A 70,092-nucleotide genomic window follows, 5' to 3' on the forward strand; every position below is an offset into this window, starting at 1 on the left:
ATCTCCCCCCACTGAGTGCTGTATCGTGATCTAGCACCGTAAGCTAAGCTAATGTAGCATCTCCCTCCACTGAGTACTGTATCGTGATCTAGCACCTTAAGCTAAGCTAATTTAGCATCTCCCCCCACTGAGTACTGTATCGTGAACTAGCACCGTAAGCTAAGCTAATGTAGCATCTCCCCCAACTGAATACTGTATCGTGATCTAGCACCGTAAGCTAAGCTAATGTAGCATCTCCCCCAACTGAGTACTGTATCGTGATCTAGCACCGCAAGCTAATCTAATGTAGCATCTCCCCCCCACTGAGTCCTGTCACGTGAGCTAGCACCATAGGCTAAGCTAATGTAGCATCTCCCCCCACTGAGCACTGTATCGTGAGCTAGCGCCGTAGGATAAGCTAATGTAGCATCTCCCCCCCAGTGAGCACTGTATCGTGAGCTTGCACCGTATGCTAAGCTAATGTAGCATCTTCCCCCAGTGAGCATTGTATCGTGAGCTTGCACCGTAGGCTAAGCTAATGTACTATCATTCATTCCTTCCTACCTAGTGTGTACTGCCATGGGCTAGGCCTTTACCCTGGCACAAATAATGTCGCATATTTGGCTACAACTATAGCCTAGCAACATATGCTAAGGTAATGTAGCCTCTTGCTCCTGTACCTGGTTGGCCTATTACTTTAGCCTAGCAAAGTATGCTAAGTCAATGTAGCCGTTTGCTCCTGTACCTGGTTGGGCTAGTACTTTAGCCTAGCAACATATGCTAAGCTAATGTAGCCTCTTGCTCTTGTACCTGGTTCAGTAGTACTTTAGCCCAGCACCATATGCTAAGCTAAGTTTGTCTCTTGCTCCTGTATCTGGTTGGGGTATTACTTTAATCTAGCACCATATGCTAAGCTAATGTAGCCTCTTGCTCCTGTACCTAGTTGGATTGTTTCTTGGACTGTTAGGGTCGTATCATTCAGTTGGACCTCGTAGGGACTCTGGACGCAGCACTCCAGCTTGACCATGCTGACCACGTCGGCCTCGCACCCCACGGTCCTGCTGAGGGGCTTCAGGTTCAGCTGAGGCCTCGGTTTAACGGTCAGGACGCCCGTTACCTGGGAGCTTTCTGCATACGTGCATTTGTAAAAGCCTGCCAAAGAACCCATCAGGATCAGATGCTATGAAGGCTTTGTTGTGTTGTCGTACAGCAGACCCTTTCATACCCATCCAGAAGATGTTTCTTGGTACTAAATGTGACGATGTAAAGAGAATGAAGCAAAGGCAAATACATCCTTACAGATATGATTCAGAACGCTAAGCCACCTCAGAGAACATCAGAAGATACTGACCTTCTAGTGCTGCGCAGCACCGGGTCGTTTGGGGACTAGTGTTAGTGTTACTGGGGTTAGTGGGAGGTTCTTACCAGTAGAAGGGTTAGTGCTAATGGTACTGGGTTAGTGGGAGGTTCTTACCAGTAGAAGGGTTAGTGCTAATGGTACTGGGTTAGTGGGAGGTTCTTACCAGTAGAAGGGTTAGTGTTAATGTTACCGGGGTTAGTGGGAGGTTCTTACCAGTAGAAGGGTTAGTGTTAATGTTACCGGGGTTAGTGGGAGGTTCTTACCAGTAGAAAGGTTAGTGCTAATGGTACTGGGTTAGTGGTAGAGTGGTGTGGTTCGTGATAGCTGTAGTATTTCTCACTAGTGTCGGTGGAGGGGGTTAGTGGGGTTTAGTGATAGCTGCAGTATTTCTCTACAGTGTCAGTGGAGGGGTTGAGTGGGGGTGAGTGATAGCTGCAGTATTTCTCTACAGTGTCAGTGGAGGGGTTGAGTGGGGGTGAGTGATAGCTGCAGTATTTCTCACTAGTGCTCTGGGAGAACAGCGGGCTGACTGTGAGTGGGTTGTTTCTCGCGGTCAGCGCGGTCCCGTTCAGTTCCCAGGAAACCTCTCCCGGCACGTCCGTCCCATTGGCTCGGCAGGACACCGTGAAGGGGTCCCCAGTGAACACATTGGGCGGATTGAACTCTAGAGGTGCTGTAGGGGACGTGTTCATATTGGTGTGATTACATGGGGAGAAGAGCACTTCTTTCATGAATATACCCTTAAAACCCAGGACTGGATACTGAAGTATTAAAAGGGATTCGATCCATTCTCACGATCTGTGACTATCCGGTAGGTAGCCCCCAGGTCTGAGAAGAGGCCTTCCTCGAGTTTCCTGGTCGCGTCGAGCGGGGTCGCAGCCGTAGAGCTGACTGTGTAGTCAACGATCACACTGCCGGGGCTGTGACACATACACACACACACACGCACACAGACACACAAACACACAGACACGCACACAGACACGCACACAGACACGCACACGCACGCACATGCACAGAGACACACCCAAACACACAAACCCAGACCCAGTTATACTATGAGTATTAATATAATTTCCTCATAACTATTATTATTGTTGTTGTTGTTTTTTAAAATATTGGATTAATTAGAACCAGCCAAAGGTCTGAAGATTGATTAGACCATGACAAGGAGGCGGGACGTACCGTACTCGATCCAGGGTGGCCGATGTAAAGCCAACCCTCAGGCTGTTATTTATGATCTGAGAGAAGGTTAGAAGCTTTTCTTATCCGGCTTATACTTATTAAAAGTATGTCTCTATTACAATAACGATTATTCATGTATGCATATTGTTATCCCTATTACAATCATTTTAACAATATATGACCGTTACAATCACATAATATTACTATCTATTATTATCACATTACTATAACACTATATAAATTTTACTATCAGATAATATTACCATCTATTATCATCACTATTACAATCACTATAACACTATATTAATGCTACTATCAGATAATATTACTATCACTATTACGATTACTAATACATGAATATTACTTTCACTTTCTTCACTATATCACAATGACTTATATATTACTGTAACCAACACTGTTGTTAACACTATGAGTATCACGATAACTCATGTATTATTGTTCCCATCACTATTAATATTACAATTACTGATATACTGTTTTTATCACTATTCCGGAGGTTTTATAGACAGGGTAGCAGTAACACGCGTCACCACTGGGGGCAGTGTAGAACCAAACGGAGTTCAATGCTATAAATTGATGATCTGTCTGTTTGAGCGGTGCATGGGCTTCTTCGTGCTGCCTTGGTGCTGCCCGCGCAGTCCCACTCGCATGAGACTACAGGAGTGTTTGGTCGCACTGATCCTCCGCAATCTCTTAGATTATTTTAAACAGGCCTAAATTTAATAAAGCAGGCAAATGTTTTGCATCCAAGATATATATTCTTCGCTTAAAATGTCTGAGATGAGTTGAACAGTAGCGCTCCACAAGTGAACATGAATTTGTATGGGTGAAAAATTATCACCTACATGGTTCACGGTTTATTGAATATTATATTATTCTTATCCACCGTCACTTTGATTCACTCTCAGTTGACTCATTCACTTCACCTCTTGAGCTCTAGGGCCCCCTGGTGTTCACTGAGTGCTCCCGGGGACCACGAGGCGGCCCTAGAGCTCCCGGGAGCTCTAGGGCCCCCTTGTGGTCACTTTGGAAGGTCTAGTTTTTTCAACATTTGGCAACACCCCCGGCCCCTTGCTGCCCCAGTCGACATTTAACTATTACTATTGCATACTATTGATAAGCAAAACATCGAGCTGTGTGATGGAAAGCTGTTTGATGTCATAGTATACTTTATAGTGACTTTAAAATAGCCTGTGAGCCAACTGATTCAGATGGAATCAACATTATGTGATTTAAAAAATGTGTTTAGAGCTTCTGAAAGAGGTGGTACTAGGTGTCTGAAAGGCTTTCTCACACTCAAATCAAATCCAATGAGTGGATTTGTTTGAGTGCAATGTGGTCTATCAGCCAGCAGGTGTTACCCTGTAGACCTTCTAGTAGGATGAACGTCTTCATGCAACAAACCCCACTCCCAGCCGTACAGGTTCTGGATAGAAGTTCTGAGTGTCCTTCTGTAATCAAGGGAAGCAGCTTAAACGAGCAGAGAAACACAAACCGAGACTCACGGAGTCCTTCACTGTTTGGTAGAATTCGTTTTCTTGATTTGTGAAGGCCTCTTGGAAATCAATGGCCATGGTGAGGGTCAGCTGGCTGGTCATCACTGAAACACAACGTGTGCCAACTGTGAGGACACGACGACGCTACTCTGGCACAGAACCTGGGGGCTGCGGGGCGGGGCCCTACCTGGGGCAGGAGTAGGTGTAGGCGTTGCCGTACGACACGAAGAGAGGCCTGGTGAACACAACAGAGGACATAGACTCAACATGTACTCAGCGGTTGTCATGGTATCAGTGTTGAACGTCTGGTGGGTATTGAGTATAAACATGGCCACCCGCCGTATGGCTGCGATGATGACCCAACGGGGGCTTAGCGAGTACCTTAGCCATGTAGCATTAGCTAGGTTGCATTACTCGGGTCGCAGTCCTGAGGTAATACCATTCAGGAAGCATTAGCAAGGTAGCATCATTAGGTAGCATTACATCAGGTCACAACATTCAGGAACTATTTTCAAGCTATAATTAGCATGGTAGCATATCTAATCTGATTATTCAGGTCTTGATACTCTGATAGCAACAATCGGTTAGCATCAGGTAGGGTGCATGGAAAAAGTAGAATTTGTTATTAGCTGGGTAGCATTACTTGGGTCACACCACACAGGTAGTATTAGTATGGTAGCATTAGCTATGTAGCAGTACCTCGGACACACCAGTCAGATAACGTTAGCTTGGTAGCATTAGCTATGTCGCATTACTCTAGTTACCACACTCTAGTTCCAACATACGGATAGCATTTATATGGAAGCCTTAGCATGGTAGCATTAGCTACATGACATAGCCCAGGTAACACTCTAGTTCCCTCATACGGATAGCATTAACATGGAAGCATTACTTGGGTCACACCATCGTAGCATTAGCCTGGTAGCATTAGCTATGTAGCACCGCTCAGGTAACACACTCACTTATGATTGGCTGGCAGAGCTGTCCATCAGCAGGAAATCCATTGATGCATCCACAAGGATCTGTTGTATTTTTACTGGTGCACACGCCATAGGTCTCACACTGTTCACATGACCAGCCATACTCCCCCTCACACTGGCACTTCATGCTGCTGTCGGTTGGTGAGGTGCACACTAAATGAACACAACAAGGACATGTTGTGATGCTACAAGTTAGGCGTGTGGTCAGGACAGGTGTTGGCTGTACAGGTGTTTGCTGTACAGGTGTTGGCTGTACAGGTGTTGGCTGCACAGGTGTTGGCTGTACAGGTGTTGCTGTACAAGTGTTGCTGTACAGGTGTTAGCTGTACAGGTGTTGCTGTACAGGTGTTGGCTGTACAGGTGTTACTGTACAGGTGTTGGCTGCAAAGGTGTTTGCTGTACAGGTGTTGCTGTACAGGTGTTTGCTCTACAGGTGTGTGGAGGCCTTTACCTGTGGTGAGGTTAACCTCTGTCAGAAACAGAACTGGGCTGAGCTGAGAACCAGAAACGGAGATCCCTCTGATCATTGGCCTGGCGACTGCCAGAGACGCTGCCGCCATCTCCAGGGAACCAGGGATGCCCAATTCCACCTCGTACAGCCATTCTAAAGGTGGGGACAGATGAGGGCACTCTGAACGTACATACCTGGCGACTTTGATGACAGAATTGCAACTGGGAAGTGATTTGGTCGTGACTACACAAAGCTCAGCTCTTTTCCGTCATAGGAATACGACTTCAATGACCGTCATCAACATCACATTGACCTCCGACGGATGGCGCCACATCTGCAGCAATCATAGAGCTGTACTATATCCACAGATTTACAAAATCATTTTTAGGCAGTCGTCTCTCATTAGAAAACAGAGACCATTCGCCCTCTGTTATTCTCCGAAAGGAACATTAAGGGCTGCTGGTACGCACAGAAAAAAAACCTTCAACTCGCCACTCTTGGGAATACCTTTGAAAGCATAGTGGGCTTTTAACATGAGGCAAGGTTGAAGTACAGTGAGAGTGTTCAGGGATCAGGCTCTCACCGAATCTGGGCTGGCAGAAGAGACCATCAGTTGGCAGGGATGTGAGACAGGTACAGGTGGCTTCCGGCTGTCCACAGCTTCCATACAGCTGGCAGCTGCGTAACGGCCAGAAGAACGTACTCTCGCACTCACACTGGAATCTATCTGCGACCAGGGCGCATACTGAGGAGGATAAAACATGTCACAGGGCGTAAGAGAGAGCTCCGGGAACCAGGGAATCCCTGTTCATCCTTTCTGCTCTTTCTGAGCTATTGGTAGATCTAAAGCCTCTTTTCTTTAAGATAGTAATTTTCAAACGTGGTATACCGCACACAATCATATATGTGTGACAGTTCCCCTTCTGTGACAACCAAATCAATCTGTCGGCATCATCATCATCATCATCATCATCATCATCATCATCATCATCATCATCCCATCAACCAGTGACACCAGTGGTAAAAACAATGCACGATAAACACGTTTTGCCCTCATTTCCCAACACCATGCTCTACCCGGAGTGGTTCCTGTGAATTGTGAGTCATCTCAGACATCAATCATCAACATGACGGGTTGGACGCCCGTCGCACGGATAGAATTCTTCACAGAAGTAGCTCAGGAGGTAGATCCGGTTGACTGGTAACTGGGCTGCTCCCGATGAGCTGCTTTGTTGACAGCGCTGTCGAGGTGTGTCTTAATTCACATAGGTCGCTTTGAACTAAAGCGTCTGCTTTTGTAAATATAATAAGATTAGTGACTACACCCTAACCTCCTTCTTAATGGCAGCTTATTTTGTTATCAGATGGCTTTAGTGGAGCTGGTGCTGTTGATGAGTGCGGGGTTGAGTATGGCTCACTTGTTGTGGTGTGTGTGGGGTTGAATGTGGCTGAGCTGTGGTGATGTGTGTGTGTGTGTGTGTGTGTGTGGGGGGGGGGGGGGTTGAGTGTGTCTCACCTGTGGTGGTGATGTGTGTGTGTGTGTGTGTGTCTGTGTGTCTGTCTGTCTGTCTGTCTGTCTGTCTGTCTGTCTGTCTGTCTGTCTGTGTCTGTGTCTGTGTCTGTGTGTGTGTGTGTGTGTGTGTGTGGGGGGGGGGGGGGGGGGGGGGGGTTGAGTGTGGCTCACCTGTGGTGTGTGTGTGTGTGTGTGTGGGGGGGGGGGGGGTTGTGTGTGGCTCACCTGTGGTGGTGTTGAGGCCGGTGATGTTGCTGGTCTCAGAGAGGGCTGTGGGGAGCTTCAAGGTGTTCTGGAGGTTCCTGAACTCCTCAAAATCAGAGGTCTGGACTTGAATCTCCAGAAGGTATTCAATGGGACCTAACAGACACACGTCCAGAGGTTACACATGACTCTCCTATGGGAGGGGCACATGACTCTCCTATGGTAGGGGCACATGACTCTCCTATGGGAGGGGCACATGACTCTCCTATTGTAGGGGCACATGACTCTCCTATGGTAGGGGCACATGACTCTCCTATGGTAGGGGCACATGACTCTCCTATGGGAGGGGCACATGACTCTCCTATGGTAGGGGAACATGACTCTCCTATGGTAGGGGCACATGACTCTCCTATGGGAGGGGGCATCATGCCTTGGCAGAAACAGCAGACCTCCATATCCCAGATCACCATCAGTTAAAGGCTAAGAATCAGGTGCGCCGAATCAACTGTGGACGTTGTATTTGTCAGGATGAGCTCGATGGGGGGGGCTTGGATGGGGGGGGGGGGGAGCTGGATGGGGGGGGGAGCTGGATGGGGGGGGGAGCTGGATGTTAATCAGCCATGATTTACATCCAGCCCCCCCCTCCTCCAGCCTCACGGCAGACCACCACCGGGGCCTTCTCCTTACTGCTGCTTGGTGTGCTTGCAGAACCAACTGCAACAGTTTCAGTTAGAACGGACACCTGCTCCTCACTGGGCCGCACTGCCAGCAGCAGGAGCAGGAGGAGGGGCAGGCGGCTCCTGGGCATCCTCAGGTCCAGCGGGGCCATGGTAGCCTATCCCCTAGGGGGCGCCAGAGATCACTCCAGGGGGGGACTTGGCCAGATCCAGATCTGTCCTCGTTATACCTACAAAACGATTGATGATATGTTGATTATCATGAAGTAAGTAATATTATTCTACTTCATTTAAGAATGCTCGATTCTGATTGGCTGGGAGGGGTGCATTAATACGGCATATTGCCCGCTGACTTGTCGGTTCTACTTGATGCTGACTGAGCGCAGTAGATCAATACGCTGCTTGTATCGTTTTCTATCACATACATTTCAAACATGAGGGAGGGAGATGAACTTAAACGGAGTATACATTTAATAAGCATGAACTACGAATAAGAAAAAGGCTAATTATTAAAGTATTTGAATTGTTTTATTATGTTGGCCGGCGAGAAGTAGAATAAACGGAATAACCACTTCAAGGCAGGGCAATAAACAGTTTTATATGCCCGGCTCGTGGAAGGTAAGCCGTCCACGAGCCGGGCATATCAAACTGTTTATTGCCCTGCCTCTCGGTGATTATTCCTTACATCGTTACTGTTATATTTAGAATTGTAGTACACACCCAAAGTGCTTTACAGGCACACATTACACTCACATTACACACATGTATGGGTATGTGTGTGTGTGTGTGTGTGTGTGTGTGTGTGTGTGTGTGTGTGTGTGTGTGTGTGTGTGTGTGTGTGTGTGTGTGTGTGTGTGTGTGTGTGTGTGTGTGTGTGTGTGTGTGCGTGTGATTGTGTGTGCGTGCGTATGCGTGCATGGTTTTTGTCCACTTCTAGAACAGAGATTCCACCAAAGATTCTAACAATGATCCTCAAAGATAACTTTTAGATATTTGGATAAAATCCTTCTGTAGACATAATCACATTATTTGTAATTATATAGTCTAAAATTGTGTACAGACTAGTGCTGTCAAGCGATTAAAATATTTAATCGCGATTAATCACATTAATGTCATAGTTAACTCACGCAATTTTTTTTCTATGCTAAATATCCCTTGATTTCTTTGTCGCATAAATTTTTCGCATTTTAATGCTCTTATCAACATGGAGAAGTGCATCGGCTTGCCTTGTGCAAATGTTTTTTTTGTTGATAACAACATTGGCATACTGATCAAAACAAGACGATGCAAAAAAAAGCCTATAGTGCAATTAAACGATGAACATACAAACATACTGCCTTGAGCATAGCAGTCAGGGTACTGCTTCTTTGTATTGAGCCAAAAAAAAAAAAAAAAAAAAAAAGGAAATTGAATAAATAACTAAATCGCGTTAATCGCGCGATAAAAAAATTAACGCCGTGAAAATTGGTTTGCTTTAACGCCGTTAATAACGCCTTTAACTGACAGCACTTGTACAGACATCTCAAAACCCACTCACTTGTTGTAATAATCCTAGAATCAAAACAAATTGTATTACTTGCGATGTGGACATGGCAGACATAACATACATAGACAGTATATAAAACACACGATAAAACGGTTCTTCGTTAATTCCAGATGGGAGATTCAGGAACATACCATTTAGAAAAATTACGTCCTAGTAAATCCAACAGATTCCAAAGTGAAGGTGAGTCTGGGCAGGGAGCATGAGGATCAGTGTGTCAGCAGCCTTACCTGTCTGCCTTCTGCCGGGACTGAGGTGAGGTGAGGGAGGACAGAGGCTTGATGCTCATCTGCTCTGGTATGTCACACACCTGTCGGACAGGTCTGCCCATGCCTATGCTATTATACTTGGGCCACTAACAGGTTGGCATGGTACTAATTATTACCATAAGTCGCAGGTGTCATTTCTTTGCCTGTTAAAACAAAGTCCTGAGCAGCCCTCTTTGACTTCCTCATTTTTGATTACCCTGAAACAAACAAACAATAGAAGCCTTGGGTGCAGGCATGTGTACAGCGGAGATACCATCGGATCTCTGAATCACGGCTTGGATCTCTCAGCTCCAGCTCCTGAAAGCCTTTTTGAAGTTCTCCTTTTTAACACGTCATATTATCATAGTCAAAGTTAGGGTCTGGCTTCGTTTGTTAAAGAACCATACTCAATAAACAGTTAGGGTCTGTGTTAAAGAACCATACTTAATGAACGGTAAGGGTCTGTGTTAAAGAACCATACTCAATGAACAGTTACGGTCTGTGTTAAAGAACCATACTTAATGAACGGTAAGGGTCTGTGTTAAAGAACCATACTCAATGAACAGTTAGGGTCTGTGTTAAAGAACCATACTCAATGAACAGTTAGGGTCTGTGTTAAAGAACCATACTCAATGAACAGTTAGGGTCTGTGTTAAAGAACCATACTCAATGAACAGTTAGGGTCTGTGTTAAAGAACCATACTCAATAAACAGTTAGGGTCTGTGTTAAAGAACCATACTTAATGAACGGTAAGGGTCTGTGTTAAAGAACCATACTCAATAAACAGTTAGGGTCTGTGTTAAAGAACCATACTCAATAAACAGTTAGGGTCTGTGTTAAAGAACCATACTTAATGAACAGTTAGGGTCTGTGTTAAAGAACCATACTCAATGAACAGTTAGGGTCTGTGTTAAAGAACCATACTCAATGAACAGTTACGGTCTGTGTTAAAGAACCATACTCAATAAACAGTTAGGGTCTGTGTTAAAGAACCATACTCAATGAACAGTTAGGGTCTGTGTTAAAGAACCATACTCAATGAACAGTTAGTCTTGAGGAACCAACCATACTTAATCAACGGCTAGGGTCTTTGTCAAAGAACCCTACTTGAGGAATGTTTAGGGTCTTTGTCAAAGAACCGTACTGCTCTGAGCGGTGGAGCCATGGTAACGGTCTCTCCCGGCTTCACTAAAACATCCCTTACCGATACCATGTTTCAAAAAGACTCCCGTGTCCCGACTCTGCTGGGGAACATCAGTGTGGCGCACCTGCCCGTACGGAACAACAGCTGGAGGCGCTCTGTGGTGAGGGGTTTTGTTCTTCTGGAGCTCGTCATTCACTGTTTGTTGGTCCACACAGTGAGGAGGCTCTCCCGAAGAACCAACTCCCTCCCTGTGTCTGTCCTCTGGGGATGTTTAGGAAGGTGTGGTGGAAGTGGGTTCACTAATTAGACATCAGATTAACATTTATGGTCTGATGGGAGAAAAACTAAAATCTTGGGGAATGGGGCATGCCATTTTCTTTTACTTCAAATTTATTTTGACCAATCGTGTGCCTGGGGCCGGGCTGTGTAGGCGGGCCTAATGTGGGTTGGTTATTTACCGGGAATGGCTCGGGGAACCCAACCTGGTGTGGCTCCTTTCTTGGCCAACAGCGAAGGCAACCTCGGCCAGCACTGATACCGTGACTTTAGCCGTCGGGAAGCAGAAACATCCTGCCACCAACGCCGGAGATAAAGATTCTTTAAAGAGTAATAGAGCCCCTCTCACTGCGTAATTCACACTTCCTAGTTTCCTGCCCAGGTTCTATGCCGACTCCTCCCAGAAGTTTAGAGTGTTGTTCAGCTTCTGGATCCAAGATCTAAGATCATGTAGGCAGGCCTGCATTAACTGCCATTGGGCCCTGGGGCTGAGAGTGTTCGTATCAGTGTTCATATCATGAGCCAGTATGATAGGCCTCCTGATAGTCGTAGGCCCTGGGTCTTCAACGCAGGTTAGCCAATGAATTAAGGCGGCCTTGCATGTAGGAAGTACCTTGACATACCGGACCTCCTTAACACTAAACATACTTGACTACCTTAACAGTAACTACCTTATCGTTTACTGGACTCGCTATCACGCAGATTCTTTCAATACACAGCCTGCATGTGATTGGTTACAGTTTATCCTTTGTTATGTCAGCCTGGGTGCTGGGTTACAGATGATCCTATGATATGAAAGCCTTCATGTAACTTTATTATTCTGTTCTCAAATCTGATTACTGATTTTTTTCTGATGTATCTTTATCCTGTGGAATTGAAATAAATAAATTCGGCCATTTAGAAAAGGATTAAATGGTTAATAAGACCATAACAAAAAAAACATACTATAACCAATAATGTTTATTATATTATTATATTACAATAATGATAATAAGCAATAATAATTATTATAATAAGATAATAATAATATAGTTCGAATAATATAGTAGTATAATATAGAATTTCTTTCTGTTAATTCAGCAAAAAAAAAAAAAAAAAACATTTCTGAGGGGCGAGCCCGGAGCGCCGCTGTGTCGTCATTGTCGTGCGACGCACCGCTGCATTACGCTCTTCAACATCCACGATGGCGGAACCTGAGTAAGTATTCTTCTTCACATTGGAACGGCAATATCTGCGTCCATCCTCTGTTTTCCCGGCTCGGATTCCCGCTCCGTCTCCTCAGCGGTCCACACGACCCGTGGGGCTCTGGATTCGGGACGGGATGGGGTCCTGTCGGTGGAGACTTTAGGGTTTAAAGCTCACATGTTGCTGCCGGGGTTCCTTCGAGCAAGAGCAGCCCCTGGTCTCACAGAAGACCCCGACACACGGCTTATATTCAGAGGAAAATACAACTGAACGCCTCTAATACCGTGACCATATAGAAGGAGTAGCATCTGTATTTTGTCCTGCTGAGTTCGGTACCTAAAGTGTCGGTGTGCTTGTGTTTACCGCCTCATGAGAGGAGCTGTAGAACTAATAGCTGGGATATCTGTAGAAAATAAACCATGTGTTCTCCAGCACCTCAACGTCACCGTCCTGTCATCTTAAAGGATTATATCTATGGCGGCCGGCTGGTTGTGTAACTGTTTCGTGTCGTCGACCGACGTCCAGTGAGGTCTCTGTTGATGTTGTTTTTTAAACTGGTCTGCAGGAAGAAGGTGATCCAGCTGGTCCCGGAGCATCTGCTGAAGAAGAGGAAGGCGTACCAGGCTATCAAGGCCACGCAGGCTAAGCTCGCCCTGCTAGACAAGAGAAAGGTACGAGAATCGTGATGATCACGACATTAAACTGAATAATCAATGTTGTAAACTCTATGAAGCTATTACTGTTATTCACAGGGTACCACTATGAACTCTTAACCTACCCTCTGTACTGGTTACAAAGTAGATGCTTTGTTTTGATTTTCACAGCAGACCCGACTATTGGCTCGTCTTCACGTGTCGTTAGGTCGGTTGTTTGTGCTTTGAGCTTGACACTTAACTGTTGGCTCCTCTGATATCCTGAGCAGACAGTGTTATATAACCAGCTTGTTGTTGGCCAAGAGAGACATGGCTAGTTTGTTTACCTAACTGGTAAACCATTGGAAGGGAACTGACATTTAGCTGATTCTCTATCCAAAGTGACTACAATAAGAACATTTGTCAGAAGAAGTTGAAACCATTATCTGTCGGTTCAGTAAGGATGTTCATAGAACCAAGTGCCAAGCGCTGACAATCGTTAGGTTAACCCATTCCCCGTAGACAATAAATCTCTCTTCTAACCAGAGTTAGAGGTTGGAGTCGGCAGAGAAACAAATGCAAGACGTTTGACTCCCAGCCCAGAGGCTCTGGGCTCAAACCCCTTTGGTCTGCTCTACAAAGGCAAAGTGCAGTAACTACGCCAACATTGAAACTGAGAAAAATGCCTTCAAAGTATTCATACTGGCCGGCCAAACCTGTTTCAGGTACAATAGTGGTGATACTCTCAATTAATACCTTTATAGGAAGAAAAATAGTTTTTGTCTCAAGACAAAGGTGTTATAAAACCCATTTTTAGTCTGAACTCAATTTTGACAAAATACGTAGTTACTGCACTTTGCCTTTGTAGGGCAGCGCAGTCTCCCTGTAGGCCTCCTTGAACACGATGTCTCCTAAAGCCTTAAAAAAAAAAAAAGGTTTGGTTCCTGTTGGTTGTCAGTTGAGGTCATGGGTAGGTAAGGAATTTATTTTATTTTTTTATTTTATTTTTTCCGGCGGCAGCGAATGATAGGTAGGTTGTTTTCATTTAAAAACGAGAGAATGCGCTCATCCTTGTACAGAATGAAGAGGTGCTGTACCAAAACATAATTATAGTTTGCATTAAAAAAAAAGATTTTTTTTTTTCTTTTTTATAAAGCTCATAAAATAATTTGGGTCACACATAAATTGACAGGGTCGGTCGCAAACCGGAACCGAACCAAAATTATTTTAGGCCGAACCCCGGCCTTTAGCGACGTGGCTCTGAACTCGGTACCCGTGGGTGCGTGACGCTGCCCTGTGTTGGCTCCTCCAGGTCTCCAAGGGGAAGCCGCTCCGCTTCAAGAGGCTGGAGGACATTCTGAGGGAAGGGCACCGGGCCAGCCGGGACGAGACGCGCATCGGGCGCTTCAAGCAGCGCCCCCCCCACCGCGCTGCCCCCCAAGAACAAGCTGGCCTTCGCCGTGCGCATCAAAGAGTGAGTAGAGCCGAGACCAGCCGACCAGGAACCGCTTCAACTGGACCATAAAACCATTGACAGTGGACTTCTACTCATTCTTAGATCTTATAGGAATGGAGCTGAACTAGGATTGCCGCGGTATACGGTGTTACCGGTGTTACCGGTGTTGAGGCCAACACCGATGACTCGGTGTTGCACACCGGCAACAGCGAGTTCTTTTTTTTTTTTTTTTTTTTCAGTAATAAAAAACTATTTCATTAAAAATGAACAATATAATTATGATAATGAAAATGTGTAGAATAGGCCACAGTTCTGCTCTGTGCGGGAGAATTGTCGCGCCGAGAATTGACGTGCTTCCTTACAATACCGGTAACCATAGCAACGCCAGTAAACAAACCCCGCGAAGCCCAATCCCTACGTGAGCTCCCCGCGTGAGCTCCTCCCTACGTGAGCTCCTCTGTGCGCCTCCGGCCATCTGGAGGCGCACAGAGCTTTTGGCCGTGATATTATGATATATAAAATTATATTATACTATTATATATAGAGCGTTATAAGACGCCGAGAATTGGCGCGCTGCCAGCCGCTGTCACCGAGTGTGAGAGGAGAGTTGACGGAGAAGATGGCGGTTGACCTATAGTTTCAAAGTTATTACCGTTTATACCGGTAATACACGAGCGTATTACTCACGGCAACCCTAAGCGGAACACCATTCCAACAAGAAGCTTATGTGAAACAAACAACTTAACTATGATTGTGAGGCTTGTTGTTCGGGGTCGACAGGCGGTAAATGTTCAGGAGAAAGCTTTCAGCGGAGTAAATGACTGTATGGGCTCCAACCCCACGCCTTAACTAGACCTATCCCACCAGGGTTTCTCTGTGTGGAGACAATCCTAACGGACTGGGCGACAAACAGCTTTTTTTGTAAGATATCTTAATAGAAAAAATATATAAAATAATAATAGTTGTTTACTCTCTGTGATTGATGGAGGCCTCAGGGGCTGTAGACCTGACTTATAGCCTGTCTATGCCACCAGGAGACACCGTTTGAGTGGAAGTTGTTGAAAATGACTGTCGCCCGTCTCGTATCCTCGAATCAAGTTCTAGTTGATGCTCCCTGTAGGAGACGATTTGGACCCCTTCTCTGAATCCGTCTTTCCTGTCGATCACAGAGCTACCCGAGTAGTCCTTGGGTCTTGGTTTCAGCCACAGTGGAACCGGTTCCATTTGGTCACAATAGACATAATCATAAAAATCCCGTAATTGTTTCCTGTAAAAGATTCTTGACATTGATGCCACCTATTAGATTACAGGGAACCGCCCTAAACTACACAAGTACAGCCACAGCCCACTTCATAAGAGTGACAAACAAAACAAAACAAACCGCGACCTCTTACAAAATCGACCTCTTCGGAGCTGTATGACCCATGGACGTGTTGAGGACCCGTCCCCAGACTCCACTGAGGTGTCGTTCCACACGGCCTCCGTCTCAAGCTCCTCCCACCTCCTCCTCCTCCTCAGGATCAAAGGCGTCAGCCCCAAGGTCCGCCACGTCATCCAGATGTTCCGGCTCAGGAAGCTCTTCAGCGGAGTCTTCATCAAAATCAACAAGAGCTCTCTGGCCATGTTGAAGGTGGTGGAGCCCTACGTCGCCTGGGGGTGAGTCGTCCTGGTACACATGCTGCTAGCTGTTGTCCTCGTGCACATGCTAACATGCTGCTAGCCGTTGTCTTGTTACACATGCTACATGCTGCTAGCTGTAGTCCTGGTGCACATGCTAACATGCTGCTAGCTGTAGTCCTGGTACACATGCTAACATGCTGCTAGCTGTAGGCCTGGTGCACATGCTAACATGCTGCTAGCTGTATCCGGGGTCCAGCCGTAGGGGTAAACAGGCTAACATGCATTGATATAAACAATTTAAACGTACCCGTACATTAAATCCACACAAGACAAAACTGCACATGCAAAATCATAATTGTGTCTCACAATTTACAGAATCACAATGCATATGGTATCGCCACTCAGACATAATATTGTATTGTGTGGTTGAATCTGTAGTATACACCAGTCTACCCTACACTGATTACACTGTCGTATGGTTATGGCCCTGAGATCAGTGTTGCCATATTGGGGGGAAATCTGACCCAATGGATGTGTGTGGGCAGTTTGGCAGTGTTGCCAATCTGGCAACCCTGCCGCAGAAGTATGATATTCTGTGGTTGAAGGTTCTTAGCTGGTCAGCCGTTAGCCTCACTCACCCCCGCCCCCCCCCCCCCCTCCAACAGGTTCCCCAACCTGAAGTCGGTCCGAGAGCTGATCCTGAAGAGAGGACAGACCAAGATCAAGAAGCGCAGGGTGGCTCTGACGGACAACAACCTGATCGAGCAGCACCTGGGTACGTCCGAGGTGCCTCTGACTGTCGCACTCGTGTGGACGGGGCCTTAACCGAGCTCTCTTTGTTTACGGGGATTTGGGTTAACTTAGTGACGTTTGGTTTCTCTTTCTTCTGACATATGAAATATTGTTCATCGCTTTGGATGAGTGCTCAACGGCCTAAGTTTAAATGACTCACTTGAACGGGAACAGGGGATTATCTGTTTCGAAGTCAAAAGGATTTATTTTCAGACCGACAATGCGACAACTTCCAAAGAGGAACGAAATAACGTTTCCCCATCCTCCAAATGTTAATGTTGTAAAAAGACAACATCAAACCTTTAACATAATTATACTGCAATAACACACACACAAACACACTATTCTCTAGCCATCCCCTAATCGTGCTTCCTGGTAATAAAACTAACTTAATTTTATCACTGACTATTTCCCCATCAATATTAGCAGGAACCTTGTTCCTGCTAATACAAGGTTGATTAGTGTTTCAACTAATCAGCCTTCACCTTAATAAGCCGGGTTCGAGGGGCTCCATGGTTACGCAGTTGGATAGCGCATGACACAGTTGTAGAAGTATAACCACCGCTTCCCTGCAATAAAACTGGACTGAATTGAGTTTATTAGGTTTGTACTCTGTCCCTCACACACAGACTTCTATCAGACTATTTCCATATCGATATGGAAATAGTCTGTGAAAGGAGAAGTCTGTGTTTGAGGGACAGAGTACAAACCTACTAAACTAAACTCGATTCAGTCCAGAGCATGTTTCGATAACGTTGATGGGCTCCCAGTAATGTTACTAGTAGTTGTGAGTTGTTGAGGACTGGGATGTTGATCACAATTTCGCGAGAGTCCGCTGCCTTAACTTACCTCGAAACCAAACCAGACAAAACCTTCTCCTACCTGGTTCTCACCTAGTGTCCCCCCCCCCCCCCCCCCAGGCGAGCACGGCATCATCTGCCTGGAGGACCTGATCCACGAGGTCTACTCCGTTGGGAAGAACTTCCGGAAGGCCAACAATTTCCTGCGGCCCTTCAGCCTCTCTGTGGCGCGCCACGCCGCCCGGGACAAGGGCGGGGTCATGAAGGACCTGGGGGCGATCGGGTTCAGGGGCGCAGAGGTCAACAAGATCGTCCGCCAGCTCAACTGAGGGGCCCGCGGGCACAGGGACCCCCAGACTGTTTCTGTACATACTGTGTGTTCTGCTGAGGGGGATGAGGGGGGCTTCTCGCTCTCTGGCTCAAGGGCGCCCCGGCAGCAGTGGTACCGCAGCGCTGGACGGGGGCGTGGCGGGGCGGTGGATTTAAACAGTTTGAGTCTGGCGCCTCCAGCAGGGGCAGACCGACCGGGAGCATCCTGCCCCATGCAGGGTGACCACCTGGGGGCGCGAGAGCACCACGGTGTGGGGCGAGAGCGGTGCCTTGCTCCGGTCTGAGCGCAGCGGGTTCCTCCTCGTGTTCAGTGATGAGCGGGAGGAGGTTCCTGCTCATTCTTTAGACGTGGACAGAGCCCCATAATGTACAGTGATCTCTTTATATTTCAATAAACTTGTTCAGAATATCAAGTGGTGAAGTCTTTGCATGTCAACCCCGGGGAGGTGCGACCGGCCCTGGAAACCCTAGGGCGTTCCCGCCTCGACAGGCACTGGGTCCCAATGGAGCAGGTCCTGTCCGTTGGGTCTGAGGTGAACGCCTGTTCAGGTTACACAGGGCCGCTGTGAGTGTTTCGTGACAGAACATGCCCACAGCATCCTGTGTCTCCGACGGCCCCTCCCCCTGATTGGCTGAGGTGGAGTGAGGAGTGAGAGGAGTGAGTCACCTTGGGAGGGGGGGGGGGGTGTGTCAGAGGAGTGAGTCACCAGGAGGGGGGCGGGGGTGCAGGAGGGGAGAATAGCATCTGCACCGCTGGGTGTCTTAAAAATACTCAAACTAATTTAAATTAATTAATTATGCGAAATACAGCCGCTACCGCCGTTTCCCTGGTTACCCGTCACATGACGTAGTAGAGAACCCGTTCAGGTGATGCCGCGACGTCACTGCGCTCTAATCACGGAGCGCGTCATCAGGACGGTGCGTAACTTGATAAATATATTACGCACAGCGGTTTGTTGTGAGCGCTGTCAAGGGTTCCTCTCCGTCGGTTCGGGTTCGGGTCTGGTCCTGCTCATGGCGGCCTGTGATTGGCTGAGCGCTGCCCCTCCCCCGCCGCAGCACGTGTCTGCCTGAAGCAGCGAGGGGGCGGTCCGTCGCCCATCGCGCTGCTCCGGTCGCACTGCTCCTGCACGAGACGCTGGAGATGTCGGATCCACGGAGGATGACGGCGACTTCAACCGGTAATACCCCCCCCCTACCCACCGCTGGTTTGACGGTTAGTGGTTTAAATGGAAGAATACCGACAGCCGGTGATAACACCGTGGAGGTGGACCGGCGGATATATGTCGGTTACCGCGAGAGGACCCGCGCGGTCCGGGGAGAGGTTAGCCTCGGTTAGCGTCACATGGGAGACCACCTGTCCCGTGATGCCGGGGTCGTGTGGTAAAGGTCTTGGGTGCTAAAGGTCTAATGTGTTAAAGGTCTAGTGCTGCTCCGTTGGAGCCAGCGGCTAGCCCTCAGTCGGGTGGGAATGAATGAATGAAATCAGCTGTTGTGGGACCTGAACCTCGCACTGATACTGTGGTCGATGCCTGGGAGTCACGATCTGCGGGGCCCAGCCGTGTGTTTTAATGTGTTTGAATGTTGGGTGCTCCAGTGGTACTATGGACCTGTCAGGATCAGCACGTGGAAACGAACCTGTATCGAGAACGTAATTTACGGTCCACGTTACTCACGTTACCGGATTACTCATGTAACATGGGTTACTCATGTGGTCGGTCGAGGTTAACGTTTGGCGGGGATTCTCATCTATCCTTCTTTAGAGTTGAATGAATGGAGGAAGTGTCGTAAACAACCCCATAGCTGTTTCATTATTTAGACCCATCATCTCATCGTTGTCTGAGAGAAAGAAAGCGCTAGAAATGAAGAGGCCTCCAGTAGTGGCTCTGGGCGGATGGACCCTGATGTCATGTTTGAACAACCACTGAGTAACAAACTGTCATGGGTAGGCCTCCAGCTGGCGAACGGCTGATTGACAATCACCGTATCCAATGTTTTTTAGGCATTGTTAAATCTGATTTGTTCCGGGGAGCAGCAGGTGTGTTTTGAAACCCGAGATTCAACTCCTATTGGGCGGTGTGGTGGCATGTGTGTCTGTCCTAACCCTGCTAATCAGTAAAGATAAGGCCGCCAATCATTCAGTATCTCGGTGTTGACACATGATGAGTTAATGTTCTTATCCCACCCTCAGGCCCTGGTGTCACGGGAGGAGGGCTGGACTAAATCTGTTTTGGTTTTATGTGGTCACCTTGAGACTGATCTTCTTGGGTACTTCAGCTGTGAAACTACGTATTGTGATGCACGTGCCCTCCTGGTGGGTCATATCTTCATGACTCTGCTCATCTCTTATCTCCTATCTCGGCATGAGAGGCTATGCTGACTAGTCCTGTATCCTGGTTAGAGATGGTAACCAGCGGGTTTAGGAGCAGAGCGGCTGGAGTTATCCAGGATTGGTCTGATGCATATTAATGACCTTGGTGTGGTGTGTGTGTGTGTGTGTGTGGTGTGTGTGTGTGTGTGTGTGTGTGTGTGTGTGTGTGTGTGTGTGTGTGTGTGTCCCCCCTCCCTTCGGTTTGTATTTATTTATCAGTCGATATTTTGGTCTATCTATTGTTACTCTGTAAGCAAAGATTGTAGTCACAGGCCAGGGGTCATTAAGCACTAGATGATCGTCATGATGTCACACGTGTGTCAGAGACCGTAGTGTTCTATCCATGTAGCTACGGCTGTGGTGATGCTAGTAACCGCTGTGGGGATGCTAGTTATAGCTATGGGGTTGCTAGCTTTAGCTGTGGGGATGCTAGCTACAGCTGTAAATCTTGGTATCTCCAGTGTTATCTGCCACAGCTGTAAATCTTCTCACACGTAAAGCCTCCCTTTTCTATTCTTCTGACTATCTCTTCAATCAGCCGAGCTCCCCAGGCTATCTCATCCTCCAGCTACACCCTCAGACAGACAGAGGGCTAACGGTTAACGCTAGCAGCCTAGCCACCCCTACTAAGAAAACCGAGGGCCAATCACCGTCCCTGCCTGGGCGTTGCCTTGGGAACGATAGCTTCCCTGACCCTTTTTTTTTAAACCTCTGTGCTGTGGCTAGTGTGTAATAATCGTGACATCACACGCAGCCGACCTGCCGTGCGTATCGGTCGGTGAGTCTCTGTTCTTTATCCTTTGAAACATCTGAACCTCCTTTGTTTGTTTGAATTAGTTATATTCTCTTCTCTGAGCGAGCTGGAACTCGTGTGGAAATCAGCCACTCGGCCCAACCATCTTGAGGTTCGATATTTCACATGTTTGCGTCTGTGTCTCAGTCGCGGCTCTCACACACTCTCAGCTGTTGGTCAGAAATGAATATTTTGTATTGAGTGCATTTCATTGTGAACGCAGAACGATCACGGAATGATTCCTTGTCTTTCGGTGGTTGTTTCTCTGTTCTTTCTGGAAGGCTGTGAGTTAACCAGCGGTGGGGTGGGGACCAGTGGTTACCAAGGAGAACAGGGTCAGCCTGTGATACGTCGGGTCGACCCAGCAGGCTGCTCTGCTGTAAAGGGCAGTCTGGAGACGGGCCTGGAGACGGGCCTGCAGACAGGTCTAGAGGAGGCCTGGCGACAGGTCTAGAGGACGCCTTGAGAGGGGTCCACGCTGTGTGAAGGATAGTGATCTACTGCAACTGTTGGTACTACTCGGGCGGCCGTTACTTAGGAGGTAGAGCAGGATGACCTGTAACCGAAAGGTTGCTAGTTCGATGCCCTGCTCCTCCTAGCTAAGTGTTGAGGTGTACCTGGGCGAGACGCCTCAACCTAACTGCTCCTGACGAGCTGGCTGTCGCCCTGCGTGGTTGACTCTGCCGTCGGTGTGTGTATGTGTGTACTATGAACCGTTATAAATTGCTTTGGATTAAAGCGTCAAAATCCGTTCTTATACCTACTGCTGCTCTGCACTCTGGTGTTGTTCTTTCAATGCTTGACTCTTGAGCCACTAATTTGGTTGCCTGCTTTGCTTGATGCCTGAATTGAAAGTCACTCTAGATAAAAGTGTCTGCTCAGTTACTAGATGATCATGTAACTGAACACGGAGGAGAGCTCCAAGATGGGACGGAGATAGTTTCTCTGTCAGCAGCACACAAAGTTCAACCTTCACATGGAAGAAACATGCAGACACATGACTTTTGTACTATTTAGTCTTTTACAGCTTATGGACTTTGTGCAGATGGCCCGCATCAGGTGGTTGGAATAGTTAAATGGTGAGAAGAAAGCCTGGAGATAAGTGTGGTTAACTGGTAAGCCTATCCTAGGGGTTGGTATGGTTAACTGTTGAGATGTCAGCATAGCCATCAGTATGGTTAACTGGTTAGCCTAGGCTAGTGTCTAGTATGGTTAACTGGTTAGCCTAGTCTAGACATTAGCCTAGCCGTTAGTATGGATAACTGGTCAGATGTTAGCCTAGCATTGAGCATGGATAACTGGTCAGATGTTAGCCTAGCGGGCAGTATGGATAACTGGTCAGATGTTAGCCTTGCGGGCAGTATGGATAACTGGTCAGATGTTAGCATAGCGGTCAGTATGGTTAAAGGATCAGATGTTAGCATAGCGGTCAGTATGGTTAACTAGGTCATAGGGATCTTGTATTGAGATGCAGGAATCGACCTCGCTGCATGTTTGACCCAACTCGGCATAAGCCAGCAGTTCATTCTCAGTTTGACAACCCGGCGCTGAAGGGATCACCAGGAAGAGACAACATCAATTGTGTGTAACAGTGTAGGTACTCACGGTACGGGGTCTCACCGCGGGGGGTACTAACAACACAGCCCTCCCCTGCGCGGCCATGACGGACAGGTATTCCCGTTTCACAACATGGATCTCATTACCCGGCATAACTCTGTGAGCCTGTTTACATGGTGCACATGGACTGCCACATGCAGCTCGTACAGTTTGCCGTCCACAATGACCGTCTTTTGCAACGACATTTCACTTGGTGGTCTAGGTAGAATGATACGCTAGGTAGCATGTTACGCTAGGTAGCGTGCTGGGCTACATAGGGGGGCGGGGGGGGGGGGGGGGTGGCCCTCTGGTGATGGAGGTCATTCGAGCTCCACGCTTCACACGGGGATCCTGCGTGATCATCCTCGTCCAACTCGAGAGGCAGTCGGGTTGTTTGGTGGGGAGGGAAGGAAGCTAGGAGTGAAGGGGGGGCGGGGTCTCTTGTTCTCAGAGCATGCTGGACCATGCTGTGCTCTCCTGTGGGGTGAGAGCGGAGAGGTTGACTCTTCTCCTGGTCCCCCAGGGAGGCGCTGAGCAGAGACCTGGACCCGGACTGACCCCCTTTTAGGACGTTTAAAGAGGAACCGGCTGCACAGTGAGTCACCTCCACTGAACAGGTAAGACCGGCTCTCCCTTCTCTCTCTCTGTCTCTCTCTCTGTCTCTTTCTTTATTTTCATTCATTATTCTTCTCACCCTCTGTCTGTCTCTTTCCTGTCTTTCTCTTCTGTCTGTCTGTCTCTGTGCGTCTCCGTCTCTCTATATCGGTATCTCTGTTTCACCCTCTAACACGTTCTTATACAGAAACATAAACGACATACTGATGGAGATTTCACAAAACAAAAACAGCTGCCCTGTAAACTATAAACTAAAAGTACTACTAACCCATAGGACAAGTCAAATCGACTGCAGCCTGAAACAGTGTACTATGATGAGCAATAAGGCCATCCTCTCGAAGCCGGGGTAATCTCACAGCTCACCTCCGGTCTCAAGCCCGCTCAAATCCACTAGATCTCCGCTCTGTGTGGCTCATTACTGTCAACAATGGAAGATTGTAATGATCTCAGTTTGTCTCTTTCTCAGGGAGTTTATGGAGAGGAGCTAACTTGGCTGCACTGAGCCGCCCCCAGCTTTCCCGCGCTCCCCCGCCCTCTCCAGCTGCATCATGGGAGACGTAGTCCAGATGCACTTCAGCACGGTGGACTATGTGATCTTTGCGTTGCTGCTGGTGGCGTCGACGGGCATCGGCCTCTTCTACGCCTTCTCCGGGGGGCGCCAGCGGACCACACAGGTGAGACGGCGCACAGGTGAGGGCCTCCTGCTCGGTGATGCCTCCAGGGGGACGACGGACCTCTGGGTTTGGAGCCCGTAACCATGGGAGCAGACATCCTGACCTCTGCACCTCCTCTGACCTGACTGGGGGGGTGTACAGACTAGGGCTTTGTCTCCGAACTTCGTTATTCAAATATAATTAGACTATAAAAACATAAATCAAAATTTGAACGAATATTAGGCAGCCCTTAATATTGGAACCTGTTATGGGCAGGCCAAGAGGGAGAGACGTCGGAGAACCCCACGCAGTCTATTCATAATATTGTAATGACCACGGAAGAGGCAGTGGATGAAGTATTGATTAGACCGCAGCCATTTATTAGAAACCCAATAAACCGTTGGAACACGCAAGACCGGTAACCATAGCAACGCTGGTAAACCAACCTCGCGAAGCACAATCCAGGTCTTACTGAAGGCATTTAATGGTCAAAATATTATTAATAAATATTCAAATTTATTCGAATATTAATAAACAAACTGTGAATATGATTTTTGGACAAAAGTCAAAGCGAAAGTAAAGTGTACAGACGCTCCCAGTCCATCAGGGGGCTATGGTGTCCAGACGCTCCCAGTACGGGGGGCTATGGTGTCCAGACGCTCCCAGTCCATCAGGGGGCTATGGTGTCCAGACGCTCCCAGTACAGCCCCCAGCCCAGCAGGGGGCGGCGGTGGTCTGACGTGCGCTCTGTCCTCAGGAGTTCCTGCTGGCGGACCGCTCCATGAGCTGCCTCCCGGTGTCGCTGTCGCTGCTGGCCACCTTCCAGTCGGCCGTGGCCATCCTGGGAGCGCCGTCGGAGGTGTACACCTTCGGCACGCAGTACTGGTTCCTGGGCTGCTCCTACTTCCTGGGGCTGCTCATCCCCGCCCACGTCTTCATCCCCGTCTTCTACCGCCTGCGCCTGTCCAGCGCCTACGAGGTACGCCGCGGCTAGCCGCCAGCTAACCCCTAGCTAGCCGCCAGCTAACCCCTAGCTATCCGCCAGCTAACCCCTAGCTATCCGCCAGCTAACCCCTAGCTAGCCGCCAGCTAACCCCTAGCTAGCATCGCTTAGTGGTACTGAATATCAGTTAGATGGCTACTTTAGCATTACCTGCTCAGCAATGTCCTGTTAGCCCTACCCATTTAGCCCTACCCAGTTAGCATCAGCTAGTAAGCTCTACCCAGATAGCGTCAGCTAGTTAGCCCTACCCAGATAGCGTCAGCCAGTTAGCCCTACCCAGATAGCATCAGCCAGTTAGCCCTACCCAGATAGCATCCGCCAGTTAGCCCTACCCAGATAGCATCCGCCAGTTAGCCCTACCCAGATAGCGTCAGCCAGTTAGCCCTACCCAGATAGCGTCAGCCAGTTAGCCCTACCCAGATGGCATCAGCCAGTTAGCCCTACCCAGATGGCATCAGCCAGTTAGCCCTACCAAGATGGCATCAGCCAGTTAGCCCTACCCAGTTAGCATCAGCTAGTTAGCCCTACCCAGTTAGCATCAGCTAGTTAGCCCTACCCAGATAGCATCCGCCAGTTGGCCCTACCCAGTTAGCAATAACAACCGGATTCTCCCCCCTTAATCCTACCCTTCTGGCCCTACACAGGGAGTCCTACCCAGTTAGCATTACCCCGTTTAGCCCTCCCAGTTAGCCTCCCCAGCCCTCTGCTTCAGTGTTGTGTTATGGTTCAGTTTTGTGTTGTCTCCCTGGGGTGAGTGTTGAGTTGTGTCTCCCTGCTCAGTATCTGGAGCTGCGCTTCAACAAGACGGTCCGGATCTGTGGGACGATCACCTTCATCTTCCAGATGGTAACTAACGCACAACGCTTATGAGCGTGCATACTGAGGGCTGTGTGCAGAGCGCCATGTTGATTTGTTGTCCCGCCCAGGTGATCTACATGGGGGTGGTGCTGTACGCCCCCGCTCTGGCCCTCAACGCAGGTAAGTCCACCAGGAGAACCTGAAGAACTATACCTTAACATACCCAACAACTGGGGTGTTTTTAACCTTGGTTTTGGTTTTGTGTTGCAGTAACTGGGTTTGACCTCTGGGGGGCGGTGTTGGCTATGGGCCTTGTGTGCACACTGTACACTGCACTGGTAAGGCACTGAAATATCCACCCTGTCTCTTAGCCTGGGCCTGATGTTTGCATGTAGCTTCAGGCTAATGTTAGCCCTAAGCTTTGACCTGATGTTAACACTTAACTTGGGCCTGATGTTAGCACTTAACCTGGGGCCTGACGTTAGCACTTAACTTGGAGCTGATGTTAGCACTTATCTCAGGCCTGATGTTGGCACTTAGCTTTTGCGTAACGTTAGCCCTGAGCTTCAGCTTAACGTTAGCCCTGAGCTTCAGCTTAACGTTAGCCCTTAGCTTTAGCTTAACGTTGACCCTTAGCTTCAGCCTCTCCTTAGACCGTAGCGGGTGCCTGACTCACCATACTAACCTGAAGCGTGGCTGTTTGTGGTCCAGGGAGGTCTGAAGGCGGTGATCTGGACGGACGTGTTCCAGACGGTGGTGATGTTCGCCGGGCAGCTGGCGGTCATCGTGGTGGGGACCAGCCAGGCCGGGGGCATCTCCGAGGTGTGGAGGAAGGCCATGAACGGCAGCCGCATCGCCTCCCTGGAGTAAGGACGCCACTACTCGGCTCGTAATATAGCTAATGCTGCTCATCTAACTTTGCTGGTGGTCTTACTACTAGTTCTAATGCTACTGCTGCTGGTGCTAATTATGCTAATGCTGCCAATGCTACCGCTGCTAATGCTAATGCTACCGCTGCTAATGCTTCCGCTGCTAATGCTACCACTGCTAATGCTACCGCTGCTAATGCTAATGCTACCACTGCTAATGCTACCGCTGCTAATGCTAATGCTACCACTGCTAATGCTTCCACTGCGATGCATTGCTACATAAAGACTTGGTACTGCTACCCCGGCTATGTGTGAATACCTTCCGCTATACGTGACTAATGTTCCTGGATGGATCCGTGGTCGCAGCCTGAACCCCGACCCCCTGGAGAGGCACACCTTCTGGACACTGGGCGTGGGCGGGGTCTTCCTGATGCTGGCGCTGTACGGAGTCAACCAGGCCCAGGTCCAACGCTACCTGAGCTCCAGGACGGAGAGGGAGGCCGTGATGTAAGGCCTCCCCCACACACCCAGCTTCCTATAGCTTTATCCTAGCCTACACCACACCCTACACCACCAACCTCTGCTCTATCCTACCGACCTAGCTACCTGTAGCTTTATCCACCCCTTCACCTCCCCACCCTATTCAGGCCTACACCACCGGACTCTAGCTTACACCTACCTACTCAGGCCTACACCACCCTACCCCTATCCTACTCCTACAACACCATCATACACCACCCTAACCCTACTCTACACCACTCTCACTCTACCCTACGCTAATATCCCGGTGGTGGTTGAATAAGGTTCTCCTGGAGGTGGTTGAATAAGGTTCTCCATGTTCCGCGTGTTCGCCAGGTCTTGCTACGTGGTGTTCCCGTGCCAGCAGATCGTTCTGTCTCTGGGCTGTCTCATGGGGCTGGTGATGTTCGCCCGCTACGGAGAGGACAGCCCTCTGGACAAGGGCTACGTCAAGACCAAGGACCAGGTCAGTGTCCCAGCACGCTCTTATTGTGAAGACAGGGCAGTGTCTCAGCCACGCTCTTATTGTGAAGCCAAGGACCAGGACAGTGTCTCAGCACGCTCTTATTGTGAAGCCAGGTCAGTGTCTCAGCACGCTCTTACCTTGAAGTCAGGTCAGTTTCTCAGCACCCTCTTATTGTGAAGACAAGGACCAGGTCAGTGTCACAGCACACTCTTAATGTGAAGACTTGGTCAGTGTTTCAGCCACGCTCTTATTGTGAAGACGAGGACCAGGTCAGTGTTTCAGCCATTCTCTTATTGTGAAGACTTGGTCAGTGTCTCAGCACGCTCTTAATTTGAAGACTTGGTCAGTGTCCCAGCCACGCTCTTAATGTGAAGACCAGGTCAGTGTCTCTGCCACGCTCACTGGGCGCTGTGCTCTTATTGTGAAGAGACGCTGGGCGCTGTGCTCTTAATGTATAGAGACACTGGGTTGTGCGCTCTTAAAGTGAAGAGATGCTGGGCGCTGTGCTCTTATTGTGTAGAGACGCAGAGTGCTGTGCTCTTAATGTGAAGAGACACTGGGTTTTGCGCTCTTAATGTGTAGAGACACTGGGTTGTGCGCTCTTAATGTGAAGAGACGCTGGGCGCTGCGCTCTTAATGTGAAGGGCCGCTGGGTGATTGAGGAATCCTGTGCCCCTCCTGCCTGTAGATGGTGCTCTACTTCGTGATGGACGTCTTCAGAGACCTGCCGGGTTTGCCTGGTCTCTTCGTGGCCTGCCTCTTCAGTGGAGCTCTCAGGTAACGCTTTATTACACTAGTTTATTAAACTATATATTGTATAGCTGGTATTATAGGAGTAGTAGTTAACACCATAGGCGATTCATTGTATATCATATGTATTGTTCGTCTCTCTCTCTCTCTCTCTCTCTCTCTCTCTCTCTCTCTCTCTCTCTCTCTCTCTCTCTCTCTCTCTCTCTCTCTCTCTCTCTCTCTCTCTCTCTCTCTCTCTCTCTCTCTCTCTCTCTCTCTCTCTCTCTCTCTCTCTCTCTCTCTCTCTCTCTCTCTTCCCCCCCCCCCCCCCCACCAGTACAATCTCTTCGGCCTTCAACTCCCTAGCAACAGTAACCATGGAGGACCTTATCAAGCCCTTTTTCCCAAACATGACTGAAGCCAAAGCTACGCTGCTCTCCAAGGCTCTAGGTCAGTGTTGATGCTGCTCTGCCCCCCGGTGTCTATGTAGTGTATAGCAGGGTACTGCCCCCCGGTGTCTATGTAGTGTATAGCAGGGTACTGCCCCCCGGTGTCTATGTAGTGTATAGCAGGGTACTGCCCCCTGGTGGCTGGTCGTGACGGTGCTCTCTGTGTCCCCAGCCCTTGGCTACGGTCTGGTGTGTCTGGCCATGGCCTACGTCGCCTCCCTCATGGGTTCGGTTCTCCAGGTGAGTGGAAGGATCTTTGACGTATTATAAAGGCTCTATTAAAGTACAGTTTAGAACCCATGGAGCCCTCTGGCGCCCCAGTGTGTTCAGATGTCGTCACGTTTTATTTTGGGGCCTGAGAGGACCTGTCTTGGACTACAGGGTGAATGAGTGAATGTTCCCCTGTCTGCAGGCGGCCTTCAGCATCTTCGGCATGGTGGGAGGACCCCTACTGGGCCTCTTCTGCCTCGGAATGTTCTTCCCCTGGGCCAACTCCACGGTAAGGAGGTTCTGCTGTCTGGGGGTTCTCCTGTCTGGGGGTTCTCCTGTCTGGGGGTTCTCCTGTCTGGGGGTTCTCCTGTCTGGGGGGGTTCTCCTGTCTGGGGGGGTTCTCCTGTCTGGGGGGGTTCTCCTGTCTGGGGGGGTTCTCCTGTCTGGGGGGGTTCTCCTCTCTGGGGTTCTGCTGTCTGGGGGGTTCTGTCTCCCCTGGACCACCAGTAACTGGAACACTCGCTGGTTCTTTCTAATTTACTAAAGTTCCTCAGTGCTTCATAGTCCTTTCTTTCTCTCCCCCTCCCTCTCTCCTCCCTCTCCCCCTCCCTCTCTCCCCCCCCCCCCCATCCCTCTCTCCCCCCCCCCCCTCCTCCCCCCCTCCCTCCCTCTCTCCCCCCCCCCTCCTCCCCCCCCCTCTCCCTCCCTCTCTCCCCCCCCTCTCTCTCCCCCCCTCCCTCCCTCTCTCTCTCCCCCCCCCCCTCTCCCTCCCTCTCTCCCCCCCTCTCTCTCCTCCCCCCCTCCCTCCCTCTCTCTCTCCCTCTCCCCCCCTCCCTCCCTCTCCCTCCAGGGGGCTCTGGTGGGCCTGTTCTCAGGGCTGGCCATGGCCTTCTGGATCGGGATCGGCAGCTTCGTGATGCGTCTGCCCGGCCCCGACCTCCTGCCGTACGCCAACACGACGGCCCCGCCCCTCCTGGGCAACATGACGACGGTTGCCATGACGACGCTGGTCAGCGCCATGACGACCAAGACTAGGTAAAGACGCCCCCCTGCAGGACAAAACGTGCGCTTGTCGCAACACTCTATGTCTAAAGGTATATATGTATATCTAGGTGTGTATGTAGGAGTGGGTGGGACTAAAGTGTGTGTGTGTGTGTGTGTGTTCAGGCCCAGTGGGGTGGAGGCCATCTACAACCTGTCCTACATGTGGTACAGCGCCCACAACTCTGCTACCGTGGTGCTGGTGGGGCTGCTGGTCAGCCTGATCACAGGTACACTCGCTCGCTCTATACTCACTCTATACTCACTCTATACTCACTTAATCACTCTAAACTCAGTCACTATATACTCTCACTTTACTCGCTCACTCTATACTCGCTCACTCACCCACTCTCTACCTGGAATAATGTGTGTGTGTGTGTGGTCTACGATGTAATGTGTGTGTGTGTGTGTGTGGTCTACGATGTAATGTGTGTGTGTGTGTGTGTCAGGGCCCATGAAGGAGAAGGACCTGACCCCCGGGACGGTGTTCCCGGTGTTGGGCACCCTGCTGTTCTTCCTGCCCGAGCGCTACAAGGAGAAGCTGTGCTGCGTGACCCCACTGGGCCACAAGGTAAGGCCTGGGTAGGGTAAAGGTTAAAGGTTAAGGGTCGTGACCCCACTGGGCCACAAGGTAAGGCCTTGGGAGGGCTAGGGCTAAAGGTTAAAGGTTAAGGGTCCCTAGGTGGAGGGTTAAGGTAAGGGTCCCTAGGTTGAGGGTTAAGGTAAGGGTCCCTAGGTGGAGGGTTACGGTAAGGGTCCCTAGGTGGAGGGTTAAGGTAAGGGTCCCTAGGTTGAGGGTTAAGGTAAGGGTCCCTAGGTTGAGGGTTAAGACAAGGGCTTCTAGGTTAAAGGGTAATTCCGGTGTAAAATGGATCTGGGATATGTTTTGTATGATAACGAGTTGAAACGTTCGTTTTGGAGCACAAAAACCGCATATAGACGCTTTCTTCAGTTGGCTTTTTTTTAGCCGAGTCTATCAAAACAATATAAACTTGGAAGGATGGTAAAAACGAAATCGCTATCTTAAACCACTTAATAGGCTAAAAGTAGCCAGATACTTCTTTGGTAGTATAATAAGGGTCTTAACATATAAAACGAGGCATTGAGAACTTTGTAAGTGTACAGATTGTTTATTAAAAAGGACGGATTGCTGACGGATGTCACAATCTCTGTGTTCGTCAATCTACCTATCGAGTCTTAAAAACAAAATGGCGTTGACGGGTGATCTACTGATGGTATTGTGTGTATAAAATGTCCTTTTGAATGAACAATCTGTACACTTACAAAGTTCTCAATTCCTCGTTTTATATGTTAAGACCCTTATTATACTACCAAAGAAGTGTCGGGCTACTTTTAGCCTATTAAGTGGTTTAAGATAGCGATTTAGTTTTTACCATAACCAGTGCCCCCTTCGTTCCAAGTTTATAGTGTTTTGATAGAATCGGCTAAAAACAGCCAACTGAAGAAAGCGTCTATATGCGGTTTTTGTGCTCCAAAACAAACGTTTCAACTCGTTATCACACAAAACATATCCCAGATCCTTTTTACACCGGAATTACCCTTTAAGGTAAGGGTCCCTAGGTTACGCTAAGGGTAAAGGTTAAGGGCTAACCTGCGCTGTGGTCCTCAGCATAAGGACGCCCAGCCCTACCTGACGGCCCAGAAGGAGAACCAGGAGGAGGTGGAGGAGGAGGCGGGGGGGCGCAAGGGGGCGGGGGAGAAGCTGGTGGAGGCCGGCCTGGCCGCCCCCCGGGCCTCCACCACCCTGAGCCCCCACCCCTCCGAAGAGACCGCCCTCTAACACACACACACACACACACACACACACACACACACACACACACACACACACACACACACACACACACACACACACACACACACACACACACACACACGAGCTGCCAACATCGTCGTGGAGACGACAGCGTCACATGACCGTGGGACGCTGTCCCGCCCGGGAGGTCGAAGGTCAAGGCGAGGATCTCGTCTACGGAACAGTTCGACACTCTGCGTGTTTTTCTAAGTTATTTTTGTACAGAAGACGAAGAGCACATTTTATCTCCAAGAGAATATAATATTATAAAAGGAAGAAGAATATCTGACGAGCTCCGAGATGAAGTCCATGTACCTCAGTTCAGCAGAGTCCAGACCTGCTCCCGCTGGCCCCAGACCCCCCCCGTCCTAATGAGGCCCTGGTTGAGAGCCTATGGGGTCCCCTGTCCAGCTGCGCCACAGAGCCTATGGGTTCCCCTGTCTAGCTGCGCCACAGAGCCTATGGGTTCCCCTGTCTATCTGCGCCACAGAGCCTATGGGGTCCCCTGTCCAGCTGCGCCACAGAGCCTATGGTGTCCCCTGTCTAGCTGCGCCACAGAGCCTATGGGTTCCCCTGTCTATCTGCGCCACAGAGCCTATGGGGTCCCCTGTTTAGCTGCGCCACAGAGCCTATGAGGTCCCCTGTCCAGCTGACTCACAGAGCCTATGGGTTCCCCTCTCCAGCTGCGCCACAGAGCCTATGGGTTCCCCTGTCTCGCTACGCCACAGAGCCTATGGGTTCCCCTCTCCAGCTGCGCCACAGAGCCTATGGGTTCCCCTCTCCAGCTGCGCCACAGAGCCTATGGGGTCCCCTGTCTAGCTGCGCCACTGAGCCTATGGGGTCCCCTGTCCAGCTGACTCTCAAAGCCTATGGGTTCCCCTCTCCAGCTGCGCCACAGAGCCTATGGGGTCCCCTGTCTAGCTGCGCCGCGGTGTGAACACGCCAATTTAGATGACCTGTCGGGTCGGCAGCAGTACCTGGAACCTCTTCAGGCCTATAGGAGCACAGGAAGAAACCTGTGGATGTGATGTCACTTCCTGCTGGTGTTTCTGCTCATATGCTTGTCAAGGAGATTACCTGTCTACAGCTGGGCTAACCTTCATGGAGCGTGGCTAGCGGTGGAGCTACAGCTGGGCTAACCTTCCTGTAGTGTTGGCTAGCGGTGGAGCTACAGCTGGGCTATCCTTCCTATAGTGTTGGCTAGCGGTGGAGCTACAGCTGGGCTAACCTCCATGTAGTGTTGGCTAGCGCTGGAGCTACAGCTGGGCTAACCTTCCTGTAGTGTTGGCTAGCGCTGGAGCTACAGCTGGGCTAACCTCCCTGTAGTGTTGGCTAGCGCTGGAGCTACAGCTGGGCTAACCTTCCTGTAGTGTTGGCTAGCGTTGGAGCTACAGCTGGGCTAACCTTTGGCGTAGTGATAAGTGATGATGTAGTTGAGTAGGTATAAGGATGAACACAGCGCCACAGCAGCCTGTCCAGCCAATCGCATCCACCGTGTTTCACATTAGACACTTCAGCTAGCTTACTTTTACATACCTGTTAGCTAGTCTGCTTGACTCCGGACTCCGAACTCTGACCTGCTACTCTAAAACTGCTCTTTGAATCCTGGCTCTAGAACTGCTCTTTAAGTCCTAGATCTGCTCTTTAATTCCTAGCTCTTGCCCTGCTCTTTGCCGTACACGATTAACCGATCAGCGAAGATGGTGAATAAACGCACAGCCCCGCAGGTGAACAGCGGTGCCTCACATCCTGTTGCTCGGCTTCAAAGTAGAAGTCCCCCTCAGGATTCCCGAATCAACCGTCTGGATATTCTTAGTGGCACCGACTCAGTGGTCCTAGTCAACCAGTCACCCCCCCCTTCTGGTTCTGAATAGCGTCTGTGTGGTAATGTAGTGTGTCTTCATAGTCTAGTGGGTCTCCGTCAGACCTCAGAGGCGGTCGGCGGCAGGTCCGGACCTGAGAGAAGAGCAGGGTTCATCCTGGTCTACCCAGGCCTTACCCCGGGAGGTACCACTAGACCGCCACCTTTTATAAGGCAACGTCGTCACTGGTAGCGTTTGTGATGCAGGGTAACATGTTTGTTTTTTTTTAAGCAGATGTTATAACGTGTCACTGTAATGTGTTTCAAGTCGTTCTTGGTAACTAAAGTGCCCTCTGGGGCAGAGAGGATGTCGTGGTGGACCCCTGTGGTGTTTTACTTGAGTGTTTTTATATTTGAGGTCTGAACTCTGTGAACCGGTTCACTGCCGCCCTCCGTCAGGGCGCCCTGAGCTCAGCATTACTGTGAGCAACCTTTGGCCACCATCACGTGGATGTCCGTGCGCAGTGTTGCCAGATTGGGAGAGATATCCCGTCCAACCTGGCCCAATCTGGCAACGCGGTCAGTACCGCAACCGTTCCATATGTCCAGTGTGTTTTATACTTGTTATAATGATGGCCAATCACGAAGCCACTGGTTAGGTCATGTGACATGTGGTGTTAAACCGGGGCCTTTGTGATGTCATCGTTCTCATCTCTCTCCCCTCCCCTCTCCCCCCCCTCCCCCCCTCCTTACTCGAGCTCTGAACCCCCCCCCCCCCCCTTTTACAAAAGCATATAGAATGTGATGTCACCCCCATAGTTTTGATAATTATTTTCTCTTATACAAATTATATTATGAATTATATTTGTATATGTTTCGTAACTTCACATGAAGCCTGCCTACATTTCCTGGGTTGAAATGTAGCTGTACAATTCTATATGCAAGGACCATGAAATGTATTTTAGTGAAGCGCTGTTAGGATGTGGGATGTAGCACAGTCTGTACTGTAGTCCGTACTGTCGATGGAAGACGTCTTAGATTTTTTTCTATTTTATTTGCCGTCGCTTGTTTGAATTGTTCCTTTTTTGTGTGTTTGCAGACTTGCTACATCCCATAATTTAGCATTAGCATTCACAGCCAATCAAAACATTTCCATGGTTCCTGGAAGTTTTTTTTATCTTTTGTATGACATCCTTTAAAGATGTTCCTCATTTGGTATGAAAACAGATCTATAATATTTTTAATGATTTATATTGATTGTTTATTTGACATACCTGAAATTACTTGAAGTGTACATCTGTGATGCTACTCCCCAAACAACCGGTAGGCCTTCTGACCCCAAACAGCCAGTCTAGACTGGGCGGTAGGCCTTCTCCTCTAGGCTGGGCGGTAGGCCTTCTCCTCTAGGCTGGGCGGAAGGCCTTCTCCTCTACACTGGGCGGTAGGCCTTCTCTTTCCCCGAGTGCTCAGATATGTCGGTGATACTGTTATTCCTTCACTGTGATAGCCCTCCCAGAGTGCTCTTAAGCCTCTGTTTTAATTATTTAATAATTATTTACGGTCAGGAGCTATGGAATGATCGGTCCTGTTAACATTGATCCGTTGCCTTCTCCAGATACTTTTTTCTTCAAAGTATTTAACTCTTCAGAGACGCCTGTTTGAATAATTTAACGATCATGATTAATAGTGTCTTATTTTCTAGAGAAAGATTTCCCCTAAAGTATCAAACTGTCTAGAGAAACCAGTCCATTGGAAGTTTTCTAACACCAGAAAGGTTTCCCTTTACTGTACCCGTAACTTAGAAAATCTATATCTAGAGATTCTATAGCTAGAGTAATTATCTAGAAAACCCTTCAGGGAGTATATGACAAGAGGAGCATTGCACTTAGTAATTTCCAGTGATAATAAATCCAGTGGTATTTATTATGCTGTCATCCGTTGAGTCTTCTGGCCAACATTCCTACAGAGCGCACCTCTCTCTGTGTTGATGTGGAACTCTGTCCTGATTAAACTGCTCCTCAAATCCATCCTGTTTCCACATCTTCCTTTCCCCACCACATCCACCACCTTCACCGGTCCCCTGCTGGGCCAGAGCTCCAGTGAACCTGGAGACATGAGTTAGACCAGACCAACACCAACCAAGCTCCGCTAAAAACTAAGATTGTACCACAACTCTGTACCACAACTCCCAGTAAACGGGGAACTATGATTATATCGAACAATTGACACCTGATGGATGATTTACATTTTGGATTGCAGAGCTCAGGTGCCAATGCTTTCATGATAATTTAAATATGTGTGGGTGTGTGTATATATAAATATGAATGTTAAAAATATTCCTGAGTTGGTTCAACTTGACTTGAGTAAACTGAGCCCAGTGTTCCACTGGGAGTCGCCACATCCCAGGGTAGACGCTGGCCGGTGAGAAGATAATTAAGTGTGGGGTTCAACATGTTGTCTTCCTTCCAGCGGCTAGTTGGCCTCTAGTCAGTGACTGTACTTTGAAAAACGCTCCGGTGCTCAGGACTCCTGCTTGGGCGTCGTGCTCAAATAACACCCCATAGCGGAGGCCAGGTAGAGAATGGAACCAGCAACCCGTCCTAGTGCAAGAAGACATTAGAGCTCCTATGTATGTATGTATGTGTCCTCCACACACACTCCTACCCCATATGTTAACTGGTGCGCCTGCAGTCTTGAAGACATTCACAGTGGTTTCAAAATCGATCCACTTGTGACATCACAAGTGGGCGTGAGCACCCAGATGCATGATGGGTAGATAATCTCCCTCACCCCTGGTGGCAGCATATAGACAAACAATATGTACCTAGAATAATTATGTATGAATGTAAACAGATTTAAATTTAAAGTGGTTACTTTGCAAATATGGAACACCATTTTAAGTCATTATTCAATAAATAAATGCATAAAGAACTAAAAAATCCATTTCCTGCAGAATATCCGCTAATGTGCGAAGTGATGTTAAAAATGTTTTAATAAAGCCAAGTTTAAGACGTAAAGATGTTGATTAGCTTACTTCAAGTGAAAAGATTCAAAAAGTCTAAATGGAGTTAACAATGTAAACATGCACACAATTAAAAAAAAAATTCAAATGGTTGGAAAGAAAAAGCAAGGTGGTTGTAATCATTTAATAATATAATAATACATTTAATTTAGAGGCGCCTTTCAAGACACCCAAGGTCACCTTACAGAGCATATAGTCATCATAAATAAAAGACATTGTGAAAAAAAAATAAACTTAACAATAAATTTGAGGTAGGCTACAATATACTGAATACCGTAACCGTTTAAGCTTAACATTGTGTTTCCAGGTTAAATATTGACATTGTTAGGCTCCGCGATGTCTGAAGTGGTTATATTAGCTTTTGGATAGCCGCCTAGGGTTTGGGCAGGTGATGTCATCACGCTCCGAGCTGCGCTCAGAGATGTCAACGATAGCAACTGAAAATATACGAGCGGGTTTAAAATGTTATCGAAAATCTGTTAGACAGATTTGAAGATCAAAATAGAGGATTTGTTAAACGTTTGAAGTATTTGAAGCGTCAGAGAATGGGCTGACGGAATAAAACTCCTCCCATTGACTTCCACTGTAAAATTTACTTATAAAAAGTTGGATATCATTTTTTATGAAGTATTTAAATTAGAAAAAGTAGTAGCGATCGATTCCAAGCTAAAGACATTTTAACAATGGAATGTACAGCTCAATACAGCTTAACCAAGCTGTATTGAGTCAGCTAACGCTGTCCTGTATCACTGTTGGTGTGTGTCTCTTTAAGTGACCACTGCATTTTAAGGTATTTGTTATGGTTTCCATGGTGATGTGTTTTCGCGGGTTAATCTCTTCAAGCATACAAGGATGTGTGGTCCTGCTGTTTATGTTTGGAGATAACTTTTAAAAAGTATTTAAAGTGTAATATTTACCTTACAAAATACTCGGTTTGCTTTGATGATAAACTGCAAGCCGGTCGGCAAAGTTAATCTATAAGAAGACCGAAATCAGCCGAGTGAATGACCGTTGATGAAAGAAACTGCCGCTGTTTCCAGGATTGCTTTTCCCAGTGGCTCGTGAGGAGCCGTCGCCATCTTCTGAACATCCCAGAATCTTTAAGGTCCATGCAGAGAATGCAGGCAAAAACACTTTAACCGTCACACACATGTAGAGCTCTATAATCTCGTTTTTAATTGCCAGAACTTTACTTTATTAATTTCTATTCTATTTTATACTAAGAAGACCGCTTGGTATTTTCTTGGTTTTCATGGACTGAGAAACAGACATTCAATTATGTTTGTTCTGGTTTAACTCCCAAAAAGGGAACTATATTTTGTAATTTATATATTCGTGTTCACAGTCTAAAGGGTTTATTATCGAAATATAATTGCATTTCTATGTGATTAGAATATCTATTATATTTATATATTAATTAGAGTATACTGTTTTACGGTTTTCCTGGCTTCCAGTATGATGAGGTAAGATTCGTAACAGCAACTGTTTAATAAATCTGGATGGATCTAGTCGAATGCTACAACCCTGAGTAAATTCTGTTTATTGGTTAAAAAGTCTCTAGGTCAAATATTGTTGAAGTAGTAAGGTCCAAACATTTTAAGAGAATAATGAAGAAAGAAAGAAATAATACGGCCTAAGAAGAAATATTGGTGAGCACTGCAGCATGCAGCACTCGCCTAAATAAAGAAATATAGTAGTAAATAATAGAACGATTTTTATTCAAAACAGGATGTTCTTCAAAGGATGACCTATATTTATTTCAGGGGTCTTTAGTTTCATAATTCAACATTTATTTGAGGGGACCTTTATTTCTTGTGGATGGAAAGTCAGTAGGCTGCATGGAGCGTACTTCTCACAGATTAATTATTAATTATTTAGATGACTAAACACACATGAATCAACATGGAAATCTCCCAGGTGCCACTTGATGTGATTGTCATGGAACTCTGATTTCTAAATCCGGCACAAAACACAAGAAGGAAACATCTTCGCAAAGACCCAGAAGGAAATGGAAGATAATCATAATCTGTCTCTGAAACCGGTATAGCAGGCTTTTCATTTAATTGAATTAAAAGATGTCTGACGTTAACTACATTTTTTATTCAATTTGAACGATGAAAGAAAAAAAAGTCAACACCAATGTTAAGATTTAAATAATTATTAAATGTTGTCACCCACCTCTCCTCCAACCCTTCATTCCACCCAACCCAACCTCTCCACCCCCCTGCCCTAAACGTCAGGTCTTTCATCCTTCCTAGCCACGTTGCATTGGCCCACTTTCTCCCCTTTTACAACTTCTCAACCTCAGGTGAATGTTTGTGATTCTGCAGAATCGGTTGAGCCAGACGGCCTCGTTCTAGGAGACTCCTCAGTGCTGACTGGGTCTTCATCTCCTGGCTTGTTCTTCGTCTCCTGACGCTGGTCTGTCTCATCAGTCTGAGTCCAGAGCAGGTCCAACGTATTTCAGGGCTTGTCAGAGCTTGTCCCGGCCCAAAGGTCCCCGGTTCGATCCATCAATCTCCACAGCCTTCCTGTAGACATCCTAGAGCAAGATGACCCCTGACCCCCAGCTGCTCCTTAACGACCTGTCTCTGTGCTGTCTAACCCCTACCTGCTCCTTAATGACCTGTCTCTGTACTGTCTAACCCCTACCTGCTCCTTAATGACCTGTCTCTGTACTGTCTTACCCCTACCTGCTCCTTAATGACTTGTCTCTGTACTGTCTAACCCCTACCTGCTCTTCAATGACCCTTCTCTGTACTGTCTAACCCCTACCTGCTCCTCAAGGACCTGTCTCTGTACTGTCTTAACCTCTAGCTGCTCCTTAATGACCTGTCTCTGTACTGTCTAACCCCTACCTGCTCCTAATGACCTGTCTCTGTACTGTCTAACCCCTACCTGCTCCTTAATGACCTGTCTCTGTACTGTCTAACCCTACCTGCTCCTTAATGACCTGTCTCTGTATTGTCCAACCCCTACCTGCTCCTTAATGACCTGTCTCTGTGCTGTCTAACCCCTACCTGCTCCTTAATGACCTGTCTCTGTACTGTCTAACCCCTACCTGCTCCTTAATGACCTGTCTCTGTACTGTCTAACCCTACCTGCTCCTTAATGACCTGTCTCTGTAACCCCTAGCTGCTCCTGTGGAGAAGGTCTCAGCAGTCCTGGTGAGCAGTAGGTGGGGTTAGCAGTAGGTGGGGTTAGCAGTAGGTGGGGTTAGGAGTAGATGGACCAGTAGATGATGTTGAAGAGCACGTAGGAGCCCGGAAACAGCACCCGGGCGTACGAGTCAATGATGTGCGTGTCGACCCAGGTGCTCTCGTAGCCGCCGGAGTTCACGTGACCGGTCACCTGGTCGGTCACCTGACCGCCCAGCTGGTCGCGCTCCATGGCGAGCTGCAGCAGCACCGTCTCCCGCTGCTTCACGCCGTTCCCCAGCGACGCCATCAGCCCGAAGCGTCCAGCCGCCTCGCCGTAGCCCCCTGTAGGACCGCCGGGCCGCGGCGCCTCGCAGGTACAGGGCAGCTGGGGACAGGAAGTTGGAAAACATACATCAGTATGTTCAATAAAATCAAAAGAATGCATTGGTATGCTTCTAATAAAAAAGTACCGTATTTGGTAAAAGATTGTTTACTGAATTGACATTCGGGACATTGTGGGCTTTTTTCTGCCCTTCCTGTCTTTGTGAAGATAACGTTTGGCCTGTTCACGGAGGTCCGATGGCCAGACGTCCGTCCAGAGGCGTTTGTGGAACCCAAACGTTGTGCGTAGCTCCAAAAGGCCTCACATCTAAACTAGTGAACACGGAGGACCTCGACGCAGCGCTACGACTGAACCCCGCTCCCTACCTGCTCTCTGAGCTCCCGCTCCCTGGCGTCCTGCTCCCGGACCCGCCGCTCCCTCCTCTCTTGCCGCGTCGACAGGTAGTTGACGGCGGCGTACTCGATGACCGAGAGGAAGACGAAGACGAAGCTGACCCAGAGGTAGATGTCCACCGCCTTGATGTAGGAGACCCGCGGCATGGAGGCGTTGACCCCCGTGATGATGGTGGACATGGTGAGCACCGTGGTGATACCTGGAGACAGGAGGTAACCATGGTGACACCTGGAGACAGGAGGTAACCATGGTGACACCTGGAGACAGGAGGGAACCATGGTGACAACATGGTAACACCTGGAGACGGGGGAACCATGGCGACACCTGGAGACAGGAGGGAACCATGGTGACAACATGGTAACACCTGGAGACGGGGGAACCATGGCGACACCTGGAGACAGGAGGGAACCATGGTGACACCTGGAGACAGGAGGTAACCATGGTGACACCGTGGTGATACCGCGGGACACGAGGGACCAGCTAGCAGCTTACTAACTTGACTCACAACAAGCTACCAGCTCAAAGTAACTTTCCCGCTGGGTTAGCGGTGCTAACCTTGTGATGCTAACCTAGCGGGGCTAACCTAGTGGGGCTATCCTAGCGGGGCTAACCTAGCGGCACACGGGCGGGCACGGCGCGGCGGTCGATCCAGAAGGACACCCAGGAGAGCATCACCATCAAGGTGGCGGGGAAGTAGGTCTGCAGCAGGAAGAAGAAGATGTGGCGCCGCAGGGTGAAGTTGATGTAGAGGCGGTTGTACCAGCCTGGGGGCAGAGGGCAAAGGTCAACAGCATGGAGGAAGGAGGGCAAAGGGGAAAAAGTTGGAAACAAATGTTAAGGTGGTGCTTAGTTTTGTTTTTTTGTATGTTGTTGTTTGGTGTTTGTGTTGTTGTTGTTTACCGTTGGTGCTGTAGAAGGCCAGCTTGGTGTTGTTGTTTAGTGTTGTTGTTTAGCGTTGTTGTTGTTTAGTGTTGTTGTTTACCGATGCTGCTGTAGAAGGCAGCTTGGTGGTGTCTAGTGTTGTTGTTGTTTAGTGTTGTTTAAAGTTGTTGTTTACCCATGTTTCTGTAGAAGGCAGCTAGGTGTTTGTGAATGTTGTTAAGTATTGTTGTTGTTGTTGTTTACCTGTGCTGCTGTAGAAGGCAGCTTAGTGTTGTTTAGTGTTGTTGTTTAGTATTGTTGTTGTTGTTTAGTGTTGTTGTTGTTTACCAGTTCTGCTGCAGAAGGCAGCTTAGTGTTGTTTAGTGTTGTGTTTGTTTACCTGTGCTGCTGTAGAAGGCCAGCTTAGAGGAGGTCCTGAACTCCTGGATGAGGAACTGGGAGAGGGAGATGCGGTCGTCGGTGTTCAGCGACTCGTTGCCCTCCTTCCAGTACAGCATGAGGTCATCGTCCGTGTAGGCGTCTGGGGGGCGGGGCATAGACACTAGAGCTGTGCTCTGATTGGTCCACTCAGGGCGGTGTCATGCCAAATTTGTACCGGCTGCCAAATTTGTACCGGGCGCGTCATCCATACGTAATCCATTCCAAACCTGCCTGGCAACAGATGATCGCGTCGAATGACGTGAAAGGTTCACGAACATTCACGAACCTATCTAGCGATCCGTTATCTGTATTGTGCTTTTTCTTCCTTGACCCGCTTTAAACACTCAGTATACTTGCTAAATTTGATAAAAAAATTAAATACAATACAAATATAAAGTAAAAACAAGTGTTATCTAGCGATCCGTTAACTGTATTATGTTATTTCGTCTTTGGCAACATGAGCGCGAATGTTTTTTGAAACCTGCCCAGCAACGGACGACGCGACCATCTGTTGCCGGGCAGGTTTGGAATGGATTACGTATGGATGACGCGCCCGGTACAAATTTGGCAGCCGGTACAAATTTAGCATGACAGCGGCATCATTTTGTAAAGCCGTTCATAACGTGAACGTTCAAATGCTGTTTCTGAAGAGGTTAGTAGGATGTGTGGTGGGTGGAGGAGCCGATGAAGGTGAAGGAGCAGATGGAGGGGTTTTGGATGGAGGAGCAGATGGAGGTGGAGGTGTTTTGGGTGGAGGAGGAGATGGAGGTGGAGGTGTTTTGGGTGGAGGAGGAGGTGGGGGTGTTTTGGGTGGGGGAGGAGGTGGAGGTGTTTTGGGTGGAGGAGGAGATGGAGGTGGAGGTATTTTGGGTGGAGGAGGAGGTGGGGGTGTTTTGGGTGGAGGAGGAGATGGAGGTGGAGGTGTTTTGGGTGGAGGAGGAGGTGGAGGTGTTTTGGGTGGAGGAGGAGATGGAGGTGGAGGTGTTTTGGGTGGAGGAGGAGGTGGAGGTGTTTTGGGTGGAGATGGAGGTGGAGGTGTTTTGGGTGGGGGAGGAGGTGGAGGTGTTTTGGGTGGAGGAGGAGGTGGAGGTGTTTTGGGTGGAGGAGGAGGTGGGGGTGTTTTGGGTGGAGGAGGAGGTGGAGGTGTTTTGGGTGGAGGAACTCACAGCTCTCGATCTCCAGGGAGCAGGTCTGCGTGTCGAGGGGGAAGCAGCTCAGGTCCATACTGCACATGGAGGTCACGGTCACCCTGGAGGGGGAGGGGGAGGGGGAGGAGCAGGGGGGAGGAGGAGCAGGAGGAGTGGGAGGGGGAGCAGGAGGAGGGGGAGGTGGAGGAGGACAAGGAGCAGGAGGAAGAGGAGGAGGAGGAGAAGAAGCAGAGACACAAGGTGGAGGTGGGGTCAAATCAGCACGAGCCACGTCACATGACTTTCCGGTTGGTGGTTGCCAGGGTAACAGTCCTGCGAGCGGTCCTGTGACGTCGGATTGTTCGTGGGGATTAGACCGAGTGGACGGCCTGCCGCTGCAGACCTGCACATGTGCAGATTAGCATGAGAGGTTAATGGAGCTCAGCGCCCATCTGGAGAGGACTATTATGTTATTATATTATTATTAATATTAAGCTGCTGAGCTTCATAGCCCTCTTCTGCCGCCACTGCTCCAGTTGGATGAGCCTGTATTCTCCAACGCTCTGGATGTAGATCGGATCATGTTTTCCTTGACGTATACTTTGGATGTTTGAGGGTCCTGTATTCTGCTGCTACAGTATGACACCGTTAATCTGATCTCAGGTGTTTTCGCACAAACAATCAGTGGAAATCCCCGACCGCTGGTCGCTAATCCGCGGTCGATCGCCACACCTCTCCAACATCTCAAGGGCAGAGGGGTTGGGTTCTGCTCCCAGAGATGAACCCTGCCCTGACCGCGCTGACAAGCAACCCGTGTGATCACCACTACACAAACACCCCCTCCTCGGAGACCATGGAGGGGGGGGACCGCCGTACCATCGCTCGAATCACAGAACAGGAGACCAGAAATCTGGCCTCACACGCTACATGTATGAAACATTTAGATTTTCCCAGACTCATTTCAATGAATGCTAATCCCTGCCGCGTGTGGTTGGCCGCGGTCACCGACCGCACGATGCTGGCCTCCGACACAGAGTGCCCGCCTCAGGGTTGGATTGAGTCGTGGTGGTGTGTGAGCTGCGCTACGCTACGCTACCCTGCGCTACGCTATGCTACGCTTCAGCAGAGGAGTAGCAGTCTATTAGTATTCATTTTATCTTCACAGATGTTCCCATCAGCCGTGTATCGTTCTGTTCTGTTTGATCACTTTATCTGAGATTGTTTATTACTCTCTAAGTACTTGAAATGCGTTTCGGGTGTTTAAGTCTGAACACATTCGGCAGTTATACAAGTTATGCTGACCAGCCCCCGGTACCCCCCCCCCCCCCCCCCCCCAGGTCGGTACCCCGGTCGGTCGCCCCCCTCTCACTCAGTTCTGGGGGGTTCTTCAGTTCCTCCGAGGGTGGACAGACTTTAATCCGGTCATTGTGTCCAACGCCTGAACTAATGACGCTGGCTGTAAACCCATTGGTCATCTGCCAGCAACTCTACAGCCAATCAACTGAATGTGACTCTGGCTCGTGGACGCTTTCTGCCTCTTCCCCAGACCCCTTTCACTGGACCCTCTCCATCAGGGATTAGCCGGAGCGGGCAGTGGGTCGCTGCCCGACATCCCAAAGTCCTGACCTGGTGGATCCCAGCCTGTAAAGGCAGACGGCGACTGACTGGGTGTTTAACAGCATTGGCCTGAGCCGTCTCATCTGAGCCGGGGATCACTGGTGCTGTCGCCCTAAACCCAAAACCCGCCGGGTCGCCTTCCAACAACACACATCGGGCAAGACGTTCATTTCAACCTCACACCTGTTGACAGGTGACTCCTAGCTAGCTAACAGGTGACTCCTAGCTAGCTAACAGGTGACTTCTAGCGTGCTATCAGGTGACTTCTAGCGTGCTAACAAGTGACTCCTTGCGTGTTATCGGGTGATACTTCCTAGTGTGTTAACAGGTGACTTTCTAGCATGCTAACAGGGTCTCTTCCTAGCGTGCTAACAGGTGACGCTTCCTAGCGTGCTAACAGGTGACGCCTCCTAGCATGCTAACAGGTGACTCTTCCTAGCGTGCTAACAGGTGACTCTTCCTAGGGTGCTAACAGGTGACTCCTAGCGTGCTAACAGGTGACTCTTCCTAGGGTGCTAACAGGTGACTCCTACCTGAGGCTGTAGAGGACCTTTCCGTCGGGGAACACCCTCAGCATGACGTTGTCTGTGGTGGTGTCGTGGGTGAAGGAGCGCTTGGAGTGGACGAAGAACAGGTCGGGCACCCAGATCTTCTTCACCAGCCGCCCGTCGAAGGTCATGCTCTGGTTGGTGGAGCTGTGGAAGGACAGACGTCTGTCCTTCCAGTAGTGCCGCAGGTACAGAGTCATGGTGAAGTCCTGACACACACACACACACACACACACACACACACACACACACACACACACACACACACACACACACACACACACACACACACACACACACACACACACACACCTGGTGAGTCTAACGCAGTCACAGCCTGGTGACAGTTTGGTAAGGAGCAGGTAGGGGTTATACAGTGAACACAGACAGTTTTTTAAGGTGCAGTTAGGGGTTACACCGTTTGTTAAGGAGCAGGTAGGGGAGTTAAGACAGGGAGTAACTCTATGACTCTATTACTAGAGAGACATTTCCTCCAAAGGGTTGGCGCTCCAGCAGCAGACTCACCATGTCCACCTCTGAAATGGTGTCCAGACTCTCCACCTGGACGTCCACCCCCACCGGGACGGCCGGCCCTAGAACCAACACACGCTGTGAGGAACCAGCCAGCCAACCAGCCAGCAGCCAACCAGCCAGCCAACCAGAGAGCAAACCAGCCAGCCAGCAGCCAACCAACCAGTCGACCAACTAGCCAGCCAGCCAACTAGCCAGCCATCCAACTAGCAAGCCAACTAGCCAGCCATCCAACTAGCAAGCAAGCCAATCAGCCAACCAGCCAACTAGCCAGCCAACCAGCCAGCAGCCATCTAGCCAGCTAGCCAACCAGCCAACCAAACAGCCAGCCAGCCAACCAAACAGCCAGCCAACCAGAGAGCAAACCAGCCTGCCAACCAGCCATCATCTCTGGGTACAGGCCTTCAGAGTGGAGGTGCGTACAGGCAGCCAGGGTAAGCCTGTCAGTATCATGGTCCCAGTAACCAATTGGATTACATTTTACAAAGAGGTCTCCTCTTAATGTTTTTCTGTTTCAAACAGCAACAAAATGTCCGCCCAAATCCCTGTTGAGAGCATGCAGTGTGTGCAGAGTGCATCGACTAAAGTATGGCTGGATACTCTAATCCCACCAGGCAGTGGGAGGCTCTCTGATTGAATATAAAGACAATGAGATTATAAACATGCGACCAAATCCTCCCAAATAAAACCAACGCAAAGCCTTTGTTTTATACCAACGTTCAATACGAAAACAATGCATCTGAAACCGTGATATGATACCGCTATTAAAATCATAAAATATCATAATAAAAGCAGTACTGCTGTGTGTATGGAAATTATCTCGGTTCTGCTACCGCTAATATCCTTATATCCTAATATCCGTATTTCTAGAACGCTTTCATTGCTAAAGAGAAATCACTAAAGAGGAATATACAAAAACCATGAACACATCTGAGCGCTCACCTCAGAGATTAAAATTAGATTACTGAGAGCCAACAGCTGCAAACAGAAAGGTGCACACAGACAGGTGCATAAAGACAGCTGCATACAGACAGGTGCAGGCAGGTGTTCCTGCTAATGAGTTGATTAGTGAATTAAGTAATTACCGATCCACAGCTGCCCATAATCCAGCCCTGGTTACCTCATCGTATCCAAGCAGTGTTTCCCGCTCCAAGTACCGATGGTTTGAGGGTTAGAAAGCGAGTGTAGAAGAAGCTCTCTGGTTTGAACCACCTAATGCTGCGTTCACACCAAAATACATATTTGTCGCCCGTTTGTTGTGGGACAAATCATCTGTCGCTGTGCAAGTTTTGTCAGGCGAATTTGTCGCATCTTTTGCCCGCCAACGGTGCTTCATGCCAATTCATTCTCAACCATGGCCGAGATAACCACCATTGCATGTCTTTACCTGTTGTGGAAGAGGGAGAGACGTCGGAGAACCAGACGCAGTCTTCATAATATTGTAATGACCACGGAAGAGGGAGTGAATGAAGTATTGATTAGACAGCGATTTATTAAATATGGTACCTAATAATCGTGGAACACAAAAGGCCGGTAAAACAAACCCCTCGAAGCCCAATCCCGTCCATACAATACAATTATATTATATAGCGTTATATATGGAGCTCCGGGTGTCGCAAACGGCAACAATCCCTTTCTCCTCCATGCTGCGGTTCACCCCGGACTGCACTGCAGGGAAGGGTTGGCCGGTTGAACGCTGATTGGCTGTTACGTAACGCACATCACCCAGTGGCCACGCAGTTGAACGCTGATTGGCTGTCATCACGCGAATGTCGCGGCAAAGTTGAAATAGTTTAATTCGAGCGAAAGTGTCGCGCTGCAAATCCACCAAAACGCGCTCGCCCGTGCTGTCAAAAGTGTCGCGCTGCAAATCAAATCTTGACGCGGGTTTTCTCTAGGGAAAATTTGCCTTGATTCGCGTCTCGGTTGACTTTGTATGGAATCGTGTCGTCCCTTCGGGTTTGGTGTGAACGCACAGTAACATGTGTTGAACAGCGGCTGAAAGGCCTTGCTGAACGTCTGGGTCAGAGCGGTGTAACAGGACGGGGAACCCCCCCCACCCCCACCTCCAAAGTTGGGCCGCATGGTGAAGTCCTGGTCGCCAATACTCAGCAGCTGGTCCGACTTGGTGACGGAGACTTTGGTGGCGTCCTGGCTCCTCTTGTAGATGGAGCTGGTGGGGTCAGACAGGGTGGGGTCAGACAGGGTCATACAGGGTGGGGTCAGACAGGGTCATACAGGTTGGGGTCAGACAGGGTGGGGTCAGACAGGGTCATACAGGGTGGGGTCAGACAGGGTCATACAGGGTGGGGTCAGACAGGGTGGGGTCAGACAGGGTCATACAGGGTGGAGTCAGACAGGGTGGGGTCAGACAGGGTCATACAGGGTGGGGTCAGACAGGGTGGGGTCAGACAGGGTCATACAGGGTGGGGTCAGACAGGGTCATACAGGGTGGGGTCAGACAGGTTGGCGTCTTGGTCTGAGCTTTGTGATGAAACAGAATTCACAGGCTCTAAGTTCTAACCCATTTCCTGTTGTATAGAAAGGGACCTCATGCATTGAGATCAAAGGTAAGTGTAATGTAAAGGGTGAGCAGGTCAGTGTAACGTTAATGTGCAACAGGTTGATGTTAAGGGGTAACAGGTTGATGTTAAGGGTAAACAGCTCGGTGTAAAGCGGTAACAGGTTGATGTTAAGGGGTAACAGGTTGATGTTAAGGGGTAACAGGTTGATGTTAAGGGGTAACGGGTTGAGGTTAAGGGGTAACGGGTTGATGTTAAGGGGTAACAGGTTTATATTACGATGCAACAGGTTGGTATTAAGGTGTTACAGGTTGATGTTAAGAGTAAACAGGTTGATGTTAAGGGTAAACAGGTTGATGTTAAGGGGTAACAGGCTGATGTTCAGGGTAAACAGGTTGATGTTAAGGGTAAACAGGTTAATATAAAGGGGTAACAGGTAAGGGTAATGTTAAGGGTTAACTAGTTGATGTTAAGGGTTAACAAGTTGATGTTAAGGGGTAACAGGTTGATGTTAAGGGGTGTCAGGTCGATGTTAAGAGGCAACAGGTTGAGGTTAAGGGGTAACGGGTTGATGTTAAGGGGTAACAGGTCAGGGTCATGTTAAGGGTTAACAAGTTGATGTTAAGGGTCAACAAGTTGATGTTAAGGGTTAACAAATTGATGTTAAGGGTTAACAGGTTGATGTTAAGGGGTAACAGGTTGATGTTAAGGGGTAACAGGTTGAAGTTAAGGGTTAACAAGTTGATGTTAAGTGTTAACAGGTTGATGTTAAGGGGTGTCAGGTCGATGTTAAGAGGTAACAGGTTGAGGTTAAGGGGTAACAGGTTGATGTTAAGGGGTAACAGGTCAGGGTCATGTTAAGGGTTAACAAGTTAATGTTAAGTGTTAACAGGTTGATGTTAAGGGGTAACAGGTTGCTGTTAAGGGGTAACAGGTCAGGGTCATGTTAAGGGTTAACAAATTGATGTTAAGGGATAACAGGTTGATGTTAAGCGTTAACAGGTTGATGTTAAGGGGTAACAGGTTGATGTTAAGGGGTAACGGGTTAAGTTAAGGTGTTCCTCTACCTCCCAGTGTTCCGGAGCGCGACGCCCGTAGGAATCTCCCTCTTCGTCCTGAAAGGAAGAAGTGAACGGGATGATGAGACGACCTCGGAGCGCCTGGAGATTACAGGGATTAGGAGACAGAGGAGGCACCCACCAGCCGGGGGCCGGATGTGGGGGGGGGGCTCACGAGGGGTGGTCTTACGCTGTAATGAAACACAGGACATCACCACACCCTGAGGAACACATTTACTGTCTAACACCCTGGGGGTAGGGTAATACTAGACCACAGGCACCGCTGTGCATTCACTGCTGTTAGCACTGCTATGTTAGCCCAGCGGTGTTAGCCCAGCGGTGTTAGCACTGCTATGTTAGCCCAGCGGTGTTAGCCCAGCGGTGTTAGCCCAGCGGTGTTAGCCCAGCGGTGTTAGCACTGCTATGTTAGCCCAGCGGTGTTAGCCCAGCGGTGTTATTCCAGCGGTGTTAGCACTGCTATGTTAGCCCAGCGGTGTTAGCCCAGCGGTGTTTGCCCAGTGGTGTTAGCACTGCTGTGTTAGCCCAGCGGTGGAGGAGAGCGGGATTAGAACGCAGTGTCGCGGCTTGGCTCCGGTCCGGCCGGGGATAACCTCCCTAAGCCATAACAATAACTTTAATTCAGAAAGAATATTAACGCTGATTACGCTTTACGTAAGATAAGTGATTTACTGACCAGGGGAACCTTTAACCTTTTAAAGGTTAAGAAGTACATATATGTTGAGGTAGTTGTTCAAATAATTCCATTTGGTTGTGTTTTGGCTCCTTTTCCTTTAGTGACACGAGGAGCATTAAAATGTATTATTTAACTATCATCACGTGACTCCTCCGTCTTAAAGATGGCAACGGGGATCAGCGCCTCCAGATGTCTGAACAGGTTTGGAAACGACTGAGCACAAACACCGTAATGTCTTACTATCTTAATAACTCCATCCTCTGATGTCACGTAAGCTTACAGGAGTTACAGTAAAACCAGGTTCAATCATCTCGCAACCCCCCCTTGAAGACCAATTAAGACCCCCATGAAGACCACTGAAAAATACTGAAGACCACTGAAAACCATACAGGACCTGAGTCGGTCAGCCGTCCCGAGTTGCGATTTCTCCCGCGCGCCTGTGACAGCGCCCGCCAGCAGCGCGAGCAGCAGCAGGACATGCGTGCGCATCGTGTCCAGGAGTCAGCGCGCGACAAACGGAGGATCTCCCTGCAGAAGTCTTCAAACGGCGCTCCTCGCGCTCCTCTTCTCCACAGTCGGTTTGCGCGGGAAGAGAAGATACATATTCCCGCCTTGGCTGCCGGACGGACACTGCGCGCGGCGGGACGTATGCCCCATGTTGGCGCCTTTAATCTCACGCGGGAAGCAATCCCGCCTAAACCTTTAAGTCCTCCGGTCAGATGGCGCCCCCGGGAAAACATACGGCGCGTGCTCCTGTCACCTATTGGTCACTGACTGGGTCCCCCTGTATCCTATTGGTCACATCCTTAAAATACTCATCACATTGCATAATAAATCATGCAAATGAGAGGGGATGCATGATTTATTATGCAATGTTGATGATAATTATGTTTTCATAATATTATATAATGATTATTTGAATAATGTTTAATTAAATCAGGATTTAGTTTACGTTCCGTATCGATTGCAGTGATTGATATCGTAATCAAGGTATTATTATTTTAATACATTATTATAATATCATATAGGGAATAATGTCTTGGATAATACCTACCCAAATGTGAAGGCCTATTTCAGTAGCCTTTGACAGCTTTATTTACTAAAAAAGGCTTAAAAATGTCTTATTTACTAGAGCCTAGTGTTGTTTGTTTATTAGAATCAACGGATGGATTTTGATTTGTTTTCATCAACCAGATTAGCATCTCTGAATTCTGTGAATTTTTTTCCGGTGGGAATGAAAATCTGTTGTTTTTCTGAACGAACAAGATTATTATTTCAGGATTCTGAGAAAAGTTTAAATTGAAACCCCAAAAATCTGCTCTTGTTTTTCTAAGTAGAAACGCTTGAGAGCTGGATCCATTGAACACGTCCCATCCGCTGAGTTAACCCAGCTAAGTTCAGGTTTGTGTTTGAGGATACTGTCTTAGTTAAACAGAGCAGATGTTTGGTTATTCCTCAGTCACAGCAGCTGGAGACAGGCAGGATTTATCTCGTATCTCATTCATTCAGAAAAACAAAGGAGAATCTTTTTTTCCATCGCAACTTTTATCTGAATTCTGAGATAATGATATTGTTTATGCCGAAAAAAAATCACAGATTAATTGTTTTGCATTAAAACAGAGCAAAATGTTGTCCTTAAGTGAATGCATTAGGCTTCCCTAAATTACAGGAAATATTAATTAAAATAAAATAAATAATGGATAGTAAAACTATTATTTGGCTATTTGTATTTTAAGGCTACTATGTTGTTGCACTGCGGGTTTTGAACGGTAGGGGAAGATGTTCCCCGGCCGCAGAGAGCAGAAGGGTAATTCTAACATTGTGTAACAGCGGGGTCAACAGCAGGGGGCAGCACTGTCTCCTATCACAAGAGATGTTGTGTATTTCTGTATTTCGCTGCATGTTCGTCCAAATGTTACAAGACTCACTTCTGCCTGATACGGTGTCACCATCGTTATAATGATGCCTGGTAGTTAAGTAGAGAGGCAGATATGTGCTTGTTAAATAGTAAACTAGTCACTAACAAGAAGTAGAACTGATATTGGCTTTCCTCATACTGGTGGTTTATAATGTACCATGCACGCTAGCAACCCCCCCCCACACACACACACACACACACACACACACACACACACACACACACACACACACACACACACACACACACACACACACACACAAAAAGTTGCTGCCTTATTGTTAAGTGTTTGGGAGACGGTTGGGGGCAATTGCTCTGTCGTTAGTTTAGCCACTTTTTAGAGTGAAACACGGTTTTTATCTCAAGAAGTCACGTGACGTCTTAACCTGCAGCTGTGTTTTACCTTGATCTCAATTGCTGTGTCTTCAGAGAAATTCACATCAGACACTAGAGGACGTATTTTGTGCGTGTTAGTCTAATCTCAAAACTGACGCCGTTTTAGAGGAGATTAAACCAGTTTTGCAGGATGGAACAAGGCTCCATCAAAACCGACACACACACACAGAATTAGTTTTATGAATTACTATTAATAGGTGTGTATGATACATTTACTCTTATTACACCTGATAGGCCTTCAGTACAATACAGGCTACAATATAGGAGTTGCTTAAAGTGCCCAACTAAAACTCTACAAAGAAGAGATTATTTGTATGTAAAAAAATAAATGAACGAACAGAGGATCGTACCATTCAAAGAAACATAAAAAGGTCAATGCTTAACTAAAATGGTTAGCAATGACAAGTAATTGATTGACGCAGGTGAGGGCAGATTCCAGACTCACATTGCTACTTAATTTTCATTTAATAAAAACCACAGTGTTAACCTATTTTTTTTTTCATGATGACCAATAAAAACGACAGTGTTAGCCCCTATGTTTTTATTTGATAAATATCGACAGTGGTACCCCTTATGTTATTATGTTTTATGTTAGTTTCATTTGATAAAAAACAACAGTGTTAACCTTTTTTTTTTCACATGACGACCAATAAAAAACGACAGTGTTGCACCTTATATTTTATTTGACAAAGACAACAGTGTTACCCCTTATGTTTTTTTTCATGACAACCAATAAAAAACACCAGTGTTACCCCTTTAGTTTTTTTTCATGACGACCAATAAAAAACAACAGTGTTACCCCCGATGTTTTATTCGATACATTTCGACAGGGTTACCCCTTATGTTTTTTTCACGACGACAGAAAAAAAACGACAGTGTTACCCCTTATATTTTAATTGACAATGACAACAGTGTTACCCCTTATGTTTTTTTTCATGACGACCAATTAAAAATAACAGTGTTACGTGTTACCCCTTATGTTGTTTTTCATGACGACCAATAAAAAATATCAGTGTTACCGCTTCGACGTTTTTGCGGGGATCCGAACCTGAACTGTTTAGAGAGTTAACCTACGAACTTATCAATGCACCATCAAGACACCGAATAAAGTCAATTGAATGGTTATACTTGACTTTATAATTCGCATGAAATAGAAATAAGAGTCTTCCAACAGAGGACGTTAACCGGACGTAAAACCCCGATCTCGAGGGGGTTAGCTCCCAGCTCTCTCCACTTCCCACTGAGATTTGTAAATTAAGTATGTCTGAGGTTATATATGACATAAACATGATGGCATTACGTTTAAAATTAAAGATACCAATAAAAAATGACGACCAATAAAAAACAACAATGTTACCCCTCATGTTTTTTTTCATGATGACCAATAATATACGACAGTGTCCACGTTTCTGCGGGGATCCGAACCTGAGCTGTTTAGAGTGTTAACCTCAGAACCTATCAATGCACCATCAAGACAGGAAATAAATTCCACACAATGGTCATAGTTGACTTTATAATTCGCAAGAAATAGAGATAAGAGTCTTCCAACAGAGGACATTGACGAGACTTGACCCCCGGTCTCCAGGGGGTTAGCCCAGAGCTCTCTACACTTCTATACCAATAAAAAACAACAGTGTTACACCTTATATTTTATTTGACAAAGACAACAGTGTTACTCCTTATGGTTTTTTTCATGACGACCAATAAAAAACGACAGTGTAACCCCTTATGTTTTTTTTCATGACGACCAATAAAAAACGACAGTGTTACCCCTTATGTTTTTTTTCATGACGACCAATAAAAAACGACAGTGTTACCCCTTATGTTTTTTTTCATGACGACCAATAAAAAACGACAGTGTTACCCCTTATGTTTTTTTTCATGACGACCAATAAAAAACAACAGTGTTCCCCCTTATGTTTTTTTTCATGACGACCAATAAAAAACGACAGTGTTACCCCTTATGTTTTTTTTCATGACGACCAATAAAAAACGACAGTGTTACCCTTTATGTTTTTTTTCATGACGACCAATAAAAAACAACAGTGTTCCCCCTTATGTTTTTTTTCATGACGACCAATAAAAAACAACAGTGTTACCCCTTATGTTTTTTTTCATGACGACCAATAAAAAACGACAGTGTTACCCCTTATGTTTTTTTTCATGACGACCAATAAAAAACAACAGTGTTACCCCTTATGTTTTTTTTCATGACGACCAATAAAAAACACCAGTGTTACCCCTTATGTTTTTTTCATGACGACCAATAAAAAACGACAGTGTTACCCTTTATATTTTTTTTCATGACGACCAATAAAAAACGACAGTGTTACCCCTTATGTTTTTTTTCATGACGACCAATAAAAAACAACAGTGTTACCCCTTATGTTTTTTTTCATGACGACCAATAAAAAACACCAGTGTTACCCCTTATGTTTTTTTTCATGACGACCAATAAAAAACGACAGTGATACCCTTTATATTTTTTTTCATGATGACCAATAAAAGACGACAGTGTTACCCCTTATGTTTTTTTTCATGACGACCAATAAGAAACGACAGTGTTGCCCCTTATGTTTTTTTTCATGACGACCAATAAAAAATAACAGTGTTACCCCTTATGTTTTTTTTCATGACGACCAATAAAAAACACCAGTGTTACCCCTTATGTTTTTTTTCATGACGACCAATAAAAAACGACAGTGTTACCCTTCATATTTTTTTTCATGACGACCAATAAAAAACGACAGTGTAACCCCTTATGTTTTTTTTCATGATGACCAATAAAAGTGTTATACACTTGTTCTCATGTGCAGGATGTCTTGCACTTGGTTATGTGAAATTTGTGTACCAATTATTTTAAATCCTCTGAAGTGTTTTTTACCAATTTATGCCGTTATTGGTCGTCATGAAAAAAAACATAAGGGGTAACACTGTTATTTTTTATTGGTCGTCATGAAAAAAAACATAAGGGATAACACTGTCGTTTCTTATTGGTCGTCATGAAAAAAAACATAAGGGGTAACACTGTCGTCTTTTATTGGTCGTCATGAAAAAAAATATAAAGGAACACGTTTATGTTTTTTTTCATGACGACCAATAAAAAACAACAGTGTTACCCCTTATGGTTTTTTTTCGTGACGACCAATAAAAAACGACAGTGTTACCCCTTATGTTTTTTTTCATGACGACCAATGAAAAACGACAGTGTTACCCCTTATGTTTTTTTTCGTGACGACCAATAAAAAACGACAGTGTTACCCCTTATGTTTTTTTTCATGACGACCAATAAAAAACAACAGTGTTACCCCTTATGTTTTTTTTCATGACGACCAATAAAAAACAACAGTGTTACCCCTTATGTTTTTTTTCACGACGACCAATATAAAACGACGGTGTTACCCCTTATGTTTTTTTTCATGACGACCAATAAAAAACAACAGTGTTACCCCTTATGTTTTTTTTCTTGACGACCAATAAAAAACAACAGTGTTACTCCTTATGTTTTCTTTCATGACGGCGGTAAAAAAAACGATGTTACCCCTTCAACGGGGATCCGATCCTGAACTGTTTGGAGGGTTAACCTCCGAACTTAACAATGCACCATCAAGACACCGAATAAAGTCAACACAATGGTTATACTTGGCTTTATAATTCGCATGAATTAGATATAAGATCCTTCCAGCAGATGACATCAATCGGACTTGAACCCCGGTCTCCAGCGGGTTAGCTCCCAGCTCTCTCCGCTTCCCACTGAGATTTGTGAAATAGTCATGTCTGAGGTTATATATGACAGTGCAATAAACATGATGGCATTACGTTTAAAATTAAAGATACGTATAAAAAACAACAGCGTTACTCCTTATATTCTATTTGACAAAGACAACAGTGTTACTCCCTATGTTTTTTTTCATGACGACCAATAAAAAACAACAGTGTTACCCCTTATGTGTTTTTTTCATGACGACCAATGAAAAACGACAGTGTTACCCCGTATGTTTTTTTTTCGTGACGACCAATAAAAAACGACCGTGTTACCCCTTATGTTTTTTTTCATGACGACCAATAAAAAACAACGGTGTTACCCCTTATGTTTTTTTTCATGACGACCAATAAAAAACAACAGTGTTACCCCTTATGTTTTTTTTCACGACGACCAATATAAAACGACGGTGTTACCCCTTATGTTTTTTTTCATGACGACCAATAAAAAACAACAGTGTTACCCCTTATGTTTTTTTTCTTGACGACCAATAAAAAACAACAGTGTTACTCCTTATGTTTTTTTTCATGACGGCGGTAAAAAAAACGATGTTACCCCTTCAACGGGGATCCGATCCTGAACTGTTTGGAGGGTTAACCTCCGAACTTAACAATGCACCATCAAGACACCGAATAAAGTCAACACAATGGTTATACTTGGCTTTATAATTCGCATGAATTAGATATAAGAGCCTTCCAGCAGATGACATCAATCGGACTTGAACCCCGGTCTCCAGCGGGTTAGCTCCCAGCTCTCTCCACTTCCCACTGAGATTTGTGAAATAGTCATGTCTGAGGTTATATATGACAGTGCAATAAACATGATGGCATTACGTTTAAAATTAAAGATACCAATAAAAAACAACAGCGTTACTCCTTATATTCTATTTGACAAAGACAACAGTGTTACTCCTTATGTTTTTTTTCATGACGACCAATAAAAAACAACAGTGTTACCCCTTATGTGTTTTTTTCATGACGACCAATGAAAAACGACAGTGTTACCCCTTATGTTTTTTTTTCGTGACGACCAATAAAAAACGACAGTGTTACCCCTTATGTTTTTTTTCATGACGACCAATAAAAAACAACGGTGTTACCCCTTATGTTTTTTTTCATGACGACCAATAAAAAACAACAGTGTTACCCCTTATGTTTTTTTTCATGACGACCAATATAAAACGACGGTGTTACCCCTTATGTTTTTTTTCATGACGACCAATAAAAAACGACAGTGTTACCCCTTATGTTTTTTTTCTTGACGACCAATAAAAAACAACAGTGTTATTCCTTATGTTTTTTTTCATGACGGCGGTAAAAAAAACGACAGTGTTACCCTTCATATTTTTTTTCATGACGACCAATAAAAAACGACAGTGTAACCCCTTATGTTTTTTTCATGACGACCAATAAAAATCACCAGTGTTACCCCTTATGTTTTTTTTCATGACGACCAATAAAAAACGACAGTGTTACCCTTTATGTTTTTTTTCATGACGACCAATAAGAAACGACAGTGTTACCCCTTATGTTTTTTTTCATGACGACCAATAAAAAACAACAGTGTTACCCCTTATGTTTTTTTTCATGACGACCAATAAAAAACACCAATAAAAAACAACAGCGTTACTCCTTATATTCTATTTGACAAAGACAACAGTGTTACTCCTTATGTTTTTTTTCATGACGACCAATAAAAAACAACGGTGTTACCCCTTATGTTTTTTTTCATGACGACCAATAAAAAACGACAGTGTTACCCCTTATGTTTTTTTTCATGACGACCAATAAAAAACAACAGTGTTACCCCTTATGTTTTTTTTCATGACGACCAATAAGAAACGACAGTGTTACCCCTTATGTTTTTTTTCATGACGACCAATAAAAAACAACAGTGTTACCCCTTATGTTTTTTTTCATGACGACCAATAAAAAACGACTGTGTTACCCCTTATGTTTTTTTTCATGACGACCAATAAAAAACAACAGTGTTACCCCTTATGTTTTTTTTCATGACGACCAATAAGAAACGACAGTGTTACCCCTTATGTTTTTTTTCATGACGACCAATAAAAAACAACAGTGTTACCCCTTATGTTTTTTTTCATGACGACCAATAAAAATCACCAGTGTTACCCCTTATGTTTTTTTTCATGACGACCAATAAGAAACGACAGTGTTACCCCTTATGTTTTTTTTCATGACGACCAATAAAAAACAACAGTGTTACCCCTTATGTTTTTTTTCATGACGACCAATAAAAAACACCAGTGTTACCCCTTATTTTTTTTTTCATGACGACCAAAAAAAAACGACAGTGTTACCCTTCATATTTTTTTCCATGACGACCAATAAAAAACGACAGTGTAACCCCTTATGTTTTTTTTCATGACGACCAATAAAAATCACCAGTGTTACCCCTTATGTTTTTTTTCATGACGACCAATAAAAAACGACAGTGTTACCCTTTATGTTTTTTTTCATGACGACCAATAAGAAACGACAGTGTTACCCCTTATGTTTTTTTTCATGACGACCAATAAAAAACAACAGTGTTACCCCTTATGTTTTTTTTCATGACGACCAATAAAAAACACCAGTGTTACCCCTTATGTTTTTTTTCATGACGACCAATAAAAAACGACAGTGTTACCCTTCATATTTTTTTTCATGACGACCAATAAAAAACGACAGTTTAACCCATTATGTTTTTTTTCCTGACGACCAATAAAAAACAACTGTGTTACCCTTTATATTTTTTTTCATGACGACCAATAAAAAACAACAGTGTTACCCCTCATGTTTTTTTTCATGACGACCAATAAAAAAAAACAGTGTTACCCCTTATGTTTTTTTTCATGACGACCAATAAAAAACAACAGTGTTGCCCCTTATGTTTTTTTTCATGACGACCAATAAAAAACGACTGTGTAACCCTTTATGTTTTTTTTCATGACAACCAATAAAAAACAACAGTGTTACCCCTTATGGTTTTTTTCATGACGACCAATAAAAAACAACAGTGTTACCCCTGATGTTTTTTTCATCACGACCAATAAAAAACAACAGTGTTACCCCTTATGGTTTTTTTCATGATGACCAATAAAAAACAACAGTGTTACCGCTTATGTTTTTTTTATGACGACCAATAAAAAACAACAGTGTTACCCCTTGTGTTTTTTTTCATGACGACGGTAAAAAAAACGATGTTACCCCTTCAACGTTGTAGCGGGGATCCGAACCAGAACTGTTTGGAGTGTAAGCCTCCGAACTTATCAATGCACCATCAAGACACCGAATAAAGTCAACACAATGGTTATACTTGACTTTATAATTCGCATGAATTAGATATAAGAGCCTTCCAGCAGATGACATCACTCGGACTTGAACCCCGGTCTCCAGCAGGTTAGCTCCCAGCTCTCTCCACTTCCCACGGAGATTTGTGAAATTGTCATGTCTGAGGTTATATATGACAGTGCAATAAACATGATGGCATTACGTTTAAAATTATAGATACCAATAAAAAACAACAGTGTTACTCCTTATATTTTATTTGACAAAGACAACAGTGTTACTCCTCATGGTTTTTTTCATGACGACCAATAAAAAACGACAGTGTAACCCCTTATGTTTTTTTTCATGACGACCAATAAAAAACGACAGTGTTACCCCTTATGGTTTTTTTCATGACGACCAATAAAAAAGACAGTGTAACCCTTTATGTTTTTTTTCATGACGACCAATAAAAAACAACAGTGTTACCCCTTATGGTTTTTTTCATGACGACCAATAAAAAACAACAGTGTTACCCCTTATGTTTTTTTCATGACGACCAATAAAAAACGACAGTGTTACCCCCCATGTTTTTTTTTCATGACGACCAATAAAAGACGACAGTGTAACCCTTTATGTTTTTTTTCATGACGACCAATGAAAAACAACAGTGTTACCCCTTATGGTTTTTTTCATGACGACCAATAAAAAACAACAGTGTTACCCCTGATGTTTTTTTCATGACGACCAATAAAAAACGACAGTGTTACCCCTTATGTTTTTTTTCATGACGACCAATAAAAAACAACAGTGTTACCCCTTATGTTTTTTTTCATGACGACCAATAAAAAACGACAGTGTTACCCCTTATGTTTTTTTTCATGACGACCAATAAAAAACAACAGTGTTACCCCTTATGTTTTTTTTCATGACGACCAATAAGAAACGACAGTGTTACCCCTTATGTTTTTTTTCATGACGACCAATAAAAAACAACAGTGTTACCCCTTATGTTTTTTTTCATGACGACCAATAAAAATCACCAGTGTTACCCCTTATGTTTTTTTTCATGACGACCAATAAGAAACGACAGTGTTACCCCTTATGTTTTTTTTCATGACGACCAATAAAAAACAACAGTGTTACCCCTTATGTTTTTTTTCATGACGACCAATAAAAAACACCAGTGTTGCCCCTTATTTTTTTTTTCATGACGACCAAAAAAAAACGACAGTGTTACCCTTCATATTTTTTTCCATGACGACCAATAAAAAACGACAGTGTAACCCCTTATGTTTTTTTTCATGACGACCAATAAAAATCACCAGTGTTACCCCTTATGTTTTTTTTCATGACGACCAATAAAAAACGACAGTGTTACCCTTTATGTTTTTTTTCATGACGACCAATAAGAAACGACAGTGTTACCCCTTATGTTTTTTTTCATGACGACCAATAAAAAACAACAGTGTTACCCCTTATGTTTTTTTTCATGACGACCAATAAAAAACACCAGTGTTACCCCTTATGTTTTTTTTCATGACGACCAATAAAAAACGACAGTGTTACCCTTCATATTTTTTTTCATGACGACCAATAAAAAACGACAGTTTAACCCATTATGTTTTTTTTCCTGACGACCAATAAAAAACAACTGTGTTACCCTTTATATTTTTTTTCATGACGACCAATAAAAAACAACAGTGTTACCCCTCATGTTTTTTTTCATGACGACCAATAAAAAAAAACAGTGTTACCCCTTATGTTTTTTTTCATGACGACCAATAAAAAACAACAGTGTTACCCCTTATGTTTTTTTTCATGACGACCAATAAAAAACGACTGTGTAACCCTTTATGTTTTTTTTCATGACAACCAATAAAAAACAACAGTGTTACCCCTTATGGTTTTTTTCATGACGACCAATAAAAAACAACAGTGTTACCCCTGATGTTTTTTTCATCACGACCAATAAAAAACAACAGTGTTACCCCTTATGGTTTTTTTCATGATGACCAATAAAAAACAACAGTGTTACCGCTTATGTTTTTTTTATGACGACCAATAAAAAACAACAGTGTTACCCCTTGTGTTTTTTTTCATGACGACGGTAAAAAAAACGATGTTACCCCTTCAACGTTGTAGCGGGGATCCGAACCAGAACTGTTTGGAGTGTAAGCCTCCGAACTTATCAATGCACCATCAAGACACCGAATAAAGTCAACACAATGGTTATACTTGACTTTATAATTCGCATGAATTAGATATAAGAGCCTTCCAGCAGATGACATCACTCGGACTTGAACCCCGGTCTCCAGCAGGTTAGCTCCCAGCTCTCTCCACTTCCCACGGAGATTTGTGAAATTGTCATGTCTGAGGTTATATATGACAGTGCAATAAACATGATGGCATTACGTTTAAAATTATAGATACCAATAAAAAACAACAGTGTTACTCCTTATATTTTATTTGACAAAGACAACAGTGTTACTCCTCATGGTTTTTTTCATGACGACCAATAAAAAACGACAGTGTAACCCCTTATGTTTTTTTTCATGACGACCAATAAAAAACGACAGTGTTACCCCTTATGGTTTTTTTCATGACGACCAATAAAAAAGACAGTGTAACCCTTTATGTTTTTTTCATGACGACCAATAAAAAACAACAGTGTTACCCCTTATGGTTTTTTTCATGACGACCAATAAAAAACAACAGTGTTACCCCTTATGTTTTTTTCATGACGACCAATAAAAAACGACAGTGTTACCCCCCATGTTTTTTTTTCATGACGACCAATAAAAGACGACAGTGTAACCCTTTATGTTTTTTTTCATGACGACCAATGAAAAACAACAGTGTTACCCCTTATGGTTTTTTTCATGACGACCAATAAAAAACAACAGTGTTACCCCTGATGTTTTTTTCATGACGACCAATAAAAAACGACAGTGTTACCCCTTATGTTTTTTTTCATGACGACCAATAAAAAACAACAGTGTTACTCCTTATGTTTTTTTTCATGACGACCAATAAAAAACAACAGTGTTACCCCTTATGTTTTTTTTCATGACGACCAATAAAAAACAACAGTGTTACCCCTTATATTTTATTTGACAAAGACAACAGTGTTACCCCTAATGTTTTTTTTCATGACGACCAATGAATAACGACAGTGTTACCCCTTATGTTTTTTTTCATGACGACCAATAAAAAACGACAGTGTGACCCCTTATGGTTTTTTTTCATGACGACCAATAAAAAACGACAGTGTAACCCTTTATGTTTTTTTTCCTGACGACCAATAAAAAAAAACAGTGTTACCCCTTATGGTTTTTTTCATGACGACCAATAAAAAACAACAGTGTTACCCCTGATGTTTTTTTCATGACGACCAATAAAAAACGACATTGTTACCCCTTATGTTTTTTTTCATGACGACCAATAAAAAACGACAGTGTTACCCTTTATGTTTTTTTTCATGACGACCAATAAAAAACGACAGTGTTACCCCTTATGTTTTTTTTCATGACGACCAATAAAAAACAACGGTGATACCCCTTATGTTTTTTTTCATTAAGACCAATAAAAAACAACAGTGTTACCCCTTATGTTTTTTTTCATGACGACCAATAAAAAACGACCGTGTTACCCCTTATATTTTATTTGACAAAGACAACGGTGTTACCCCTAATGTTTTTTTTCATGACGACCAATGAAAAAACGACAGTGTTACCCCTTATGTTTTTTTTCATGACGAATAAAAAAAAACGACAGTGTTACCCCTTATGTTTTTTTTCATGACGACCAATAAAAAACAACAGTGTTACCCCTTATGGTTTTTTTCATGACGACCAATAAAAAACAACAGTGTTACCCCTCTTGTTTTTTTTCATGACGACAAATAAAAAACAACAGTGCTACCCCTTATGTGTTTGTTCATGACGACCAATAAAAAACGACAGTGTTACCCTTTATGTTTTTTCTCATTAAGACCAATAAAAAACGACAGTGTTACCCCTTATGTTTTTTTTCATGACGACCAATAAAAAACGACAGTGTTACCCCTTATGTTTTTTTTCATGACGACCAATAAAAAAACGACAGTGTTACCCCTTATGTTTTTTTTCATGACGACCAATAAAAAACGACAATGGTACCCCTTATATTTTATTTGACAAAGACAACAGTGTTACCCCTTATGTTTTTTTTCTTGACGACCAATAAAAAACGACAGTGTTACCCCTTATGTTTTTTTCATGACGACCAATAAAAAACGACAGTGTTACCCTTTATGTTTTTTTTCATGACGACCAATAAAAAACGACATTGTTACCCCTTAAGGTTTTTTTCATGACGACCAAAAAAAACGACAGTGTTGCCTTTTATGTTTTTATTCATGACGACCAATAAAAAACGACAGTGTTACCCCTTATGTTTTTTTTCATGACGACCAATAAAAAACGACAGTGTTACCCCTAATGTTTTTTTTCATGACGACCAATAAAAAACGACAGTGTTACCCCTTATGTTTTTTTCATGACGACCAATAAAAAACAACAGTGTTACCCCTCATGTTTTTTTTCCTGACGACCAATAAAAAACGACAGTGTTACCCTTTATGCTTTTTTTCATGACGGCCAATAAAAAACGACAGTGTTACCCCTTATGTTTTTTTTTCATGACGACCAATAAAAAACGACAGTGTTACCCTTATGTTTTTTTTCATGACGACCAATAAAACATGACAGTGTTACCCCTTCGACGATTTTGCGGGGATCCGAACCTGAACGTTTTAGAGTGTTAACCTCCGAACTTATCAATGCACCATCAAGACACCGAATAAAGTCAACACATTGGTCGTCATGAAAAAACAGTGTTTTTCTTCATGATGACCAATAAAAAAACAACAGTGTTACCCCTTATGTTTTTTTTCATGACGACCTATAAAAAAACAACAGTGTTACCCCTTAGGTTTTTTTTCATGACGACCAATAAAAAACAACAGTGTTACCCCTTGGGCCGATTGCTCTGTCGCTAGCTTAGCTTTTAACTTTTAGAGAGTTTAACACAGGTTTAAACTCGTCGGTGACGCAAGAAGTCACGTGACGTCTTAAACTCCATTGCTGTGTCATATGTACTTGTGGTTTAACCTGCAGCTGCGTTTTACCTAAACTACAGTGTTACCCCTTATATTTTATTTGACAAAGTCAAAAGTGTTACCCTTTATGTTTTTTTTCATGACGACCAATAAAAAACAACAGTGTTACCCCTTATGTTTTTTTCATGACGACCAATAAAAAACCACAGTGTTACCCCTTTTGTTTTTTTTCATGAAGACCAATAAAAAACAACAGTGTTTCCCCTTATTTATTTTTTCATGACGACCAATAAAAAACAACAGTGTTACCCCTTATGTTTTTTTTCATGACGACCAATAAAAAACAACAATGTTAACCCCTATGTTTTGTTCGATACATTTTGACAGTGTTACCCCCTATGTTTTATTTGATAAATATCGACAGTGTTACCCCCTGGGGCAATTGCTCTGATGCTAGCTTAGCCACTTTTTAGAGTTTAACACGGTTTTAAACTCAAGAAGTCACGTGAAGTCTTAAGCTCCATTGTTGTGAGCCTGTGTCATGTGTACTTGTGGTTTAACCTGCAGCTGCGTTTTACCTTGATCTCAATTGCTGTGTCTTCAGAAAAATTCACATCAGACACTAGAGGGCGTACTGACGTGGTTTTAGAGGAGATTAAACCAGTTTGTAGGATGAAACAAGGCTCCATCATAACAAACACAAAGACACACACACACACACACACACACACACACACACACACACACACACACACACACACACACACACACACAGAATGAGTTTTATGAATTATTATTAATAGATATGATACATTTACACTTATTACACCAGATAGGCCTTCAGTACAATACAGGCTACAATATGGGAGTTGCTTAAAGTGCCCAACTAAAATTCTACAAGGAACAGATTATTTGTATGTAAAAAAAATAAATGAACGCACAGAGGATCGTACCATTCAACGAAACATAAAGAGGTCAATGCTTAACTAAAATGGTTAGCAATGACAAGTAATTGATTGACGTAGGTGAGGGCAGATTCCAGGCTTAGATTTCCACAAAATGTAGCCTAGACTATTTCATAATATATTTCAACATTATTAGCGTTTTTATTTATTATAGTTTTATTATATTAAAGTTCACTTAACATTCCCCTGCATCTGCTTGGGTTTACTAGAATTAAGAGTAGGCTACTTCCGGCTTCCAAGCAGTTTAAACCGAGTCAGCTAGGAATCAGTTGATCCTGTAACAGTCGTTACACTGCAATCACGTTGAACCTCGTGCGTAGCTGCGTGTTAAACTCCAAAACCTCAGTTTTAAGAAGTAGGCCTACGGTTTTAAAGCGCAGCAATGCTAACTGACAGAGCAGTTGGCCGATAATGTTCACTAAATCTTTCTTCCCGCTCTCTTCATTAGAGTTAATGAGCACCAACTGTGGACTGAGTGGGTTAGCAGACACCCAACGTGAGCAAATCCAAATGTTAAATGTCAACATTCATTACAGCAGGTCAGCTCAGTTTATTTCAGCTTCCGTTAGGGAAGGAAAGACTTCTATGTGTAGATGTGCTATTTGACACACACACACACACACACACACACACACACACACACACACACACACACACACACACACACACACACACAAAAGTTGCTGCCTTGTTGATTTCTTTTGTCGCATTGTGATTTCTTATTCATCATTAGGGGTGGGAATATTTTGTGGGCCAGAGTAAATTGGATTATTTTAGCTTTTGTTTGTTTTGTTTTAGTTAAATATTTGATTTCAAATGAATTATTAATAACTCTTGATGGTGGAATAAATATTAATAAGTAGGAATGATGTTTTTAGAATAATTTGGCGTTGGTTTTAACACATGCAATTGAAGAAGTTATTGTGGCTTGAATTAATGCCTAATAATTTCCCGGTAGTTTTTGTTTCAATCGAACGTCCTTTGCTCGACTCTGCGGAGCCGTTCGGTCTGTTTAGTGAGTCGAGTGAGGACGGCCGTTCTGTCCCCATGCGGTCCGACGGGGGAGGGAGAGGAAGGCGACCGTTCTGGGTCAACATATCCTACAGAAGGTCAGAACGGAGAGCCACACCTCCGTGTGTCTTTACTGAATGTTTAATTCGCTTTTTATTTAAATTGTATTATTTTCGTCCAATCTCTAGCAAACAGGGAGCATAGCGCGACGCCTCGAAGGGACAGGAGCGCCAACTTAGCTTAATAGCACCAGACGTGTTGACCTTTAACCTCCGGGGATAGGGTCCACGGCGCGATACCGCGGCTCCGGGGGATTATTGTTCTGCTCTTCAAACTAGTGAGACCCTTCACAGATCCACCAGGGTGTGTTTATTTAGGATTAAAGGATTCCACAGTACTCTCCCAAATCTGGATTAAAGACTGGTGCGCACAATACACACAAGAGAGAGAGAGAGTGTGTGTGTGTGTGTGTGTGTGTGTGTGTGTGTGTGTGTGTGTGTGTGTGTGTGTGTGTGTGTGTGTGTGTGTGTGTGTGTGTGTGTGTGTGTGTGAGAGAGTGATCTTAAAGTCGTTTCCGAGTAAGCGTCTGAGTCGTGGCTGCAGCAGCTGGGACCAGGTGCTCTCGTGTTCCAGCGGTTGCTGGTTCGACCCCAACGTGACCATCTCACCTCGCCTCTTCCCCAGTAAAGCATGGCCCCAGTAAAGACTCAGGACCCGAGTGGAAGTAGAAGTTGATTTAATAAATGACTTTTGGAAGGTTAGACGGTAAACATGTCAGTGACATCGTGGAGCGCTCTCTCTCTCTCTCTGTATGCACGTCCCATCGCCCGGCTGAACTCATGTGGCATGCTAACACTTTACATTTCTTTCTAAACAGAGACCACCGAGGGAGGCCTTCAAACGTTGCGGCTCCACGGGGGGGGGGGGGGGGGGGGGGTCTCGCTGGGGGAGGCTCACGGTTCCTGTTTTGAAGATGTGCCTCCGACGGCTGTTTCCCCTGGAGCAGGAGGTGGTTTATATGCTAACTCCTGTACGCTCGAGGGCTAGCTTGTTGCCGGGGCGTCGCAGCGGGGGTCGGGTAGTCGGGTGTACCGGCGTCCCCTCGTTACCCAGCAGGACGCTGAAGAGAAGCAACAACAACCTAACGGAGCAGCCGTCACGCAGACTCCATGGAGACGAACACACCGGGATGTAACCATGGTGACGCCACATTATACAAAAACTAATGGACAGTTAAGGCATTCTGTGACGCAGGGATGATCCACGACGGTGTGCTGTCACCGGAGTGATGCATGAAGCTGTGTGCCTCCTCAGATCACTCTTCAGAGGCTCATGCCTAGGAGTGGATTCTCTCGGTTAGGCCACGCCCACTCGCCATCGTTAAACTATTCTGGGATGGATTTCCATTTTTGGGCGACTCAGTGTCAAAATGAAAACGTTTGGCGCTGCCTATTTGTCCTGCCGGATAAATGGGTCTGAGTAATGCCTGGAGCGCTGTCAGTGGAGCACCATAGTATGACATTCACCTGGAAAGAGAACCTCACTCTACTGCAATCGGCAGAACCCAGGGGGCGGACTGTATCGTTTAGTCCTCTGAGATGAGTTTGGGGGGTGACTTCAGACCGCTGGCCAGCTGACGTGTCTTTAGGGACCGTTCACAGAGTTGGTGATGAGGCAGCAGCTGTCTACAGTAACCTCTGCACACTGCAGTCGCCCCCCCCCGCTATAAATCACAGGGGACCTGACTCCGACAAACACACGGATGAATAATACATGAACAGCGTTTATGATACAACGCGCTCTGCCTGGTGTCTTAAGGCCTCGGTGGAGACAGATGGGAGGTGGTCTGCTCCCACAGGCGAGGGCTGCTTTAGAGACGAGTCGCCTGGGGCTCCTGGAACATCCGGACTACACAGAGGACAATGGGTCTACAGAACCAGGGGTAGGTTAGATCAGAGTTTACTATCGTAAGATATGTTGTCTTGAGGACAGCGACTGGTGGTTTGTGTTTAGGTCAAGAGGATCCCGTTCGAAGCAAGATGGCATGGCGGTGGCCTTTAGAGCGGTTGATCAGAGAGGGTAGAAGCTCCTGGTGGGACCTCCTGCTGCGAGGACTGGGGGCCGTAATGTGCTCGGTCCTAGCCGGTGATTGGGCAGCAGTATGTCAGCCTATGGGAACGCGGTCCTCTAGGTTTCGGTTGTTGGTACATCAGGGTGAGTCCAGCAGGGCTAGTAGGTTCTCTGTGTCACACCGTGATGGAGAAGACCCAGCCTCGTCTCTCCGTCACGTTAGGGTGCAGAGGCATTAGCACACGTCACGTAAAGAACCCCATGCTAGCCGTAACCAAACCAGGAACACACATCAAATCATTACGATCTTGGTAACATATTGAATAATGAGAGATTGTGATCGGTCCTTTGCGTGTGTTTTTGGGATATCTTTTCTTTAGGTACAGCATGGCTGCGGTTCATCAGCCAGCCCCGGACCTGGACCCAAAGGATCCACAGGGGGTCACCAGAGATCGGCATCGTCTCATCAGTTCACAGCCAAACCCGTCGTTAGCCCAGCAGCTTGTTGTCGGGGGGCCCAAGGCCCCGTTAGCCGTCAGTTAGCCATCTGCCCCCGACTCGTTTATCCGCGAGCCTCGATGAGTCTCTCAAGCCACCGGCGCCAGCATCAAGCGTCCAAGTGAATTAGGAAGTTTCCCCCTTAATGATGATGTTAAGAAGTTCTTTCCGACGGTTAGTGGAGAGGACGCCTGATCGGAGCTCCGCTGAGCAACATGAAACATGGATCATTAACATTGGTTTCAGTTCGTTTAGCATCCCGACATCAGTAGAAGGTAATGGACGGGACCTAGGACGCCCCCCGAGCCGTGGTCGTGCACCGGGGGTCGAACCCAGAACCTTTAAGCTCAGAAATAAACACCCTTCTAACTCTACTATCGTGCCACATTGGATGAATGAATGAGCGATGGATGAATGGGTGAGGAGAGGCTGGTGGAGAACCGTCCGGACGTGAGCACAGTCCCGTCGGCAGGTCGTGGGGGTCGTATGTCCTCCGGAGCAGGGATGGCTCCAGAACCTCCTGGTGACTCTGCGCTCCAGAACCAAACGGGCCAAAGCGCGCAGAGTTCAGGTCTGAGGAGGGGGGGATGGGGATGGCGGGGAGGGGGGGAGGTCCTCAGCAGTACACGGACCAGTAGATGAGGTTGAAGAAGATGTAGGCACCGGGGAAGATCATGCGGGAGTATGTGTCGATGGCGTGTGTGTTCTGGATGATCCGGAACCCGCGCAGACCCTTCTTCTTGGTTGCACCCGTGGACTCGGTGTCCAGCGCCAGGTGGACCACCATGCGCTCCTGGCTCTTCTCCGGGGGGGCGTCCGGCGCCTCGGGCTCCCGAGTGTAGCCCGCCAGGCTGTTGGCGTCTGCCTCGCTGTAGGAGCCATCCAGCATCATGGTCCGGGCGTGGGTCATCCCGCAGGTGCAGGGCAGCCCCTGGGCCTGGTCAACAAACAAACAACCCATCAGACCCTAACCCTTCACCCCTTGGCCTGGTCAACAAACAAACAACCCATCAGATCCTAACCCTTAACCCCTGGGCCTGGTCAACAAACAAAACAACCCATCAGACCCTAACCCTTCACCCCTTGGCCTGGTCAACAAACAAACAAACAAACACATCAGACCCTAACCCTTAGCCCCTGGGCCTGGTCAACAAACAAACAACCCATCAGACCCTAACC

The 70,092-nt window shown here is 46.2% G+C and overlaps 6 protein-coding genes across 8 annotated transcripts in view; 2 read left to right on the plus strand and 4 right to left on the minus strand.

Annotated features, from left to right (window-relative positions):
- The window catches only part of LOC115533923 (adhesion G-protein coupled receptor F1-like), a 7,487-nt gene extending 4,894 nt beyond the window's left edge, over window positions 1-2,593 (minus strand). Inside the window, exons 1-3 of the mRNA XM_030344420.1 lie at window positions 2,525-2,593; window positions 1,842-2,259; window positions 919-1,131 (exon numbers count right to left, since the gene is read on the minus strand). Of these exons, the coding sequence (XP_030200280.1) occupies window positions 919-1,131; window positions 1,842-2,070 (442 nt within the window). The 5' untranslated portion in view covers window positions 2,071-2,259; window positions 2,525-2,593. The remainder of the gene's footprint in view (window positions 1-918; window positions 1,132-1,841; window positions 2,260-2,524) is intronic.
- A 1,409-nt stretch (window positions 2,594-4,002) lies between these two features.
- LOC115534846 (adhesion G protein-coupled receptor F5-like) lies at window positions 4,003-8,018 on the minus strand. Its single transcript, XM_030346127.1, has 7 exons — window positions 7,847-8,018; window positions 7,211-7,345; window positions 6,056-6,217; window positions 5,473-5,625; window positions 5,000-5,174; window positions 4,229-4,276; window positions 4,003-4,015 (listed from the first exon to the last, which is right to left on the minus strand). Exons 1-7 carry the CDS (start codon window positions 8,016-8,018, stop codon window positions 4,003-4,005), a joined length of 858 nt encoding a protein of 285 aa, XP_030201987.1.
- A 4,148-nt stretch (window positions 8,019-12,166) lies between these two features.
- Window positions 12,167-18,302, plus strand: rpl7l1 (ribosomal protein L7-like 1). Its single transcript, XM_030345070.1, is given in 7 exon segments — window positions 12,167-12,275; window positions 12,829-12,934; window positions 14,208-14,314; window positions 14,316-14,369; window positions 15,870-16,007; window positions 16,637-16,746; window positions 17,684-18,302. Coding segments are annotated over 7 exon segments (738 nt in total). The 5' UTR covers window positions 12,167-12,261; the 3' UTR covers window positions 17,893-18,302.
- Window positions 18,303-18,695: 393 nt separating this feature from the next.
- On the plus strand, window positions 18,696-35,649 carry slc5a6a (solute carrier family 5 member 6a). 3 transcript variants are annotated; one of them, XM_030345074.1, is made up of 18 exons: window positions 18,696-19,109; window positions 23,177-23,270; window positions 23,735-23,942; window positions 24,679-24,900; window positions 25,705-25,770; window positions 25,851-25,902; window positions 25,993-26,060; window positions 26,434-26,588; window positions 26,958-27,098; window positions 27,447-27,576; window positions 28,265-28,353; window positions 28,643-28,755; window positions 28,927-28,994; window positions 29,167-29,253; window positions 29,815-29,999; window positions 30,132-30,235; window positions 30,455-30,576; window positions 31,636-35,649. In XM_030345074.1, the coding sequence occupies exons 3-18, from the start codon at window positions 23,817-23,819 to the stop codon at window positions 31,804-31,806; spliced, it is 1,899 nt and encodes a 632-aa protein (XP_030200934.1). In that variant the 5' UTR covers window positions 18,696-19,109; window positions 23,177-23,270; window positions 23,735-23,816; the 3' UTR covers window positions 31,807-35,649. The 3 variants fall into 3 exon arrangements, with proteins under 3 accessions (XP_030200934.1, XP_030200931.1, XP_030200932.1); XM_030345071.1 differs by having other exon boundaries at window positions 18,696-19,074; XM_030345072.1 differs by lacking the exon at window positions 18,696-19,109 and adding an exon at window positions 20,463-21,042.
- Window positions 35,650-39,692: 4,043 nt separating this feature from the next.
- Window positions 39,693-50,738, minus strand: LOC115534915 (gamma-aminobutyric acid receptor subunit rho-1-like). Its single transcript, XM_030346204.1, has 10 exons — window positions 50,314-50,738; window positions 49,235-49,282; window positions 47,712-47,818; window positions 45,640-45,707; window positions 45,100-45,323; window positions 42,989-43,071; window positions 41,782-41,922; window positions 41,132-41,284; window positions 40,493-40,719; window positions 39,693-40,169 (listed from the first exon to the last, which is right to left on the minus strand). The coding sequence occupies exons 1-10, from the start codon at window positions 50,406-50,408 to the stop codon at window positions 39,861-39,863; spliced, it is 1,455 nt and encodes a 484-aa protein (XP_030202064.1). The 5' UTR covers window positions 50,409-50,738; the 3' UTR covers window positions 39,693-39,860.
- A 16,541-nt stretch (window positions 50,739-67,279) lies between these two features.
- LOC115534151 (gamma-aminobutyric acid receptor subunit rho-2) overlaps window positions 67,280-70,092 on the minus strand; it is a 21,324-nt gene continuing 18,511 nt past the window's right edge. Inside the window, exon 9 of the mRNA XM_030344876.1 lies at window positions 67,280-69,850. Coding sequence (XP_030200736.1) covers window positions 69,530-69,850 — 321 coding nt within the window. The 3' untranslated portion in view covers window positions 67,280-69,529. The remainder of the gene's footprint in view (window positions 69,851-70,092) is intronic.

This window comes from Gadus morhua, chromosome 21 (assembly GCF_902167405.1).
Source record: "Gadus morhua chromosome 21, gadMor3.0, whole genome shotgun sequence".
NCBI classification, from domain to species: domain Eukaryota; kingdom Metazoa; phylum Chordata; class Actinopteri; order Gadiformes; family Gadidae; genus Gadus; species Gadus morhua.

Bases quoted from the DNA above. Each gene is read 5' to 3' on its own strand.
- LOC115534846 (XM_030346127.1), bottom strand. From the start codon at position 8,018: ATGGCCCCGCTGGACCTGAGGATGCCCAGGAGCCGCCTGCCCCTCCTC. The intron at 5,626-6,055 runs GTGAGAGCCTGA...CCCCACCTTTAG, and splicing joins CTTCTGCCAGCCCAGATTCG to AATGGCTGTACGAGGTGGAA. The intron at 5,175-5,472 runs GTAAAGGCCTCC...GTGTTCATTTAG, and splicing joins AGAGGTTAACCTCACCACAG to TGTGCACCTCACCAACCGAC.
- slc5a6a (XM_030345074.1), top strand. From the start codon at position 23,817: ATGGGAGACGTAGTCCAGATGCACTTCAGCACGGTGGACTATGTGATC. The intron at 26,589-26,957 runs GTAAGGACGCCA...CCGTGGTCGCAG, and splicing joins AGCCGCATCGCCTCCCTGGA to CCTGAACCCCGACCCCCTGG. The intron at 30,000-30,131 runs GTAAAGACGCCC...GTGTGTGTTCAG, and splicing joins GCCATGACGACCAAGACTAG to GCCCAGTGGGGTGGAGGCCA.
- LOC115534915 (XM_030346204.1), bottom strand. From the start codon at position 50,408: ATGCGCACGCATGTCCTGCTGCTGCTCGCGCTGCTGGCGGGCGCTGTC. The intron at 43,072-45,099 runs GTAGGAGTCACC...CTCCCCCTCCAG, and splicing joins AAGGTCCTCTACAGCCTCAG to GGTGACCGTGACCTCCATGT. The intron at 40,170-40,492 runs GTAGGGAGCGGG...TCCTGTCCCCAG, and splicing joins AGCGGGAGCTCAGAGAGCAG to CTGCCCTGTACCTGCGAGGC.